The 70,231-nt window shown below is 38.9% G+C and overlaps 6 protein-coding genes and 1 pseudogene across 12 annotated transcripts in view; 4 read left to right on the top strand and 3 right to left on the bottom strand.

The window, feature by feature from the left end:
- Positions 1-458: 458 nt before the first annotated feature.
- On the bottom strand, positions 459-8,261 carry LOC136276745 (patched domain-containing protein 3-like). 3 transcript variants are annotated; one of them, XM_066167704.1, is made up of 4 exons: positions 8,124-8,261; positions 3,840-5,063; positions 2,316-3,460; positions 459-1,845 (listed from the first exon to the last, which is right to left on the bottom strand). In XM_066167704.1, exons 1-4 carry the CDS (start codon positions 8,174-8,176, stop codon positions 1,361-1,363), a joined length of 2,907 nt encoding a protein of 968 aa, XP_066023801.1. In that variant the 5' UTR covers positions 8,177-8,261; the 3' UTR covers positions 459-1,360. The 3 variants fall into 3 exon arrangements, with proteins under 3 accessions (XP_066023801.1, XP_066023809.1, XP_066023814.1); XM_066167712.1 differs by lacking the exon at positions 8,124-8,261 and adding an exon at positions 6,180-6,254; XM_066167717.1 differs by lacking the exon at positions 8,124-8,261 and adding an exon at positions 5,800-5,958.
- Positions 8,262-14,638: 6,377 nt separating this feature from the next.
- LOC136281273 (mycolipanoate synthase-like) lies at positions 14,639-30,118 on the top strand. Its single transcript, XM_066167637.1, has 12 exons — positions 14,639-20,353; positions 20,438-20,594; positions 20,737-23,171; positions 23,340-23,502; positions 23,931-24,209; positions 24,658-25,046; positions 25,460-25,750; positions 26,209-26,526; positions 27,012-27,242; positions 27,424-27,745; positions 28,183-28,311; positions 28,984-30,118. The coding sequence occupies exons 1-12, from the start codon at positions 14,960-14,962 to the stop codon at positions 29,202-29,204; spliced, it is 10,329 nt and encodes a 3,442-aa protein (XP_066023734.1). The 5' UTR covers positions 14,639-14,959; the 3' UTR covers positions 29,205-30,118.
- A 602-nt stretch (positions 30,119-30,720) lies between these two features.
- Positions 30,721-32,353, top strand: LOC131790862 (G-protein coupled receptor 83-like; annotated as a pseudogene).
- Positions 32,354-35,819: 3,466 nt separating this feature from the next.
- Positions 35,820-42,250, bottom strand: LOC131788416 (uncharacterized). Of its 2 annotated transcripts, none has more exons than XM_059105501.2 (9): positions 41,515-42,250; positions 41,177-41,326; positions 40,349-40,523; positions 39,492-39,649; positions 39,186-39,359; positions 38,599-38,968; positions 38,179-38,437; positions 37,261-37,454; positions 35,820-36,978 (listed from the first exon to the last, which is right to left on the bottom strand). In XM_059105501.2, the coding sequence occupies exons 1-9, from the start codon at positions 42,100-42,102 to the stop codon at positions 36,557-36,559; spliced, it is 2,490 nt and encodes an 829-aa protein (XP_058961484.1). In that variant the 5' UTR covers positions 42,103-42,250; the 3' UTR covers positions 35,820-36,556. The 2 variants fall into 2 exon arrangements, with proteins under 2 accessions (XP_058961484.1, XP_058961485.1); XM_059105502.2 differs by having other exon boundaries at positions 38,179-38,434.
- A 264-nt stretch (positions 42,251-42,514) lies between these two features.
- LOC131788417 (sterile alpha motif domain-containing protein 3-like) lies at positions 42,515-49,732 on the top strand. Its single transcript, XM_066167533.1, has 8 exons — positions 42,515-42,652; positions 43,239-43,461; positions 45,188-45,406; positions 45,610-45,700; positions 46,497-46,856; positions 47,177-47,384; positions 47,991-48,085; positions 48,820-49,732. Exons 1-8 carry the CDS (start codon positions 42,568-42,570, stop codon positions 49,141-49,143), a joined length of 1,605 nt encoding a protein of 534 aa, XP_066023630.1. The 5' UTR covers positions 42,515-42,567; the 3' UTR covers positions 49,144-49,732.
- A 2,385-nt stretch (positions 49,733-52,117) lies between these two features.
- LOC136278056 (uncharacterized) lies at positions 52,118-54,198 on the top strand. The gene is made up of 2 exons (XM_066161252.1): positions 52,118-52,782; positions 54,069-54,198. The coding sequence occupies exons 1-2, from the start codon at positions 52,118-52,120 to the stop codon at positions 54,196-54,198; spliced, it is 795 nt and encodes a 264-aa protein (XP_066017349.1).
- Positions 54,199-66,220: 12,022 nt separating this feature from the next.
- The window catches only part of LOC131781197 (patched domain-containing protein 3-like), a 7,237-nt gene continuing 3,226 nt past the window's right edge, over positions 66,221-70,231 (bottom strand). For all 4 annotated transcript variants that reach the window (XM_059097843.2, XM_059097840.2, XM_059097842.2 and 1 more), the window contains exons 2-4: positions 69,033-70,231; positions 67,509-68,653; positions 66,221-67,033 (exon numbers count right to left, since the gene is read on the bottom strand). The exon at positions 69,033-70,231 is cut by the window's right edge and continues 25 nt beyond it. In XM_059097843.2, the coding sequence (XP_058953826.2) occupies positions 66,549-67,033; positions 67,509-68,653; positions 69,033-70,231 (2,829 nt within the window). In that variant the 3' untranslated portion in view covers positions 66,221-66,548. The remainder of the gene's footprint in view (positions 67,034-67,508; positions 68,654-69,032) is intronic.

Below are 70,231 nucleotides of genomic sequence, written 5' to 3'. Positions count from 1 at the left end.
GCATAAATAAATATTTGAACTGACCAAGTACTGTATTTGGGTGATTTCAAAATGAATGTAAGAGAGTAGTGTGTCAGCCCGAATTGCACCCCACTCAGTTTAATTACCATTATTTATTGCATGGGATTCTGTAGACATTTTTAAAGTTTATGGAGAGACTGTTGCTAACTTAGGTTTTAACACTTGAGTGGAATACAATCCCTGTCAATTTTTCTTAGGTCTCCCAAAGTAGCCAAAAAATTAATGATGTAATGTCCCAGAGTAGGCCTCCCTGTGTTTCAATTTCTAAGTTAGAAAAACCCGCTGCATTGATTTAGACGGTTGAGGACAATCTCAAGGTCAGCTTTGGCTAACCTTAAACTAAGGAATTTTATTTGTAAATGTGCTCCTTCCATGCTTTTCTAAGGATGAATTTGGCCAAGGGTTTAGATGGTAGTGTTACTTAAACCCAGCAAGAGACTAATCATTGTTGTTTATTAATCAGCACACCTGTAATAAGTATCTTAAAGCTATTTCGTAGCATTACATGTAAATATGTACATTTTTTGATACAAAATAATCTTAACTCTCTATCAAGGAAAGTATTAATTATAGGCAATATATGTTTAGGGTGAAAGGGGCATTTTTGATAAAGAATAACGTTCTTTCAATTGGCTAATTAATGCCTGGCACTTTTCACTTTGAACTGCAACAATTCTTAATACAAACAGCTGTGTACTGAAGTCTTTTTAGCACATAGTTTCTTTCCTTTGTGAGTGAATCTATGTAGTTTTTTTTTTAATCTCTTCGAAACTAGAAATGAATTTACTAGGTCTAAATAGAAAGAGCCTCATATTGCTAACTTAATTAAAGCATCCAAGGATTACTGTGAAAAGCCCACTTGTTTTTGAATGACAAGAAATGTTTTGCTTTAACTTAAACTCAAAACTGATTAATGACACTCATCTAAAAGTTTATTATGTTATTTCAAGCGATTAATTAGGTCTTTATTCTGTTTACAAGACACACCTACAGTCATAACCGAAATATGCATATATGTAAAATATGGAGACCAAATCCACAAGTGCACTATTCTTTGGATAGAAAAAGTTCTGAGTGTGTAGCCTTCTCTCACTCTGTATCTTTCTTGTTTGGAAGCAAGGTTAAACATCGAATTTTCAATATTTGGACGGTCGTAAGTTCTCAACAGGCTTGATTTTCTTGATGTCAGTTAGGCTGACCCAGAATGGTTTTTCCAATTTTAAAGACTTTCTAATGCAAGACAAAATGAAAAAATGAAATGAAAATGAAACTATTAATCTCTGAAAAGGTGCTATTATTTTCTTTTTGAGCTGATTAAATTTGCAATCTGGGTGTTTCGTTAAAGCGCTACTTCAAATTCCAGTCTAGCTGCATTTTTAACGTCGCCTTCTACCTCCACCGTCTCAGCGTCGTCGTCATCCTCATCAATCCCCATGTTTTGAATTCCTCTCTCAGCTTCATTTGTGTGTATCTGCTGGTTGGCTGGTTTTTCATTGAGTGAGATGTCGGCTTCTTTTTTTGAGTTTGAGTTTTGTGGCGGCTGAAATGATGTATCCCCGGAAGATTTCACCGCTTCCAAGAAACCATTGGTGTTGGTAATATTATCTGTCGTGTCTGTGCTTCCAAGTTTTTCACTTGTGTCCATTACTGAGGGACGTCTTATAAGAGCGGGTCTCCAGCACAGCAAAGACAGATAAACAGGCATAATGCACAAGCCATGAAGAAGCCCGAGCATGACGATGCCAAAGAACATTCTGAAGAAAATTCGGAATATCTCGGATGCAGCAAATGCAAGTACAACCATACCAAGGAACGTACTGACTCCTAAAACATATCAAGAAGAAAAGATCAGCAGATGCTGCGACGTACATAACACTAAAACCTTAAGTGATGGAAGTTACTAAAAGCAGAAATTAATCTCACTTAAAGTGGTTCCTTAAATTTTTTTTTAATTTTTTAATCAACCGCGGTACATCCGAGAAATTTTGATTTTATCAAATGAGTTGATAGAGACCATTAGACACTCTAAAGAGGTTACAGAGCTGATGTTTTGAGCGTTAGCCTTTCGTTGAAGAAGATTGGCTCCAAACATCAGCTCCATAATTTATTTATGGTGGCCAATTTTCATTATCAACTCAATAGATCCAAATTTTCTTGTTATACCTCCGACTGAAACAGGGCCACAGACTTTTAAACTTGTTGTACACTCCAGAAACACAAGAATGTCAATATGTTTCTAAATGCTTACTTTTCTCGGCCATGTTTTACAACAATTAATTTAGCTTCTGACGTACCTCCCATGAAAACACTTGCACCCAACGTGCTCAGAGCATCCACAACTCGTTCATCGGCTGTGACTTTGCTTGACGTAATGTAAGCATGGGCAATGTGGGCACTGTAGTCAACTGCAAATCCGATGGCCATTACCAGGTTAATCATGGAAACGGAGTTCAGAGACACATCCCAGATTACCATCAAACCAAATAACTCGCAAACCAGCGCTGCGAAGTTGAGCACCACCACGAACGTCACAGTAAAATCCATCAAAAAGGGGCTTGTGACAATTACCACCGTTAAGCCTGCGATTATCAGGTTTCTTAGGGTCTCGCGTGACGTAATTGCGTATTGTTCAAAGAATATAAAGGATCGAGTGATTGGAAAGGCATTCAGTTGGGACTTCTTTGATATGTCTTCACGGAGTGTGAGCATAGCGTTTTTCTGGAAGGTGGAGCTACCCGAATCCTTCATATAGCCTATTACGCGAGAAGCTTCTATTTTGGTCTCATCCTCGGATAACTTCACGTCCTGTGTGAAATACGAGAACTCGGGAATACGAAGGAATGTTTTCAATTCTCGTAGAAAACCTGGGCCAGTAATGTTTCTCTTCGACTTCTTAGCATACTGGGCAAATGCATCCATCCAGGATAGTGATTGGTTCTTGTAATACTCATTTTCCTTGAATATGGTCGTTAATTCTTTAATGTCGCTCTGCGTGGACCTCAATTGGTAATCAACCTCACCAGTCTGCACGATACTCACTCCAATGGACAACTCAAAGTACTTTTCTTGAGCTGTCAAAAACTGCCTCAAGTAGGAATCATCTCTGGCCAATACACGTCTATCAAATGACTCATCCACCTGAGTGACTCCGTATATCCCAGCACCAAGCAGTGACAGAGAGAAGAGTATAACCAGAACTTTTGTAACTGGAAGGGTCAATAATGTGCCCCAGTATTTCATAACTTTATTTGAAGTTTGGGGGAGAGGCTCATCCCATTCTGGTTTACCCTCTTTTGGCCGTGGTGCCAGGCAGAATGGGAGGAAATCTCGGCGGCCAGATTTAATTCGTCTTACGTCGTATGTCATAAGGGCCACAAAGAATGTGACAACCATCAGGAAGGAGAACGTCACTGTCAAGGCAGCATAAACACAGAAATACCTGAGAAAAGAAAGTAACTAAGTTTTAATATAGACGATTTCACTGAAATACTCTAAAACATTTGACGAAATTTTAGAACTTGGAAGCCAATTAAGTGATATTTCACGCCACCATTTATGCTTACAGCTCAGTCATACAAGGGAAAAAAAGATATCCCAAGAAACTGTAACCATTTTTATCAGATAATCAATTCACTGGCTCCTGTCACAGCTCGACATCTCACTTCAATAGTTTGCAGTTGAGGTTTTAAAAGAAATTAATAGAGGTCACTTGATAAATCCGGATCCTTTAAACAATTACGCCATTGCTTAAAACCTGATGTTATTGTCTTCATCTTCCCAAGATGGAGAAGCACTGGCTATCAATTGAAGTATCTTACCTGATGGCGGGAAATGAGGTTGACGTGCTGACCGCAAACGCAACCAAATCAGTCATAGTTGTCATAGTAACTGTTGCACCAGAATGCTTCATAACCGCTTTGATCTTTCCGGTCGTCGACAGGTCACGTGGCTGCCGATCAAGCTCGTCGACCATGATGAACATGTCATCGATGCCGATTCCAAGAACCAAGAAAGGTAGCACCCCCACCAAACTAACAAAAGGTACACGGAGCCACATACCAAGGCCGAGCCCAGACAAAATCCCAAGGGCAACTGCGAAGACCCCTCCATTAGCAAGTAAAGCATGACCAGTCAACGGATTAAAGTACTTGCCCAGCATGAAGCAAGCAAAAGAGATCATGCAGGTGAATGTGATTGACACCAGTTTAACATCAGACCCGGTACTTGCACTTATAGCATCATCCAGGCTCCTTTCACTTGAATAATGGACATCGAAGCACGAAAGTTTGTCCACTAGCGAGCCTAGTTTGTCAATGAAAGCCTTCTCCCACTTGAGAATCTTGTCACTCTCATCATCGTCCCTCGGATCACGAAGGAGATAAATCATTTGCAAAGCTTTGGCGTCGGTTATGCTTCCATGTTTTCGAGTGGCCTTGCCAAACATTCGGTTGAAATTCAACCAGAATGGGCGTCCATTACGCATGAGTAAACTTGTGTCGTTGTAGGATTTGGTCAGTTCCCGTTGGACATCATGTAAGTCCTTTCCGTTCAAGTTGCTTTCATTGAACTGCAAAAATTCTAGTGGATTAATCATCGCACATCCGTTTGTTGACCTGGATTTGTTTCCCGACAACGTGACACAGAGTTCTGAAATCGATTTCAGCTCCATGACTGCATCGTGAGCTCTGAAGGCCTGTTTCAAACACATCGGGGAAAGAGGATTAGGATTACTGGGAGAGGCCACCAGTAGGATGATTTCCTCTCGAAAGTCGACTCGGAAGTATTTCTCGGCAGTCTCCAAGTCATCTATTGCCTTGCTGTTTTGAGGGATGAACAATTTTACGGTTCTGTTTTCTGAATTGAACCAAACAAAGCCCACAGAACAGACGCTGATAAGTATGAGACACAACTGGATTGTTATCAGCGGATGTTTGGCAATCCCTGTGCTATACCAGCCAAAGAAGCGTTCCAAAAAACGCAAGTACCATTTGCAGAGTGAAGACCACAGATGACATGGAAGAAACCGGCGTGGATAGCAGGGTCTAGAAAAAAACACACATCGAAAAGTGAATTTTGATATGGGTTTTTGAAGCATTTAGTGGAGGAGAGTTGTCTACTAGTCCCAAAATATTTGAAACATTTCCTCAAACGCTCTTCCCCTTCGACCTGAAGATTTCAGCAGGGCTGATTGTGCAGGGCGCATCAAACATGGCAAGACATGATCTAGCCAACGGCTCTTTCATCGGTTTTTTTGCTATTTTTTTAATTTCTTTTTCTGGCATTAAACAATACCACTGTATTACAGATGACAAAGGATGACAAAGAAAAGGAATAAATCCAAGGAATACCTTGAACTTGCCACAGAAAGAAATGGAAACACAAATAGCATATAATGCACACAGCTCGCTACATAGTTTTGGCGACACATGTAAATCTTGTTTATGGCATAGCCATGAGCCAGCCACCCTTTGGGTCTGATCAGCGGTTGACAGCAATTTATCAATCAATGTACTATTTGATGCTTTAACTCAAAGTTTTAGTCGCAGAAGTGCCTCGAGTTCACTATACGACCCAAAATGAGAGGCAAAACCTCAGATGGGATAAGTATCTAAAGAAACTGTGGTGCTGTCTTGGTGTTGTTATAACTATCATACTTCATCATTACGTAAACCTTGACCGAAAAGACGAGAATTGTTTCCAAAATTAAGAATTACTATTCGATCAGTTCCCTATCGAACTCTGAATCCTCTGACTACCAGAATTTTACCGAACAAATACCTAAAATCATCGAAGTCTTCTTCAACGTTCGCCCTCTCATCGAATCCTTTGCTTACATTATTTTCTTCGCTTTGTGTCATCCTTTTTTCGGTTCTTCTGTAACTCCGAATATTTTGTTGCTGCACATCGCGTTCATCGAGATATTCCCACTTCCTTCTCGAATAAAAGCTTTCTCTGGAACATTTTTAATTAGTAATAGCAAAACAGGTAGTTGTGTAGCTTGAAACATCACGTACGCACACGTCCTATTTCCTTTGTCAAAACAAACAAGCAGATAAAAGTGACCGATGAACCAGGATTTAACATCGAAGGTGTCAACTTCCTTATATTCACGAGCGAAGGTAACACGTTTCTGAATCGCGTAACGTAAACAAACTCACCGCTTGGTAGTTTTCATTTTTTTTTTATCAAATAATAGCAGAACTATTCGTTCTCGAAACTTTCATTCCATCCTGAATTTATTATCACTGACACCTAAAGGGAAGAACGTCACGTCGCACAATCGTTCGAGTCACGTTTACCTCGAGTATTAGAATTTAAGGGGGGCGGGGTAAGTTTCTAAAGAAACTGTAGTGCTGCGTCGATGAGAGTAACGAGGTAATTTTGGTTTTATGGACTGAGTTGATAATGTAAATTGGCCACCGTAAAGAGTTTCAAAGCCGACGTTTCGAGCGTTAGCCCTTCGTGAGAGGGAATCATTCGCTCTGACGAAGGGCTAACGCTCGAAACAAATACCTAAATTCATCGAAGTCTTCTTCAACGTTCGCCCTCTCATCGAATCCTTTGCTTAAATTATTTTCTTCGCTTTGTGTCATCCTTTTTTCGGTTTTTCTGTAACTCCGAATATTTTGTTGCTGCACATCGCGTTCATCGAGATATTCCCTCTTCCTTCTCGAATAAAAGCTTTCTCTGGAACATTTTTTAATTAGTAACAGCAAAACAGAAAGTTGTGTAGTTTGAAACATCACGTACGCACACGTCCTATTTCCTTTGTCAAAATAAACAAGCAGATAAAAGTGACAGATGAACCAGGATTTAACATCGAAGATGTCCACTTCCTTATATTCACGAGTGAAGCTAACACGTTTCTGAATCGCAACGTAAACAAACTCACCGCTTGGTAGTTTTTGTTTTAATCAAATAACAGCAGAACTAATGGTTCTCGAAACTTTCATTCCATCCTGAATTTATTATCACTGACACCTGAAGAGAAGAACGTCACGTTGCGCCATCGTTCGAGTCACGTTTACCTCGAGTATTAGAATTTAAGGAGGGAAGGGGTAAGTTTCTAAAGAAACTGTAGTGCTGCGTCGATGAGAGTAACGAGGTAATTTTGGTTTTATGGACTGAGTTGATAATGTAAATTGGCCACCGTAAAGAGTTTCAAAGCCGACGTTTCGAGCGTTAGCCCTTCGTGAGAGCGAATCATTCGCTCTGACGAAGGGCTAACGCTCGAAACGTCGGCTTTGAAACTGTATTATATTTTTAAGTTTGCAAGCATAATTGTTTTAATCCGTTTTTGATTGTGGGAACTTGAAGCGATCCAAATCATGATCACGATCATGATTAAGGTATGTAAGATGCAGCTGATGGACGTAGGTTGCAGTTATCCGAATATTCTTAGACAAACGATTTGTACAAGAAATAAAGGCCTTTTTTTCCGATGCTTTGTTGTTATTTTCCTGTTCAATCGAAAACGGCGAACTTACACGTTTTGTAATATTTCACACGTACAAAAATGTACTTTCTCCCTCACGATGATATATCTTCGTTGATGCTAGTTGCTTGCAACTGTCACGCTGTCGGCTAGTCTCTGATTGGATGATAGATAGGAACAATCCAATCAGAAGGAAGGACACGGAAAGTAGTAATCGCTTTTCCGACATATGTGTTCGGTTTCTTTACATGCAAGAACCAAACGAGCAAACCAAAATGAGTATGGTAGGCAATTGCCGAGCAATATTTCGAAGTTGAGGGAAATATGCTGTAAAGGACATTTCCACATTGGCAATAATTCGTGGGAGGAATTCCTTTTTATTCAACGATTATTCGCCGCAAGGAAAACGTATACTGCCGACTTGTTATTTGTTCTCTTTGAGTTTCTGCCTCAGAGACTTCAAACATCGCGTGGTGGCTATTTTTATGTCACCTTGTGCAGGGCAATAACGGCAAGAAATAAAGTAATCCTCGCACAAACATTCACTACCTTCGAAAATCCAATATTCCGTGGAGAAAAACGGGTGCTCTGTAGGAAACTTTATCATTTACCAACAACATAATCATCTATAATATTAATCAAACTAAAGTTAAAAAACTCTACCCACCTTGATTGGTCTGATTTCTTAACTTGTTCGAGTTCTGATTTGAATTTGCCCATGATGGAGCGAAAGTGACTTCAACACTAGTGCTAGTCTTGCTAAAAATTAACTGATGAGTCCGACTCCTCTGGTTTATATGCTTTCGGTGCACGTGCCAAATGACAATGTTGCGCTTCAGCGCTCGACAAAGTAATTATTTTTAGCTCACACCGGAAGTTTTAAAGTCCATTATCCGCTCCCCATGACATGGACATGATGATTCCGAGTGGAATCTCTACCTTAAAATATACGGAAGGTCATCATTTTTTTTACTTTTGTCATGCGGCTTTTCAACTAACCTTTTCACAGCACTGTGGTGATTGGAAATTACGTAATTTTATGTAGCTAGCAGTCTAGTATAAATATATCTGTAAAGTTGTCCACGTTATCTAGGTTAGGTTAAGTTTAGCAAGTGAGTAGTTGTGTATCTAGCGATTTAAGTTTTTTCCACGTTCTTTTTAAGCGTTTATCTGCGCTCCATTCAAACACAAGAAGCACCAAACGTGATTTAAAGGAAAGAAACCTTTATCTGCTTTCGCACCACGTTTTTACAAAATAAAAATAAATTTAGAAAGTGATAGATGCATTTTGTTTACAAGGAAAGAACGGAAGTTCTGCATCGAAGTCGAGTAGTACGTGACATTTCCTTTAGAAATCATTGGAAATTATGTGTCATTGTTCGGTGTGAACGCTTCTTTCCATCTTTTCACTCTTTTTAGTAGACTTTAATGAGTTGCAAGTCTTTTCCTTCCGTAACGCGGGAGTCAAGTTAAGCGCAGCTGTGAAATGTTTCCCGGCGCTCGAATTGTTCAACCAAATAATTCGTGTGACTCAGACACCCAAAATTAACTTATTTCCTGACACGTGCGAATGATTTTTTTGCCCTTAATCCCGAATTTAAAGTATCATAACTTGCATATCTTTCTCAGAGAAAATCACGTTCGCCGCGCTTTGGGCGGCGTGAACCAGAGTTAGAGATTTCGTGGACTTTACCGATTTTCTTTAAAGACAAGTTTGTTACTCTATGCATATTGTTAGCTTCTTTTGAAAGTCAGAAGAGTCTCAGTATTCATGGATCATTAAGAACGCAAATGAATAAATTGAATTCGCAGTGTTATCCCTGGCTTTTATGAGCCCGTTAACACATTACAGAAAGAGAAAGCGCGGACCATGCTGCTTCTTTCTTAGGGATCAAGCTCGCCGATTGAATTGCTTGCGGGCAATATATCACGAGGATAAACCGTTTATTCGTGCAGCAAAAATCAAGCAAGAGGCACAAACCAAATTTTCACTTTATTAAGAGATCGATTCATCGGTTGATTAACTTGACCGTGGATAACAAACCTTTCTTGCATAGTCCACAGACTAGATAATGAATGGTGTTTAGGGAGTACATATCCAAGAAATAAAATGTGGTCGTTACCATACGCTGTGAACAGTCAATTTTTCCCCTGAAGCAAACATGAAAAGCATACGACGTTTGTGATTACCCGCCTCCAGCACAAAAATGTGATTTGATTCGATTCCCTTCAACTTCCCTTTCAAATTAAGTTGTTTTGCCAGTTAACGAAGAGTATCATTCGGGATTAAAATATTTCGCACAGTAAATTTCCTTACAGCTATCGCATTGTGTTTGGAAATAATAACAAACAATAGAGCGGACTTGTCAGGAAATACTGAAGAGAGGCACGTACTTCTCACTTACCTTTCTTGAGTAAATGAGGGGGAAATGTGTGCTTACAGCAAATGAGTTGATCCATATTAGACCTAATAGGACGTTCCAGAACATAAACTACATACTGACATTTTACCAAAAGTGAAATTAAACCTACATTGGGAAATTCAGCAGCAAAATAGACACTTATTTTTCATGGAGCGGCCCGGATGGGATATCACAGCTCATCCGCCTTCCTCCCTTCAACAAAGCATGAAAACCTGACAAGGAAAAAAAGCTATGACCCCGTTACATCGATAAAAAAAGTTTTTGATGATCACAATTCTACCAGTGTTCCTCTATTGCTATGCCCTTCAAAGCTTCCGCGTTATGTTGAAGGTATAAATCAAAGGTGGTTTTCCCATCAGTACCATTTTTTTCATTTGGATTCATATCAAAGGAATACGTCGATTACTCACCACAAATCGTTTTCTAATGGCGGAAGTTGAGGCAGGTGTTGCACTTGCCGATATCTCAAGCAAGCCAGGAGAAAGGTAGGTGTGCTTTTTATCAGACACCTGGTCATATAGATGATTTTTTTAAAGAAAATGCACGCCAAGTTGATTCAGTAATGCCAAGCAGTATCAAACTAGCACTGTTTACAACCAGCAAGAAGCTATTTTAAAAGATATAGTGTTTCGTTTCCGGGTTAATAATTGTAGTGGACAGCGCGACCTTTTTTTCAAACGAACGTATTAATTCAGCTAAAATTTCATCGGCCTGACAGATGTCCGTTCCTTTTCTACTGTATAACTTTCACCTTATTTCATAGCATTTCACTCCTCAAGTATTATTTTTACTTCAAGTAACACTGCTTTGTATTTTCCGTGAATCTTCTCCAACATGTAACGAGGTTGCTCCTGTAGTGAACATGTTTACCTCTATATTCTGCTGTCGTTTAAATGGCTGCTGTCGTTTAAATGGCTGCTGTCTGGTTTTTATCGAATGTTTTAATGACCAAACTTGGTTACGGCCCACTGGGTTTTCCGAAGTTGTTTACATTACCAATTACCGCGAAAAGAGATAACTAATTCACATTTTTCGACGAAATGTAGCTTTAATCTAACCTAAAATCACAAAATCGTTAAATGTTTCTATTCGTGATACATTCACTTCCCTTGTTTTTTGGTTTGATCTATTTTTTGTAATTTATTAAGATCGTGTTTTTGCAGCTCGGGGTTGTTTACATTCTCTATTACCGAAACGTTATTTAACCCGCTAATTAAATAGCTCTCTGTGAAAGGAAACTTCTTATTTCATATACTTTGTTTAAAGATGGCGTTTGGTGACTCTTTTTAAAGGCAATATCACTGCTCAATTCTTTGAAGTTTACTTCAGTAACTTGGGATCATTTTTTTTTCTCGAGATACCGCTTTCTCCGTTTATTTGAAGTTCCGGCAAGGGTGACTCGAAGCAAGGTTTCGTTTGACGTGATTTTTTTTATGCTCACTATTTTGTGTTCTAAGCTGTAGAGTTGTCGATCATCTGTCAGAGTAAACGTTTAGCACACCTGATAAACGTCCGCTTTACCTGTGTTATATCCGTGATAATAGTGTGGAAATAAATGCCACACATGAAACAAGAAGAAAAGCTTAACCTCTAGCTGAAATAAACTTCCTTACTAAGACAAATACTCATAAAATGAGAAACTCACGGTGATGGTGAGCCAAACATTTCGAGCAAACGATTCACTTAAAACAGTGATGATTATGGACACATAAACATGGAGGACAGACTGAAAAGAACCTTCAATAAACACTAGTGATTTAACCTACACAACAATATAAAGTATTTCAAAAGTTCGTATTAGGTTTTGTCTCTATTATGACAACAGTAGAGCCGGGTAGGTTATTTCTCATTCCCTCATTGGTTCGAAATGTCTACTTTGAGGCTGTTAGCTGTTACAGTGAGGGGTGGCCTTCCCTTCCGCTAGAATAAAGATATAATCATCAAGGAGCTTTGTAAAGGGAACTGTTCACTTTGTTGGAGAAAAAGTCTTTAGCGAGCTTAAAATTCGCGCCAACAATGATTTGCTGGACTGGGTATGTGTCTGCCTTCAAAAATCTTTAGTTCTGGAACAAAGTTTGTGTGTTAGTATCAGGTTTTGGCTAAACCCTCTGCAACAAAGAGCTTATCAAAAACAGATTATTTGTGTATGATTATATCATACCTGCAAACAATTTTTTTAACCTCTTCATGACTGTTCTCATTGTAAATGATTCCATGAGGAAAGCTGGAAAGTAGATCGGTATTCTACAAGTGTCATTAAAGCTACAAAATAAAATGAGTTTCCCATCTACTCCTTCCAATAACTCAAAGAATAAACTTCGAGAAGTTTTCGTTATCTTCCAGGTATCTTTTGATTTTTAAGGATTACTTCTTTCTGTGCTTCTACAATTGAATTACACTGTCCATTTTCAATATAAGTGATAAATGCAGACAGGAGAATATTTTCTCTTGATGTGGAACGTTGATTTCTATAATTACCTCTCTACATACATCCCTAGATAAGTTTATTCATCTGCTGAAGGAAATCTTTATAAACTGTGACTATCACCGCCTTGCTTCTAGATTTTAGGATGATTCAAGATTTTAGGATATGAATCTCTGAAGTTGTCTCAGACCTCTGCTCTTCGTGATAAATATAGGATTCTTTAAAAAAATGCAGAAAATTAGATTGAAATTGACTTTCATTCTGTCTATTGAGTTAAAATATAATGAAAAATGTTTAACAAAATGTTTGATATTTGACTAGAATGTATTCATAACTTTAATCTTATCAAGGTGTGAATCATTCTGTTTTGTCCGGTTACTTGACCTTTGAGCCAGAATATCTTCGAACCATTCCTAGACGCATTAAGTGCTAAGGCTTATTTTGCGACCTTAAGCTGCTGCAACTTTAGGCGAATGAAGGAACCATGAGGTGACTTATGAGAACTGAAAGCAACGTGACCCTCCTAAAGTTACTTAAGCAATCTAAACTTTCTTTACTAAGATGGCTTTCCTTTCACCATTTATTATTTCTTTTCCACTGTTATATCAGGGTCATGTTTTACTTTCTTTTGCAATATCATGATTCAACATGCTTAAATAAAAAATATTGCCGTTAATCAACCAAATACAATTTGGTATAACCAGAAAACGTGTTCAAATTGGTCAATCACAAAATTTTCTAAAGCCCCAGGGCCTGCTGGGAAGTTCAGTGTCTAGTCTTCCTTAGCTTGCGAAAGCCTAAAATATAACGCCTAGGATATTTTTTGCAAGATGGCGGGCACGTGTAAGGTGAATAGAATTTTTCATCTTACTTTAATTGAGTTCGGGATCAATAGCTATGAAATTTGGTACAGAAACAGACTGACGTGGAACATTTTGATCCAATAAGAATAAGGTAAAAAGGGTTTATATCTATTTAGAAAACGGAAATTGAATTCGCATTTGCCGAGATTTTTAACTCAGTCAGATCAGAAGCCGTAAGATTATAAGCTTCTGGTTAGGTATAATATGGTGTCCTTCAAAGCAAAATTTCAAAATTCGCAAAACCGAACCGAAAGTTAAATGTTTTATTCTAGACAAAGCCTTAGGAAAGGTGTGATTTTAACCAGATACAAAGTGATCTGTGAACTCGATTTCTTTAAAGAGCTCCTCGCACACACTGAAATTTTTACGCATCTATAACGACTTAAATTGCAAAAGTTCACCTATGAAGTAAGAAAACCTTATTAGGGAACAGATCATCAAATCAAGTCCTATATCCAGAAACCTACTTTTCCTGACATAATAATTTTGAGCAAGATAGCTCACAATCCGGTAATTGTTTGAAGAGAGACAATATCGACCTACAAAAGTCGATGGTGAAATATGTCTTTAACTGGACCCACCTAATGAAGTAAGGGTCGGTCAATATTTTCTTGCTTTCTAACAGAAGCCTTAAATTTCTAGTTACGGATTCCTATTTTGTAAAGAAAGTTCTTATTTACGCTTAGATCTCATAGGATTTACAAGATAAGGAAGAAACGATGGCTGAATATCAGGCTGTCCTTTCTGCACAATTTTTTTTCCACCAATTGTTAAATAAGTCTAGGTAAAAACACGAGAGTGCAATTTTTGATATGCATTGAGTGTTGATGAAAGAAAACTTTGCTTGTTAATATGATAAATTTACGCTCCTTGAAAATTTACTTTGCCTTTTTTCTCAGTGCTTGTTTTGTACCACAATTATTTGTTCAGGTTAGTAAGCGTAACTGAGCAGCGTAATGACGGATAATGACTTCAACTGACTGACAAAAGGAAGTCGATCAGATACCCAGCTTTTGCAACTAGAGGGAGACGCTTCTTTTTTTGTGTCAAGGAAACCGCTTTTCTGTGCGTTGGTTTTGCATAAACGCATTTCGCTCATCGGTAATATTTTTTTTGTACAATTTCCCTTTTAAAAGCTAATACTCTTTTTCATCCCATAAGCGTTTGGCCCCACGTAGAATCTCGCAGTTAAATTAACAACTTTTCAAGTACAAATATCTTCAATTTGGATTGAACTAAAAAATGCGAACATAGTACAAAAATGTAGCTAGGTGGTCTACTATTAGGCTCGCCAACCCTGACACTGGGCACTAGCTGGACGTTGAGAGAATTGACATTCTACGACAAATCTAGGGGTTTGAAGAAAAAATACAGACCTTCTTTTGTCAATAATTAAAAAAAGACTTGACGCCTAAGTTTTTAATATGATATCGCTTTCGCTTCACAACATCCCTTTCTTGCGCCTAGGTCCTATGTAGTTCACAAGAAACGTAAAAAACGCCTCCATGGGTGCGGGGCTATCACCGCAGGACGAAGAATCAAAGCATTTCTTCTTCTTACTGCTTATCAAGGAGCCTTCGAAAGATTAGGGCATTTCCTTGCACGCAGACCATTGGCGGTTCTTCTGGTTTCGTTCATTGTTTTGATTGGAAGCTGCCTCGGATTCATTCGCCTGAATGTTGAGCAGCCCACCATTGAGCTTTTTAACTTCCCCAACAGCAAATCCAGACAAGACTCGCATGATTCCGCACAATTCTTTCCGATTCTTGAGGCACGACAAGAACAAGTAATTATGATACCCAGGAATGGGGACAGCATTCTAAGTGAAGAATGTTTAAAAGACGCCATTATGGTTCACAGAGCCATAGTAAATATCAGCGGTTACGTCAATATATGTTTCAGGCAGCAATCGCCAATTGCCCAACAAAGAAGCACAGAGAAAAGCTGCAAGATCAGCAATCCTCTTGAGTTAGCCGGAACGCATTTTCAAAAATTAAAAAATCTTTCCTCGATCCTGGCTCGCGAGTTGGTAAAGCCCACTAGTGTTCTTTCCTCTGGAAAAACATTTAATTCTTCCTATCAGCAAATGCTGGCCAATTTCCACATAGAACGGAACAAAGATCAATTGACTGCCCGTGCCGACGCTCTTCGAACTATTTACTTCGTAAGAAAGACAACCAGCACAGAAGACTACCAAGACATAGAAAGGTTTGAAGCCTCCTTTAGCAATCTCCTTGATTCAATGGGTCCTCGCATGAAATGTGCAAAACTCTCTTACCAGACTGAGAGAACAGCGACTGATGCCTTGCAAGATATACTGAAACCAGAGCTATGGCCTCTTTGTTTTTCAGTCGTAGCGATTGCTGTCCTTGTCTTCACTGTCATACGCTTTACTTCTACCAATGCCAGTTGTTTAAGGGCAGTCCTCCTGATGTTCTCTTCTCTTGCTTTTCCTTTAACCTGCTCTGCAGGTGTTGTCTCCATAACAAACTCTGTCTTTTCCTCAACGTGCCTCTTTATACCCTTCTTACTATTGGGGAAAGCAACTACAGACGTGGTACTTTACCTCATGGAATGGGAAAGGCAAAAAAAGGTGCCATCACTTGAACATCGCGTGGGAAATTGCCTGGCTAGAACAGGGGTTCTTGCTATGATGACTGCGCTTTATGGGTCAGCTCTTTATGGAGTGGGAATCAAATCCTCTTTTAATGCCATTTCCAATTTTTCCTTTGCAACACTTGTTGCTTATGTAACATTTTCTGCTTCTATTGTGATCACAATCATTGTGTTGATGTATTTTGAAAGAAAGCTTAAGAAAGTGAACACGCCCTGTGCGACTACATGTGAAAGAAGATTGTCCATCTCTGAATTTGGAAGCGTTGAGCTTAGACTCTCACAGTGCCATAAGACAAGACTGCAACGCATTCTGAAAGAATGGGCTCGGAAAATAACATCCACCGGCGGCAAAATTTTCTCCCTCGGAATCTTTGCCCTTCTCATCACTTTAGTTGTTTTCTCCGCTTTTCAAACTGGAGACAGAACGCGTACCACACAGTTGCGCTATCGGAGTGAAAACTTCAAGCAGTTTAATAAGGCACGACAAATGTTCCTAAGCAACGAAATTGATGTGAGCATCGTTTTCTCCAAGGAAGTCGACTATTCACTAAAAAGTGTACAAAATCAAGTAATGTCAGCGTGTAAAAAACTGGAAGAGGCCGCTTACAGTAAAGGAAAGTCCCTTTGTTGGATGGCAGGCTTTCTACAGTGGGTCAAACATCAAAACATGAGCTGTTCACATTCAGAGTTTCACCGGTGCTTGGAACTTTTCCTGAAAAATTCCCAGAGTTTGCTGTTTAGACAAGACCTGCTTTTAGAAGATTCTACATCTCTTGTTAAAATATCGGCGTCTCGAGTTCATCTGAGGATGACACTGAACAACCGATTGCGAGAAGATAGAGAAGCCCTTAGGACACTGAGAAGTGATTTACATGAACAGTCCTCCTTGAAAGGCGTCCCAATCTCCAAAGAATTTTTCAAGATAGATGACCTCGTCGAGTTAGAAAAAGAAACCATCTCCATAGTTCTCACAGCTGGCACAGTGGTGGTGTTTGCTGTTTCTTTGTTTGCAATGTGTCATGTCGGGGCTAGTACACTCCTGGCTATAACGTTCGACCTTCTAATACTGGAAGCAGCAGCTATTATGAAAACATTTGGAATCTACCTGGATCATGTGGTTTTCATTTCTCTTTTTGTGGCGGTCATGCTGTCCTTGAATTTTAGTATTGAAGTGTGCCATTCGTTCGTACTCTCGGCCAAGCGAGACATACAAGGTCGCATGATTGATGCTCTTCGCTCCGTTGGAGTATCCGTGCTGGGAGGCACTTTGATATCCCTATCGGCTTCTGTTTGCTTGGGATTCATTTTTCCCAGTCTAGCAGATATTTTCCATCTACTACTTTCCTCGGTGTTCGCTTTGGGGTCCATCCATGCTCTTCTTGTTTTCCCGACGGTCCTTGCATTGTTTGAGGAGTTAGTGCACAATTTTAGCTCCAAGATTAGCCAAGAGGAAATAGAACACTTCATGGTAACAAATGACTCAATATCAATGGAAGCACGGAATGGCGATATAAGAAAGCTCAAGGCTAAACGTTCCGGGATCTCCATCATAGGCATTAGTTGTAGATTCCCCGGTGCTCACAGTAAGAACCTCTTTTGGGCCTTGCTTGAACAAGGAAAGAGCTCCATTCGTGCGTTTCCCGAGAACAGAACACAGCAGCATAAAGCGTTTGTTGAGTTCTACAACCCCAAGCGTTTCGTAAATGGACGCCTTTGTGCCATCAATGGTTCCTACTTGGAAGAAATTAAGACTTTCGACAACAGGTTCTTCGGTATCTCCAATCAAGAGGCACGTGCAATGGACCCTCAGCAAAGAATACTCCTTCAAGTAGCCTACGAGGCAATAGAAGATGCAGGAATGCGGCTTGAAGACTTACAAAAGTGTAGAACAGGTGTTTTTGTTGGTGTGATGAATATCGAATACGGTTCTCTTTTGGCAGACCGCTCAAATTACTCCTACATCAATCAGTATACCTCAACAGGGATAACAGCATCTATTCTTGCCAACAGAGTGTCATTTTGCCTTAATCTGACCGGACCAAGTATTGCCGTGGATACAGCATGTTCCTCATCGCTGACTGCTCTTAAACTAGCTTATGATAGCCTGCATAACGATGATTGCGATATAGCTATCGTTTGCGCACCCAATGTCGTCCTTAACCATTCCATGCAGATAATATCCAGTATGGCTGGACTTCTTGCCCCGGATGGCCGTTGTAAGAGTTTTGATGCTTCTGGGGACGGTTATGGACGCGGAGAGGGCTTTGCAGCGGTTGTACTCAAACTGTCAAAGGATGCTCTTTGTGACAAAGACGATGTATATTGCGAGATCCTTGCATGTGGAATGAACAGCGACGGTCAAAATGCTGTCCCGATCACCGCTCCAAGTGCCAAGATGCAAGCTCAGTTATCAAGAAGCGTGCTAGAGCAGTCAGGAGTGGCCGCAGAAGACGTGGATTACTTCGAAGCACATGGGACTGGTACCGCGATTGGTGATGTAGTAGAAGTCAACTCCATAGCAGATACCTACTCCAACCTGGCCGCAAATTCTTCACGAAAATTGAGAATTGGCTCTGTCAAATCTAATCTCAATCATACGGAATCTACTTCTGGTCTTGCTGGACTTATTAAGGCCGCCCTGATGATAAAAAACAAGACCTTTGTACCCACCATCAACGTCAAGGTGTTGAATCCCAAACTAAAGCTTGAAGAAAAAGGGATTATTCTACAACAAACTCGTGAGTCTTGGAAAACAGAAAAGGGAAAACCGCGAATAGCAGCCGTTAATTCGTTCGGTTTTGGTGGGTCAAATGTGCATGTTATTCTTCGCGAAGCTACAGCAACACCAAGCTTCCAAGTGGAAAACTTCAAACGCAAGAATAACGTTCTTACTATCACAGCACGTTCTCTAGAAGCTCTTAAAAAGCTGTCACGCCTTTACTCCAGGTGGATTAAAGACAACGCTGAAGAAATGAATGAACACTTTGGAGAAAACTTATGTTTCTCGTTGAACGAACGTCGAAGCCAGTATCCGCATCGCCTGGCAGTTGCCTTTGGGCCTCCTTTCGAAGCATCGAAGTCACTAGAAGCTTTTGCTGAGGACTCCGTTGGTTGGGAGAAGACTGCTTCTTATGCTGAGGTGACCTCAAGTGATAGGAAACTGGTTTTCATGTTTGGGGGTCAGGGATCACAATGGTATGCCATGGGAAGGCAGTTAATGGAATGCGAAACTGCTTTCAGAGAGGCAATTTTGACTGTTAGCAGCTTACTGAGAGATATGGGACAGACGTGGTCACTTGAAGACGAATTGATGGCACCAGAAGACATTTCGCGAATATCAGAAAACTACATTGCCCAGCCAGCCACGTTCGCTGTACAGTACGCAACCGCACAGCTGCTTAAGTCCTGGAAAGTCCATCCGTCTGCTGTTATTGGTCACAGTTTAGGAGAGTTCGCAGCTGCCTGTGTTGCTGGAATCATCACTGTCAAGGAAGCACTTCAGCTGGTACTGACTCGCTCCACTCTTCAAGACAAATGCCCAAGCAATGGAAGTATGGCTGCCCTGGGCATGCCTGAGATAAAGGCCAGGGAACTGCTTTTCAATCTAAGGTTAAGCGCCACCCTCGACATAGCGGCAGTTAATGATGCAAAAAGCGTCACTGTAGCTGGTGAGTCGCAGTCCATCGAGGCACTGGGACAACATCTTTCGATGAACGCAAGAGATGTTTTCTGGCGTGTTCTTGGAACAAATCGTGCATTTCACAGCTCACACATGGAACCCATCAAGACACCATTTCAGGCAGCTATGAAAAGGGTACAGCTAAACCCTCAAGTATCGAAGATTCCAATGTACTCTACCGTTGAAGGCGAAGTTGTCTCGGGTCAGCAGTTAAACAGCGACTATTGGTGGCGAAATATACGCTGTCCTGTTCGCTTCTACTCGGCAATGAAACATCTACTGAAAGATGGTTACAAGCAGATAATTGAGATCAGCACGCAGCCAATTCTTGCCCACTACGTAAAACAGATAGCTCTTCAAGAGAATTTGACGGAACAGGAAAGGCCCGATGTTGTCGCAACTCTTCCACGTAAGAGAGTGCCTATCAAGGAGCAACACAGATGCTTTCTTCAGAACACAATATGCAGATTGTATACCATGGGATTTCCCGTAGACTGGACCTTGGTACAGGGGAGCCAATCAGCCAGGTTTATCCGGTCCCCAACATCTCCATGGCTGGAAAACAGTTTTTGGTACAGGGAACAACCACCGCAATCAACAGTCCACTCAATTAGCTCTAAGGAAACCTTATGGAAGCCAACACATCCTTATCTGGCACAAGTCAAAATGACCGACTTATACTCAGGCCTGCACTGCTGGGAGACTGAGATTGACCTTTTCAATTTTCCATCCCTAAAGGACCACGCCCTTATTGAAGGAGGTGCCGTGATGCCCGGGGCTGCTTACCTGGAGATGGCCTTTGCGATGGTAAAGGACGAATTCGTACATACTTCTGGCCTGGAACTTGGTGATGTGAAACTTTCAAGTCTTCTTACTCTTCCTGAAACACAGGTAAGCGTAGTATACACATAAATTAGAGACAAGCCATATCAGCTAGGTTGAGTTTATCGCAACTTTTTATCCTTTGTTCTTTAGGTTAGATCCTTACGACTTCGCCTTTTAAAGACCGACAAAATAGACAAGGCTCAGTTTCATATTACAAGCGTGCAGGACGACCAGTCTGAAATTATTTTGAGTAGTGGAAACATCTCGGTCGATTTCTTGGACACAAAAGCAAACAGCGAGGAAGAAGGTATTATAATATTCAAATGCGTTTGCGATTCTCCATTTATAGCCTATTTATTTATCCACCCATTTATAGTCATGATTGCAACAGACAATAACTATCACATAGAAATTAAAAGGAGACATTACCCCGTTTTGGCCTTTTACAGCTTGCAATCAAGTTGGCCCAGCCGTCAACGAGCTAATCAGAAATATGAAAGAGGTGCCGATTGAAGGATTCAGAGAATTAACTCAAAAATATGGCTTTCAGTATGGTGGTGCCTACTCCATCATCAAACAGACATGGCACCGCGAGCAAGAGGGACTTTGTCTGATCGATATCCACGAATCAGCCATCGTTCAATCAGAAAGTAAAAATTATGTTATCCACCCCTCCATTTTGGACGCGTGTCTGCAGTCTTGCTTTATCCCACTTGGAATCTCAGCTACTGATGAAAAATCTGTTTTACCGGTGGGTTTTAAGGGCATCACGCTGTACCATGTTCCAAATACCAATCAACTCTATTGTCACGTCGTTGAGGATGCCAAAGAGTTCGGGAAATTCGACATCACGCTTATGAGTCCATCCGGAAGGGTTTTACTAACTATGAGAGAGTTCCGTATCGCAGAATTGAACAGCACACCACGCCGATTTACTTCTGATGGCCTTGTTTATGAAATGAAGTGGATGGAAGAGAATTTACAAGGACAAAGAGCAATGGCGCCAAACTTGACCTGTCTTCTTCTCAGGGACAGCTCCCCTTTCTCAGACATCCTAATCGGCAAGCTTCACGCAGCAAGAGTCAATGTAATCCCAGTTGATCCACCCAATGCTCTATTTTTTGATGCAGAAACAAAAGAAACAATCAGCAGAGAGCTTACTGCCCTACATTCGATCCCTTCATCCAAGCTCAAAGTCGTCAACTTGTGGCCAGTAGAAACCACTCTCCTACCAAACAATTTCGATGTTATCGAAAAAGCACAAAACCTCGCCTTCGGCAGCTCAGTTTTCTTAATTCAGCAGCTTACAAGAAACCATTTTCTCGATTCTCAGCTTCTGCTCGTGTCTGAAAGTACACAGCTCCTAAGTACCACAACGAAATCTCACAACGACTCCATTCCTTGGGCTTCTACAATCTGGGGTCTTCGCAGAACAGCAAAGCTCGAAGAATCTGATCTTAGGATTACCACGATTGATCTTGGCGACAAAAATGATAATTATGAGATAGATTTGCTTCTTTCTGAAATCCTAGGCGATAGTATGGAAGAAGAGATTGCCTTTCGAGATAGAAAGCGGTTCATTAATCGCGTTGTGAGATCAAATATTTGCACCGAGCAGCCCACAATACACAGTAATGTTAGCGACTGGGGTTCTTTATACTTGTCATCCATTCCTGCTTCACGGAAGGTCTGCTTTCGCCAGAGGAGTTTTTCGAGGCCATCGCCCTCCGAGATCACAGTAGAACTGCTTTATTGCTGGACACCCTCTGAGTCAATACTTGATGTAGCCAAACCAGATGCTTGTGTATTCACCGTGGGAAAGGTGATTCATCTACCAAGGGAAGCCGCAAGTAATCAGATACAAATTGGAGACGTTGTGTGCGGCGTTATGGCGTCTGGACGAGTTTCTCGTTCCGTTCCCATGCAAGTCAGGAACATTTTTGTAAAGCCAGCTATTTTGACGCAAGAACAAGCAACATACATCCCTGCCTGCCTTGCCATAGCCTTTCACGCCCTACAACGGATAGGAACGCTGGAAGAAAAGAAGAAGTTACTGATTCATCAGGCTCACCGTGGCCCTGGGCCTGTGGCAGTTGCCCTTGCAAAAGCATTGGGTCATGAAGTATTTTGCACTATCTCAGATACTTGCCAATCGGTGACAGAATCCACCCTTCTAGAGCTGGGAGCAAAGAGTGTAGCACATCAGAGTCTCACTAGTTTTGAAAATGATTCCATCGACGCTTTTGATGCAGTTTTGTTTTTCTACCCACCCTCTCCGAACGCTCTCCAAAAAAGCAGTCGACGTCTTAAACGTGGAGGAAAAGTCGTTATCTTGGGAGCCGAATTTGATGGTGCCGTCGTGTTCCCTGCAAAGAAAAACGTCCTGTATGTAAGAGAAAGCATTTCAGAAATCATCCGATCATCGAAGACTTATCAAAAGCTCAGCTTAGAGAGTCTAGAGCTGCTGAAAGGTAGTAGAGTTCTGCAAAAGCTTCTGGAACTCAAGTTACTATCGACAGACATACCCACGGCAATTGAAGCTGCAAACAAAGCCACTCTGAAAGACTCACCTCCAAAAAGGGTCCTGAGAGAATTTCGAGGCATTTCTTTTCTGGTTCACACTTTTGCACCATCTGAAGGAGGCAATGATCTTCTAACGATCCCCGTGCTTCCACGAGGTCTGGATGTGTGTGGTCTCAAAGAAAACAGAACGTACTTGGTGGCTGGGGGGACCAGAGGATTCGGATTTGAGGTGGCGCGTTGGATGGCCGAGAATGGAGCAAAGTCTATAGGACTGATTGGTCGTTCCAAGCTTTCAGATACCGAGTATCAAAAAGTACGAGATTTAGAGACGAAGACAGGTGCAAAGTTATATACGTTCCAGGTAATTTGGTGCGTTACCTTTATGGTAGTGAATAGTGAAACGGTTACTACTTCATTTTCGCAGCTAGAAATGCTAAGTTGCATTTGTACAATTCTTGGAAAGTAACTTTACCTGAAGCACAACGCACGCCAAGAATTTTAAAGACTGTTTTCTATTTTGTTTTTATAGATTGATATCTCCAGCCGAGAGCAAATGTTTTCCTTACAAAAGCAGCTCCAGTCTCTTCCAAGTGTAGCTGGAATAGTACATTCTGCTATGGTTCTCCGAGACGAATACATCAAAGATTGGAAATTTGAAAGTTTCACAGAAGTTATGGGTCCTAAGATCAAAGGTGACTATCGGCAATACTTCATATCGCATACTTTAATATTTCCTTTAACATCCTTTGTATATTTGATTGACCCAAAAAAATTGAGTTATACCTTTCAACACTTATAAATATCAAATAATAATCATTCAACTTCTACTCTGTGTTTGTTTTCCATTTCATCTTGTATTAATATATGATAAAAGTGCGATGAAAGTTCGAGTGCACCTAAACACACACGATCATACCTGTTTACCATAGGTGAAAGTAGCCCAAATTAACTACGAAACCTAAGTGTACCTGAAGATTCAAAGACACTTGAGCACTATCAATTACTTATTCTCATTTCTTTAAATTGGATTGTGTATATATTATTATCTGGATAACGTATTACATAACATATCTTGATTTTATGAATGAAATGGAGATTGTAAGTGTGATATTTCTTCTAGGTTCCTTTTTACTACACCAAATGAGTTTGGAGATGGATCTAGATTTCTTTGTTATGTTCTCATCTATGGCATCTGTTGTTGGAATCGTGGCATCTTCGTCATACTCAGGCTGTAATGCTTTCCAAGATTCTCTTGCCCAGTATCGAAGACAGGTACTCGGTTTGCCCGGACTTTCGATAAACTGGGGACCAATCAGTGGAGCTGGTGTGATGGAACGGCAGAGTAATATTGCAAAATTGATGGCAGTTGGAGGACTGGGCTTCATAAACGCCAGAGATGGTAAATATGATTTTTGTAACACGCTAATAGTGGTTTTGTATATGAATTTGATTATTCTCATGGGTAATAATTAATGGATTTAAAAGACAAAAAAAATATAGCGTTGAGAATAGTGAAAGCAAATGAAAATGAACATGGCTTTTCATATAGTTTGTGAGAGAATAGTTGCGTCCACTGCTCTTCATGCTACAAGATAAGCCGAGGAAGAGAAATGAGCGTTTTACAAGCGTAGATGAAGAAGCGGTTCACTCCGGGTGATTGGCAGCTGACGGTTTTCAGCCAGTAGACGACGTTCTTTACTTATCAAAACGTAAGCCACGTACTGGAATTTTTCTCAAAGTACCCAGTCTTACCTATTTCCCCTGTATTAAAGGTGACTGCTTTTTGTACCTTAAGAGAAAAATTGTTCATCAGTAGTTTCCATGGAAGATTTTCGATTACTTTTCAGGAGTCAATCTGATGGCCAAGGTTTTGACCGAGGAGCCGAGCCGTTTCCAAATCTCTTTATTTGGTGTGGACTGGCCTCGGTATATCAGCAGTAATACCGGACTACAAAATACGCCCCGACTCTCAATGTTCACCTCAGAAATCAGTGTTTCTGAGAGCCAAACTAACACAGCAGAGTCCTTACTGCAAAGAATTCGGTTAGAGAAGGACCCAGATAAGAAAGGCGAACTTATCGTTGAGTATGTTCGCATCTCGGTTGCGGAATTGACAGGCAGTTCATCGCTTTCAGAGACGGATCTAAACAAAAGCTTGTACAGCTATGGTATTGACTCCACTGCAGCTTTGACTCTGAAGATGCTGCTTGAGTCAAACTTGCAGGTCTCTTTTGAGGTGTGTATGTCATTAGATAACTGAAAAACAATGAATTTGTAGTTTTCCCAGCTGGTGCATTTAAGAAAGTCCCGTTGGAATATCCTTATACGTATCTTGTAACCAAAATGTCTTTTAGTTTGCATAGCAGCATTGTTCTAGGAAATACTCCAATTAAGAACAATTCATTTCGATTCAAATGAGAGACGATTCTCTTGAACCATCGATACTACTAAATACACCCCTATATACCCATATAAGGATCATGCCCTCATATGTGTGGATGGTTTAATCGAATGAAAAGTTTCTATAATCATTCTTCGTACCTGGAAATAGTGAATATTTAATCAAATTTAAACGTACGGTAGTGAATTATGTTCAATCGAAACGTCGATGTATGTGAAACTTGTAATTTTTGAAACCCTTGTCTTTAGGTTTACTACTTCATGCAGCCTGACACTACTACACTAAAAATGGCCAGGGACATCAGTGCCAGGCTTCGTGGAAAAGCAAGCAGCCCGCAGAATAGCGAGAGCCAAGAAAGTGCACCCGGACAAACTCAGTCATCGGAGGAAACAAATAATTCAGACATGCCGTCCAAGAAGGAGGTTCAAGTCTTACCTCTTTACACTCCTGAGGGATCAGCAATAAAATTCTTCTGTGTTCACCCTTCACATCGCTACGCGTTGAATTTGGTTCCCATTTCTACCGGATTTCAAGGACAGGTGCGTATTTGACCGTCATAGAATTTATTTAGCCCCTCAGCCAATGATATAAACATCATTTCAACATCTTTTTTTTATCAGTCACTTTACATTTAGTTGTACAGCCAAAGAAATATTTTGCTGTCGTTGTTATAGTTTCAAGGTAATGTGAATCCTGTGGTGACCATAAGGCCGAGGTCGCTTCTCAACCCAGATCTTAGAAGATCTTGAAGTTTTGAGTATCTGACTCTTTAGTATTCCTCGCTTGACCCGGTAGCGAAAGGGGCTAGACAATTATTTGACGCAGTTTACAGGGGTCACATATTCTGGAGATGATAACGATTTCTTCTCCTCCGGATCAACTCCATATTCTTTAAACTTCGTTGATTTGGGCTTTCTCTTGCCCTTTATAAAAGTACACGTCAGAGGTTTCAAACACTTTCATCGTGTGGCTCGCATCTTTTATTCGTTTTTACTAGGACTTAGTATCCTTTTATGCTCTGGGCTTTACTGATCCTACGGTCATCAGTGAGGACTGGGGTGGAGTGCGTGAGCTTGCCGCTCATTACGTTCAGCTGATCACCAACGAACAGCGCCATGGACCGTACTTTCTCGGGGGATATTCATATGGAGGACTTGTAGCGTACGAAATGGCTTCCCTGTTAACAGAACAGAATCATAGGGTGGAGTTCCTTGTAATGATTGACACATTTCCTTGGTCACAGCGTTCACGGACCATAACCACTCGGTTATTTTCCGCGAAGGAAGACGGATGGTTGCCATCGCGACATGTTCAGGTTTGTTAAACATTTCAAAGTTGTGTAAATCTCATATATTGTTTTAAATTGTTTTCATTGAAACTAGAAATACCTCACTCATAGACATCTTCATAAAGGAAATGAATAAATTTTAGGATTTTTGTCCTTAATTAAGGATTTGTGGACATATTGTATTACCCATGCCTCATCAGGTGATTTTATGTTTAGTGTGACTCTTCCGATTTCTTTGTTCGTAAACTCTGCGTAAGGAATGCTTTTCAAGGAATCATGATTTATACGGGTGGATTTCAAATTCGTAGAGAACAATAAAACATTATTTAACGAACCCAAAAAGTAAGGTAAAACAGAGTAATTTTCTCCATGGTGTTTAGAGAATTATCCAGGCGTACTTGTTAACCACCCGTTCCAATCGGTGTACCACTTTTTGGAGGCTTTATCTGTTCCTATTCTAATATTTTAGTGCCCAAGAAAAATTAACAGATGCTATCAATCTCTCTATTCAGCTCCAATTCGAAAGCTACTTGGAAAAGCTTGCAGTAGACTCCCTAAAGATGAATGTTGACGAATATAAACAAATTAGACATACACACACTCAAGACTGGATCATTGATGAGTTGCAGAAAAGAAGCCTTACGAAAGGTCTTACCACCTACAATTTAAGGACCCTAAGAGAAGCTCTTCTGAGGAATCAAACCTTTGCAAATAGGACGCATCAAGAATGGCAGCCTGCTGAGGTAAGAGGCACTCTTACTGAATGCCGATATCCATATAATTGTGTTTTAAGGGGCAAGTTGTCCAAATGCCCTTTGGTCAACGAGAAGAATATCAAACCATGAGACATTATCAATTTATTGGAAACATACTAAGTATTAGTAAATAACTTAAGTAAACTTTTTCATGCTTTTTGTTTAATAGGTTCGCTATCGAGGTCCTCTCACATTCCTCAGATGTCAGAACAGCAGATTTTTCCCCCGTAATCCCACATCACGGGGCATCGGGGAAGAATGGAGTCAGTTGGTAGATGAAGGTACCACAGTACTCGTGTGCCCTGGTGACCACTACTCCTTAAGTGAGTTACCTCAAGCACAAGTAACTGGTGGTATCCTTGCAACAGCCCTAGGCTTCACTTACCGCATGTTGTTTCCAGAATTCCCCACACCTCCCAGAACGTTCAACCAAAGACGTGCCGTGGGGAAGCTTTCTGGCGGCGTAGGCGTGTTCCTTCACTCAAAAAAAGGTAATTTGAAAAGGGCCTGTCCTCCGCTCGTTGTTTGATGGTATAATATCCTCTTTAAAGGTGTATTCTAGATTTTGGCTGCTTATATGGCTCCTCTAAAAGTCATTCTTGTTTCACTCGCTTTGTAACTCCCACTCCTGAGGCCATTTACATTGTTTTCGCAGTGTTATAATTGGCCCATGCGTTATTTTCTATTTTTTATTTTCATGGCTGGCCATTGTCATCTTTATGCTTTTGATCCAACTTCTTGAAATCGCAAAGTGTTGTATCAAAAAAAGGTTTACAAGACAAGTGCATAAACTTGATATTTTGCTTATTGTTTCTTTCTTTACAATGCACGAAATAAACTGTCAGAGATCTGCCTCAAAACAAGATATTAGACATAGACAAACGTATCCTGTTTGAATCTCATGGGTAACAAATTTCTGTTATACTAGGCAACAAAATGCCGCATCACGGAATGCTATTTTTCCATGAAGATGCCCACAAACTTGAGCTGAGATCAAAACCTGGGGAAGAAGAAGGAATTCAAAACGAAAAAACTAAAAAGATCATTGATCTGAAAGGTAAATATACTTTTTAGTCTACGCATCCTCATCAATCTTTTTGTCCTTCGTGAATATTTTTTCTTGGGACGAATTCCCTGAGATAGGAAACATGCTTCTTTGTCAAAAGAAGATCAAGCGCTGAAACCGAATCCCTCATACAGGTCTTACCTTTCCGAAGTTATGTCTAAGATCTGGACATCGGGTCTCTTAAGAAGAGTGTCGCATTTATTTCGTATTTTGTTTCAATGAATTTATCAGTGGAGATCATGCTGGGTTAACTGATTTGGCAAGGAAACGATTGAAGAATTACTTGAGAGGGAATACCATGGCAATAACGCCCATATGGAAGTTAAAGTCCCTCAACTTGATCCTCTTCTATTTGTTTACCCAATACTTTCAAGTTAAAGATGAGGTCTGATACCTGTCAGGTTGTTATATTTGCCTTTAGCGAGATACTCGACCTTCACTGTCACACTTAGCCCTCATTCGGACGCCCTGCACCCCGTGACACAAAGAATGCCATTGCTGTCTTAGGGAAATTTGAAAAACTGCAGGGGGTGGTCCACAGAAGAGATCGAGGTAATTCTAACTCCAGACTCCAGGCCCTATCCTTAAGGATTATTTATTCCTGCAGCATGCGCATGCATTACAGAATCTTGCTTATAACTCATGAAATTCAACGTTTTTCAGAACTTCGCATGGTGCAGCCAGGAAGGTTTGTCTCCAGTGCCCTGAAGTATACCTGGCGAAAACGAAGAGTTGGAGGTTATGAAAGTGGAAATTTGGGACACATTGCTTCTGTTGCAACCAGTCGCCGCGTTTACAATTTGGAATTTTGTGATTATTCCGACTTAAAAGCGTTTTACGACATGGTAGAAGCTGTGTTCGCTGTCAAGCTATTGACTATCTAGAAATGTAGTCGTGATATTCGGTAGTATTCAGGAATGAATTTGCTAGTTTGAAGTTTGAAGTATCAGTGTCAACGGACACTTAAAATTTAATTATAGTTTCTACCTTTTTTATCCGGCCTACATTAAGGAACTGTGCTAAAAAAACATCGATAAATAGATGAAGAAACCGTTTTTCAACTTAGATTTCACATGTTAATCGCATCCTCGTTCGACTACCACTCCTCATCCTTTGCGATAATATCGATAGATAGAATGAAACGTTTTGAAATATTTTTTATTGGAAAAGTTGAGAAGCACTGGACCAATTTATGAAAACGGAATGATTTAATTGAGAAGAAGCTTGCGTAGTAACCTTTTCCTCAGTTAAGCCAAACAAGAGAAGTGTTGGCTGGGCAAAAGTGATGTGCAGGCTTGGATGAAAAATTCCTAACGCCTTTTTATTTTCCTCCCCATTCGCTCTTGTTCCTCGTGCTTGGACAAAAAGAAACGGGAAAACGAAAATTCTGCAGAAGCATGAATACCTCGTTATTGGAACTAACTTTCATCGTCAACGAAACCTTCAAATTTACCTTTGGATGATTGAATTTTAAAAGAATGTCATACACTTTCCTTTTTGAGGCCCCAAATTTGGATGATAATAATTCTGAAAACTTGATAAACTTCATCAGGATTTTACAACAAACAGACCTTTTTTTTTGTTTCATAGCCTCACTTGAGGCTCTCGTTTCCTTTCTAATAGGTAATGGCGTTTCATTGGCCCTGGTATGAATACATTTAATAAATCTGTAACATGCAAATTTTTTCATAGTCAAATCAATAATATTCCATTACTGAAAAGTGTTTTGATTAGGTAAGACATATAAATGTTTTAAAACTTAGGTAAGCTGAGAACAAAAGCCTTGAAGATACCGCTGCAAAACGATGAGGTCTTAGACTAAATTGTTTTAATTATCAATAAAATTGTATAATTTTTTTAAATCAGAGATGTTATCTATTATTTTTTAACTAAATAAACAAATCCATATGTTGAGGTCTGGACCGCAAGTCTTTGAAGCTGACCTGTGTACAGAGGTCACTTGTACATAGAAGAGGCGGTCACCCTTTAGATTCCCGAATCTAAAGGTGGAATGCGTCAATTTCGACTTTGTGTAATGTGGTAAATGGGTCGGCAACGTCGCGTAGCCAAAGTGGTGTCGTTTGTCAGCAAGTAAAAAGGGAGAGTTCCATGTCGTTCTACATCACAATTTCTACGACAACAACGGAAACTGTTCCATGTAGATGTTGTACCGATGATGAACAGGGGGTACCCTTGACCTAACGATCGCTTTATTCCTTTACAGGAATAAACATCCCTCCCCCCATAGAAGAGCACATTAAAATATTATTATAGACACCGGGTTCTACTTAAAGAGTTGAAACATTTCCTCAAAATTCACAGCTGTACCACTAAGGACACTAGCCGTATTGAATGCAACTGTATCCAGCTCTGAGCATTTAAATGGAACGAAAATCTACCATGCCAAATCATTCTATCAGCTACGCTGAGGGAAATGGACAGATGCATATAACCCACTACTTGATGTGTCATTCTTTTTGTACGTAAGAATAAGCTTTAGTTGCCAAGTTTCTTTGGTCAGGATGGCTCGATGTTTGCCAAATTGTTTTTCGCAATTTTTTATGGACTATGAAAAAAGATTTGTATTTAGCCCAGAGATTATATATTGGAAAAAAATAATCTGCTCGATAACCTCCACTTATTATAGGCTTCATTTCATTCAGCTGATTGAGGACGCTGTGCAACAGCCTGGACTTGCGAATACAGGGTATCACATTGTGGAAAACATCCAGCACTGAGGGTGGGTAGTACCTGGAACAACTCGACCAAATTGGAAAGCAATCTAAGGGGCCATTCGAATATTCTTTTCCATAAGTTATGATTAATTATTATAATTATCATGAGATTGGTTACGTAACAAGCTGATCACAAAATTCAAGACATCCCTTTTTTTCCTAGGTTGTCAACTGAAAGCCATGAATAATACAAGTCATTCTAACACCACTCTTGGCGAAGAAGAATTCGATGATGGGCACGGCGAAAACTTGAAAGAGGTCGATAGAATAATTATGATCGGTGCATACGCCTTTATTTGTCTTTTTTCGCTGGTGGCAAACTCGCTTATCATACATCTCGTGCGCACCCGCAACAACATTCGAAAGAACGCATTTAACTGGCTTCTCTTCAACACGGCTGCTGCTGATCTCCTGGATGTGAAAACTTTCACTGCCTTCACGTTGCCAGTTTTCTTCTGTGGAGACTGCTGGATATCAGGGGTTGTAGGGTCCATCCTATGCAAACTCACTCCTTTCCTGTCTGTCGTCTCCATCTGTGTGTCCATCTGGACTCTCACTGTCATTGCCGCTGACCGGTATTTGGCTATCGTGTGTATCCGAAGAAGGCCGTTATCACCTCGATCGGTGGTGCGCTCTATGGTCATCGTGTGGTTGCTTGCAAGCTTGTTTTTTCAGTGGGGAACTTCACAAACATAAATTGATAGAGGAAGAAGGTGAATCTGCCGAGTGTACCACTGAATGGCACGAAAACAAAGAGCTCGCACAAATTTTCGAGGAAGCAGATATGATCGGTAAAGTCGTCCTCACTTATGCAATACCACTTTTTATAATGGCGGTCTTGTACTCGTCAAGCGCATACTTCCTGTGGAAACAAAGACCACCTGGAGCTGTCAATCAAGAAGCGTATACCAGGCAAAAGAAGAAGCGCAATGCAATCATTAAGATGTTGCTCATGGCAGTTGCCGTGTTCGCCATTTGCTGGCTTCCTGCACATGTCGCCCACATAATGATAATCTTTTATGGCGACATTTACGAGAATATTCCTATAGTTGTCCTTGGGCTGTTTTTCTGGTTTGCGCATGCCAATGCAGCAATTCATCCCTGGCTATTCATTGCCTTTAGAGGTCAAAGGAATCTTTTACTATTTAAGAAAAAGGGGCCCTTTTAAGAAAATTCAGTCAAGAACTTCGTCACAGCCAAGTTTGATTACAAATGTTGAGTTGGCGGGTTCCCGAGAAATTGCTCAATCTCGATCTCCCGTCAACATCAGTTCAATCAGTTTGGATACCAGATTGTGAGAGGGAAAGCTGTCAAATGTACTTTTCAAGATAATTTAGAGAGTCCTCAAGTGCTTCTCATTACATCAGAATGATGAGGACTATGAATTTTCATTGAATTGTAGTTCACTATAGGATTACTTATTATTATTATTATTATTATTACTTATTACTTATTATTGAATAAGAATATTGAAGAAAAATAATATTAATGAATAAGACTAACAGCACCATCACTCGATGCAGCGTGATATCACATTCCCAAGCACTTTGCAAGTCCTCAAAAATCCCAGATAAACGCTTCCTTTTGGGAGTCCGAAATGTGATGGTCCTTGATAAATAAAATGAAGTGCATGGTGCTGGTAAATGCAAGAAATCAAAAGGATCCATTGTCACCCATTGGTCCAACGGGGATGGAAACCTATTAGAACTGAATTAAGATCAATTAGCTAATACATAAAGGACAGACTGGGAAAGAAGCACTTCGAAAGTAAAGTAAGATAGTTGTGTATGGTACCGTATAACTAGAAATACAAAATGCCCTTCATAATAAAACTACATAGTTTATATGTTAATCAAACATTACTGTAGTTTGCGTGCAGGCAAAAAATAGAACTTCCGTGTCAATAAACCGAGAGGTTTAAAGATAAAAAAGCCAGTGTTAGAGGGGTATAGATATAGTTCTGTTTTGTGAGTTCAGCATGTGCACTACAAGTGTTAAATAAATTATTATTCCTCGTTGAGGGATGTATTCCTTGTTAATCCGCGCAACGAGCGATGCGGCATGATTCATTCGCTCAAAGTAGTTGTAACCCTAACAAGCCTAAGGGTGGTTAAGGGTTGCTAGCACTTACTAAAGGTGTTACCCCAGACTAAGGAGGGTGGGAGCGTCCAACTTCCTGTGGTAGGCTGAAGCCCATGCTTATCATACCCTTTGCCCATTTATATTATTATTGTTGTTATTGTTATTATTATTATTATTATTATTATTATTATTATTATCATCATCATCATCATGATTACTATTATGTTAATTATTTTATTATTATTAATATTATCATTATCAGTATTTTTATAGTCTTAACAGGTTCGCATTCTTAGCTTAGATAACGGGTCTTCCATACCATTGCCTATCCATCAGATCTCCATGACCTCAGATCAACTCACCTTCCGTGAGATATTTGCGGCTTCGAGTAATGAAAATCTATGAAAGAATCTCCTATTACTACCGAGATTACAGAATTTTTCCTGTTCACCATCTTTTCCATTTCCATCCTATCGCCCTGTAATGATAACAATAATGATGATAATAATGATAATTATCATTATCATCAGAATCATTATTATTATCAATAAAATTATTGGATAGTATACTTTGAAAAGTGTTTCATACTAGCTTCAACTATTTGCGAAGTCGCCACTCACCAATGGGAATACGATTGTACATAAGTTTAACTCCTTAGAATATCACTTGAAAACGCAAACCTCAAGATCGATTTAGTCAAAGCTGCAACTCATAGCCAGGAAAGGTTCTGAACAGTTAAAAATTGCTATTTCTGTTATTTTTAAACTACGTCGCATTATTTGTGCGGTTTCAGTTTAAGTGCTGAAGTTAAGAGTTGCATCAACTCAGCGGAGAAGATGGCCTGATTTTTTAAAAAGGAAAACGCGGATCACTAAAAGTGCCAGGGCAACTTAAAGTTTGGTGTCCAAGTTACAATTTAAACTCAAACTTACCTTAGCACTTCATAATTGCAGCGCTATTGAAGTGCGTGCTTAAATGCCTTCTCATGGATGCAGTTCTTGATACCTCTAAATTATTGTCAAGTCGTTTGTAAACTTTGGAGTTTCTGTGCGAAGATCAAGGTAGAGTAGTTTAGCACTGATGCCTATACAGATATTTCTCGTAGCATTTTTGCAGGTTTCAACTATTTAACGAAAAAACTAAAAAAGCTTATGAACATGAAGATCGCTACAGTAACTGTAATTTGTTCAATCGTTTGAGTGGCATTTCTAATCTTACTTTTTTTATTCCGTTGACACCATTGGATGATCGGATGACATAAAGTTTTGGTTAATATTTAACAAATAGATTCCAAGTTGCCGTGCTTCTGTTCAGTAATAGATCACAGATGACGTCAAAATGTGGTAAGAACATCAGTGACACACTCGACTGCGCCTTATTCATCTGTGCGTGGAAGAATTTGTGGATTTTTGGCGTACTTTGGAAGTTTCGCAATTTGTCCTGAATGTTATTATGCAGGGTTACAAAATTCTCTTCCTCCAACTTCCAACGCCTTTTGCTAAGAGAAACAATATTTCTGCTCGTGAGAATAGTGATTTTTCTTTAGCAAGTTGTCAGCGATTTACTTCGTTTGGACCTAATTGAAGAACATGCTTGTAAGCCCAATATCATTAACCCGCTTTCACTTTCTACCCGTAGTTCAGGAAAGCAAAGGCTCATTTTGGATCTTCGACATGTCAACCAGTTTATATACAAGCAGAAGTTTAAATGCGAAGATCTGGGTGTCGCTACGCAGTTATTTGATCGTAATTATTACTTGTTTAAATTTGAAGTTACGTCTGGTTATCACCAAATTGAAATTTTCCCGGACCACAGAAAATTTCTCGCTTTTGCTTGGGATTTTGGGAACGGGGTTTCAAGATATTTTCAGTTCTGTGTGCTCCTTTCAGGCTTTCTTCAGCCCCGTATATTTTCACATCGATTTTGAAGCCATTACAGAAATCGTGGAGGAGCCAGGGCATCCCTATAGCTATTTTCCTCGACGACGGTTTAGGAGGGGGAACAGATTTTGTTTCTACTAAAGTTAACAGTTTAGTCGTGCATTTAGATTTGCACAAGTCTGGATTTGTTCCTAATGAGGAAAAGTCCCTTTGGGAGCCTGTCCAATTTATCACCTGGTTGGGTGTGATTCTCGTCACTATTGATGGGACTATAAAGGCAACCGACGAACGCATTGAAAAGTTAAACGCTGGCCTTGTTGAGCTGCTGTCTTGTCAACCTCCCCGGAAAGTGCACGTGAAAAGAGTCGCTAGCGTAACGAGTCAAATAATTTCTCTCTCTCCTTGTGTGGGTTCCGTTGCCCGTATTATGACTATATTTCTTTTCTTGGTCGTGAATTGTGTGGGAAATGTGAGAGACCACTTGAAAGTTTCAATCGCTTCTTCACCCTCTATTGGGTAATCCCAGAACAACGCAAGGTGGATGTCTTCTCCAGTTCTTGAACTGATGGGTACGATCAGGATGTGTGGCAAGTAGTCAACTGAAGCTGAAGAAGTCTTGCGTAGATTAAACACTGATGAGAGAATTTCCGAAAAGCACTTTTGTTCTTCTTCCAGAAGTTCAAGATGTCGAGAACCTTCCAATCCACGATGACATACCTTTCTATTTCCGTTTTCGAGTCTTTGTACCAAACAACTGTGTCAGCTTCTCCGTGCCAGAAATGAACTTTTGCACCGCAAAAAAAGCATTTTTTTAAATGAGTTAGATTAATTCAAAATGAGTTAGATTAACTCAAAATTTGAGTTAACTCAGGAATTAACTCAATATATTGAGTTAAGTTACTCAAATATTTCTACTAAAATTTGTCAAGTAATATAACTCACAATATGTGAGTTTATTTACTAGGTATTGAGTAAATTAACTAAAAGTTGAGTCTGTCATAAGGAATACAGGGATGAGGGATGATTTTGAGATGGGCTTTACCAGCAAAGGATGCTTTCTGCTGGGATATTTTTGCTATATTTGCTACACATTATGTAACAGTATAAAGTAACACGTGCACTATGACAAGACATAGTACACAAGCAATTGACACAAATTCGAACAATATTAAACAACCTTTACAAATCGATCCATCCCTAAAATGGCCAAAGTACATGAATAAAACACCCATAAATCATTGAAATACCCAATAACTCTTTGATAATTCAGAGAATCTAACTCAAATGTTGAGTTAAATTACTCAATCGCATTATGATATCCAAGTTGGTTTCTGAGTAATTCTACTCAGAAAAAATGGAGCATGAATAGCACCACAACATAGTTGAAACAAAAGTAATTATTTTTTTTAATAATTTTTCTTTATATTTTTGCAGCCATTTTAAGAAACTTTACTTTCTATTCTGCAATATACTATTTATCATGATTTTTTCTGTATTATTTACATGCATCAATATAGCAAAATGTAACCAAAAATATCATTACTGCATAAGATCCAATCTGTATTTCAATGTCACGAAGACTTGGTTGGCATAGCAACCAAATCCCTTAACGAGACCAAGGGGGTAATAATCTAGAAGCTCAGATTGCTTAATATATCTTATTTCGTTCAGTTGCTGAACTTTAAAAGCATTTAAATGACAGACAAATTCAGTAACATTTATTTTAAGGTACTGAAACCAAACTATGTGTCTCTCAACAACCAAAACCTTTTGGATCTTTCCCAAAATTGGAAAGCCATGGTGGTAGTCAATTACAATAACATCGCCCTTTACGTATTTGGTTCCATAAACTTTAACCCAGGATGTGCGTGTCAGTGAACTGTCGCCTTTAGTTTGGGGGTCTGCCTCTTGCAGCTCATCTTCTACTCCTGCTTCTTGAACAGTTGTTACCCTTCCAACAGCTAAAAAGTTATATAAAATATATATATATATTAAAGGAAACTCTCATGATTTAGCCAATGACATTGAACATGGGGTTAAATTAATTTAATGCTTAGGTCATTAATTACTGGGGGAGGGCTGGTAAGTTTAGGGGGCTTTGATTTGGGAAGGGCCAAAAAATTTTGGACCAGCATTTAGGGAGAGGGACAAGGCTTTGATTTGGGGAGGACAAGATTTCTTGGGATGAAGGTTTAGAAATTTTACTGGCCCTCCCCCCCAGTAATTAATGATGGCTCCCTTACCAGGTCCAATTTCCAAAGACACTCTCAAATAGTTGCCTTGTGAACTTTGCATTCGATAAGTCTGAAGGGCTTGATGCCTCATAGCCAAGGAATAGGTGATATTTTTGAAATTGTTGATGTTGTCTACCAGCTTTTTAAAGTAGTTATGTTTGGCCTCGAACCTCATGGCCCAGTTTCTTACTAGGGGACCATTTCTGTAAATGGAAGATTACTAGATATTATTAAAAAACTCATTAATAATTCATAAGCCTTTGGGCCAACTGGATACACCATACATATTACATGCATGGACCTTTATACTCGATAATGTCCCCCTTTAAGTCCATCTTTTAGATGAACCTTTATATAAAAAAAATTACCTTCATTAGTATTCTTTATATAAAGAACACTAAGACAGATGACTTTATCTGAGAGGAAGTATATGTCCATGTTTAGATGAAGACTTAGAGCCTCATCAAGGTCTCATCACACCCTAAAATTCCAGATTGCCATGTATAGAATATTGAGCATGTGGGAGTTTCTTTTAGAGCTACTCGCACATGCCTGTGACGTCAAATATCTATTGAAGTATGAAAGTCCATGTATGGTGGCTCCAGTGGAACCAAAATCTTATAATTATGAGGTCTAAAAACACTCGGCTGCACCTCATGCTTCTAAACCTGATAAGACATTATTGCTCATTCATTAAACATCACATAAAACTATAAGTAATACTGCATTATATACCCATGTATAAGCTGCACTGCAAGTTTCAGAAAACTTAAATAATCAGCATGATGAAGTCTGAGTGGGCTAATAATACATATATTGAAAGGGTATGTAAAGTTATGAAAGGTGGATAAAGTGGTAATACCCTTCCCCTAACCCCCAGTAGTACAAAATGTACAATGCTTACAATTTCAATATAAAAAGACATACTTGATAATTTGATTTGGGTAATGCACCATGTAATGCTGTTTTGGGATTGGAAGCCGGTCATTGAGGTTGACATAGTCCTCTAGGTACTCCTCTATGAGAACTCCAAGATATGCAGCCAGCTGTGGTGTTGCTTTAGGAGCAAAAACAATTTCTTCAATTTTCAGTAGTCGCAAAAAGTTTTCCCAGTGCTCATCATTTTGTGGAATCAAGTCTCCTATAAGTATAGGAAACATTCTTGCCAGGCACCACATCCGAGCTGCTGGTGAAAGAAAGAAAAAGAATATGAAATTATCATGTACTTTTAGTATACAACAAAGCCTTTATATATATTTTTTGTATATTTCTTTTTCTTTTTAAAATATAACATAATATATAATAGTAATATGTAACTCAACCATTGCAAAACATCATTCTCCTAACCTGACTGTGAAATCCTCATTGAATTGTTTGCCAATGACTGCGGCTTTATAGGACTTGGTTTATTGCTAGCATCAGATTGAGGATACCACAATCTTTCTAATCTGTCATTCACAATTTCAAGTGTGAAATAATTTTCCTCTTGAATGTACTTCTGTAACAGAATCTTGACTTCTAGGGGCAGCACTCCCTCAAGTTGGTCATGCATGACATCAAGAACAAGTCCATCAGTAATGTGGAAGTAACGGGACTGGTTGAGAACACTTCTTGTTTTTACCCCATAAGTTGCTTCTAGATTTGCATCATTTTCTACAAGCCGGCAATGTCTGTCATGGATTGCTCTTGTTCTAATTTGAAAATCTGCTTCTGTAAACTAATATCAATGTGACATTCACAATATGAGTTGTATAATAGTATATTCATCTCAAGTCCATGAACTTTGAAGTGTAGACTCATATTAACACTATTGACACAGGGTCTGATCAAAAGTCTAAACTTATTTGTAACAAAATTTAGAATGCCGGTAAATAATCTTTTACACTTGACACATTGAATAATGACCAAAAATGCATGCACACTACTACTACTACCTTTGTGTTAGTGTCTTCTCTAGTTGCCATACAAATTCTACAAATCCTTAGACCAGAAAAGCTCTCCTGAAAACCACCAAGAGAATGTGCCCCAAGATTGTCACTTGAATAAGGTCCAATGGAACCACTGAATGTTCTTTCTTGTTCATCTATCCAAAATGTTACACCTCTATCCTAGGAAGAAAACAAATACATATTTTTTAATTAAATTATAAATTAATATTAATGACAATGTGCACTTAATTATTTTTATATGGTTGAACTTACATTTAGGTGACAGTTAAGTGTATGCTACAATATACTTACTGCCTCTAGTTGATGCAGGTCTTGCATGAATGGCTGCAGTATCCTATTCATTCCATACTTTTTTATGAGCGGTACTCGGCACAAAGCAATTAGCTGAATTGAGTTGATAACAGAACGGTATTCTGGACTAAGATTTCCCAGATTGAAGTAAAAGGCTCCTGATGTTCATAAAAAAATCAATTTCAATGGCAATAGTCATAACATGTTGTGCCAAACCAAATGCATACCTCAAACAATGTTTTCCTTTGATATTTTTCAATTCTGCTTTAATTCTGCTGACTGTTTTTACCACCTATTTATGTTTAAGGTATTTGGCTCAACATACTAGGTATGACGTATGAATCAAGGCTGAACCTTCTTTAGTTTGGGTCAACACAAATGTGCTATTGTGCAGCACAACAGAAGCACGTCGTATGAACCAGACCTTACATTTGCACTTATTTTACACTGCACATTTGAGGGAACTTACTCTCATTGCATGTACGCATTCAATATTTTGATATTGAACAGGATTGAAATTTAGGATGGTGGATGTTGCATGTCAAACCTCATAAACATTCATAAGTGAATAGGATATCCCCAAAAGATCAGTTTTTAGAGATTTCTCAAAATTTCCCTGCCAGATATTGTTTAAACATGACAAACATGCAATTAATATCTTGTGGATAGTTTGGTTGTAGTTTGTTTTTTCATCATCTGCAAACACACCATCAACAAGCACACACACACACACACACAAAAACAGGAGATTGTCAGTCAATAAATAATAATGTTCATGATAATTATTAATGCTAACAGCAACCTAACAAAACACGTAATAGTTTACATGCCTGTAAATACATGATTGAAAAGCATACCTATTTTATGTTTTTTTGTCTTTGATCCAAGCGGGTTTGTTACTTGAAAATCATCATAGTAACAATGAAGAAGTAGTGCATTACCAGGTTGTCCAAAAAGAGCATGCATTTTGTACTGTTCACTATCACAATAGTCTCTTAGAATTCCATCATTTGAGGAATGACCATTCATAACCTACAAAAGTACCCAAATTATTGAAATGTGCCACAAGTAATTTGTTATTAGAGGGACTGTCATGTAAAATAATGGTATTGATTCAATATTGTCAACTTCAAAATGATATCTAAATTGTCACAAAAACTAAGAGTTTTCCAAATCACCACACCCAAGTTCCTCCATAAAAACATGTAACCCATACACTGAAGTGTTTCAATATAACTATTAGTGCAGTTTTCGTATGACTGTGAAACGTTCACGGCATGAACAATGTCATGGGAAGGAGTCAGCCAATTAAAAATCTAGAAAACATCACGGTCACTGCAAGACACGCACTCCTCGTCCAATCAAATGCAAGAAACATGGCACGAAACACTGCACGGACACTGTCACTACGCGGACACGGCACTGCTTAGCCAATCACATCGCGCAAAAAGAAAATCCAGCCAATTAAAATCCTACGTTACGACACGACACGTTCACGGCACTGAACTTTTCACAGTCATACGAAAGCTGCTCTATACAGGGACTGCACAGCATCCTAACAAGTGTGTGTGTGTGTGGGGGGGGGAAGGGGGGGCGCTAACATCAGAAAATGCAAACCTAACCCTACCCATCTCTGCAGTTCCTGTTATATTCCCTGTTCTACATACATCAAATAGGATGCTTACCTCACATAAAACATCTGCCTGATTGAGCAAAGATTGTAGGGTTTTCAGTATCGAGATGTAATGAAATGTTTCCTTGACCAGGCAGAGTTTTTGCTTGCCTTGCAGATAGCGATATTCAGCATATTGATTGAGGATGACTTCCTGTGGCTCCTATATATATTAAAACTCATATCAGCATAATAATCAATATATTTATATTATTTTGGTAATGCATGTGTTTATAAGAAGGCTAATTAAGATGACTTTAAAGCAAGTTAACACAAGTGATAAAATACATTAATTTGTCCCATATCTTCTAATCACATCTATTAAAGCCTGGACATAAGCTAAGGACTTACCACAAAGTTAAAATTCTCAACAAAGTACTTCATCTGTTGGTATTCATTCTGCAAACGTTGTTTTGCTTGGGAGTAGATACTTGGCTCATCAAGTACTCCAGATAGGCCCTCAACATCAGCAATTTCTATTCCACTGCTTTGAAGGCATGCCACCACTTTGTTTTTCATTTCCACTAAGCTACTGTCCACTAGGTCTCCTGTATTGTCAAGAATAGCATTGATTGTCTGTTGGCTTAGTTGATTTTCTTCTTTGGTTTTTAAAATAAACAGTGCCAAGAATCTTGTCACATCGTCGACGTAGTTTGTGTCTTCATTTGAATCGTTGTCTTCTCCATCTTCTTCATCAGAGTTTTCATCTTCTACGTCTTCATCGCCTTGCTCACTTACGTTCGCAAAATTTAACAGTGCATTCTTCTTCTCTTCTCTCTGGATATGGGATTTGAACGAATTGAATTTTCGAAATGACTGGCCGCATTGTCTGCATGTGATGCTAAAGTTTGGTTCATGACTGTGAATAAATTTGATATGATGTAATAACTTTTTGAAGCTTCTACCAAGAAAACTAGTACAGTATGGACAACTATGCATTTGGATATACGGAAAACCTTCGATAAACAACGACGCGCTGATGAAGGAGAACACAGAAAGACCCTAATTCAATGGCTCTTAAACGAATGTCTGGGTGCTGACCAGTAGAAACGCAGGCTCTGGGAACGAGATTGGAATGGTAGTAGGACAAAGTTTGAGACAAATCAACTCTTTTCTTATAAAAATATTTATAATATATTTCATTACAACGTAGATATTATTTTAGCCGTCTTTATTTAGGATATATTGTATGAATGAATATTTTCCAATTTGAGTTTCCTGTTGTTTTGGCGCTAAAATTTAACCTCGATGTGATGAACATGACCATGTGATAGTGGCTACCAATCAAAAAAAAGGGCGCGAATGTACGAGATAAAACTCTTGTTCTCCATGAATGCTTTCTCTCACGTAGTCCAACTCTTTGCATTGCAATAGTCAAGTGAGCTCTTTAGCGTTTTCAAAAAGATGGCAAGTTTCCCGAAGTCTGTGGACGAGGTTAAGCAGTGGATGATACAAAATGGGTTTTCGTCCCACGCTTCTACCTTTGAAGGTAAGCTATAACTAGAGAATTTGTACAATATTAGGTTAACCTGAATTTCAAGTTTATTCGTACAAAGCTCATTTGTTGTCCTTCAGTACATGCTTAGATCTGAATTTTAGGTAGAGATATAATACAACGATAAATCATGTATTATTTTAGTTTATTTTTGTGAGGATTTCTTTATTTTCCAAGGTTATTTTCCTTGAACTTCGCGCTATCTGTACCATGTACGACCATGTACACACTCTGGTAGGATCTAGAGAGCATTACCCGTTGTATTGCAAATCGGTGCCATTTTGAATAAAAAAAAACTAATTCATAAGGAATCCAGATGAACAGTAAAACCAAAAATCAAACTCGGGTTTTGGTGATTAAATATTACGAGGAGATTTGGTTGATCTCTTTCCAATGGAAAGATTCTTGGTTTTGTTCCAATGCAAAGATTCTTGGTTTTGGCGGGAACTTCGGTACCATTCATGCTATGCCGTGCTAAGCACACATAGATAGGTCTTGCCTAATACCTAAGTACAAAACTATCAAGCTTTACCCCACATTCTTTCATATTGATTCCAATTGCTCTCTTTTCTTTCATAAGAGAACGAAATCGATGGCGAAGCAATGCAATGCTTAACGGAGAATGCGTTAGTGCAACTGATACCTGTGGTCGGCCCTAGAATGAAGTTTATCAAGCAACTTGAATCTTTGAAAAAAACCTCCAGGCCCGAGAGTATTGATGTAGTTGAAGAGGGTACCCCAATTGCCAATGAAGAAATGGAAGTACAAGACAGAATTCCAGCTGATACAGAAGTAAAAGCAAGGTTTGAATCTTAAGTTATGGTATAATATTGTGCTACATTATAATACTGGATCATTATTTCTATGACTTGCTTCAACAACCTTGATAACTTTGTTTTTATAACTATTTTTGCAAAACAATAGTTTAAAAAAATAAAAGGTGCGGTCGGTTTATAGCCTTAGATCTTACAATCAGTGCTGAGCCTCTGCTTTTGTGTAAGGTAGTTTAACTGCCTTTTACCATTACTTTACTCAATTGAGTATACATTCGCTTGTAAGTAGAGACTGTTTTGTAAGATACATAAGGACAGTATAAATTTGTTTTGTGCCAACATGGTTGCTGTGTAAGGTGTTTTGTAAGCACCTTTTACCAGTATCTCTTTTGAGTGCTATATTTAATAGCGCTCATCAAAGAGGACAGAAATGAATTTATACTTATTAAAATTTCAGAAAAAGGAAAAGAACTCATTCCTTGACGGCTAAGAGAAGACAAAGGCTTGCTCGCAACAAAAGGAAAAGGGAAGAAAGACAAAAGTCAAAAACGGGACTTGAATTGCTGATGAGTGATCTAAAACAGAAAAATCAGAATCTGCATGAAGCAATAGGAGTAGAAAAGAAAATGAAAGAAAAGTACTTCGAGATGTGGAGAGCTTCAGAAAGGAAAAAGAGAAACTAAAAACAACTAAATGTGTATTCCAGGGATGTGCAAGGAATAATATGAAAAATAATACTTCTAGGGAGCTTTTGCAAATCCAACCAACAATGCTAGAAGATCTTGGACCAGATGATAACCTAAGTAGTGGCAGATTTGGAACTGTGTGCTTAAAAAAATTTAGATCCACACCAGTTGCAGTCAAGTATTTAGAGTCATCTAGTGTTAAGGAAGTTCAAAGGGAAGCTTCATTTTTGGACAAATGTTGTCACATAAATCTCCCCATTATATTTGGGGTAAACACAATGCAGAAGCCTTATTTCATAGTCGCAGAATTTTATGGTAATGGATCGTTTAAGGCCTTGACACTAAGAGAACTTTTACATAAGGATGAAGAACATATTAAATCTTATGTAAATGGTCCAGAGTATTGGCTTCATTTAAGTTTCCAGATTACTGATAGTATTTGCTATTTACATACTATGGGAGTGCTCCACAATGATATAAAACTGACAACATTGTTGTTTCTGTATCACCTGTAAATGTTATCACACCTATCTTAATAGATTTTAGTAAGGCCACACTGATAAGTGAAGGGAAGATTAAAGTTCTTACTGCTGCGGAGAAGGATCGCTACCGCAAAGAGCACATGCAAATTGCCCCTGAACTCATTGAGGGAACTCATCCCCAATCTGTTAAGAGTGACATATATTCTCTGGGAATTGTTTTTGCCAGTATATATAAATTTACTAAATACAAACCCATAAAAGAATTAGCAAAAAAAAGTTTAATGCCCTTTCAAACCAGATGTACATCATCAGAGATTTTAGCAATTCTAATGGATCTTATGAAAGTCTGATTTACTTTTTTAGATGACTTCAATCTGATTTGTTTGAATTTGTTTCCATCTTACTTGGAGTAATGTTTTATGCCATTATACATATCAGCCATTGATAAGGTGTTCAGGTGTCATTGAAATGATATAATTGTTTTGCTTCAAGATGTCATGTTTGTTAAATAAAAAGTCTATTTTGATCCATTCCTTTCTGTCTTTAGGGACATCCATTATCTACAGCTATATTTTACTATTCATACAGAAAGAGGCTGGAATTTGATAACAAAGTTAGCAGTCCCTGCCCTGATGACAATATAGTGCTAAATGCAAAAATGCTTTGGCCAAGAGTGTTAACACTTCCAACCAGTTTCCGACTGGATGTTACTAGAACACTGGCAAGCAAGGAGAAGCAGAACATCAATAAGAAGTTTAGAAGAGAGTTCATAGGCTCAATATACGATCATTTTGCCCGCTACACTTTGTAAGTATACTTGTTTGATATATGTTTACCACTTTTTGATTGATGAAAAGCCATCAGGAATACATTTTATTGTGGTGTAGGGAAATGCTAAAATTGGCTTATTGTATTTTCATCAATGAGATCTTATGTTGAAGAAGAAGGTACTGGTATTAGGTTACTAATTATTGTACATTTCATTTTATTTTTTGGTTTGTGAATTGTAGGTATCCCACCAAACATCAACTCACATCTATTTGTGAACTAATAGTCCAGAAATATCCCTTCCTGAAAGATACCTCAATTGGTACTGGATATGTAAGTACCGAATAAGTACTCTAAGGTTTTGAAACAAATGATATGTTGATATCTGATGCTGTTATATGAAAACATGAAAAAGTTTGCTACATATCCCTCAAAAAAGTTTTCATATCGAGGCCTTAAAGGTTGATCATGTTCACTAGTAAAAAATGCAAACCATATGTGACCTTGCATTTTAGCTTATTACATGTTTTTTCATGACCTATCCAGAGTTTTCCAAATTGCTGACTGATTCAATGATCTAATAAAAAGGTAATTTGAACATTGACTCCCACAGTCAGAGAAAAGTCAGAGAATTTGGCATTTTTTTCAAGGTCGGGGAATTTTGATTTTGGTCAGGGAAATTTGCAATTCATCAAAATAGGGAATTTTTCTTTCATCTTTGCAACATCTTCTTGGTGATTATGTTTCCAAATGAAATTTCCCAAATATTCCTGGTGTCCTTCATAACAATGACTAACTAGAAGTGTGCCATTGGGTGATGGAAAAATTGGTTTTGGTTTTGGTCTTGGTCAGGGAATTTAACTTTTTCATAAGAGTGGGAACCCTGTTGAATTATGGCATGAAAATAATACTACAGCTACTAGAATGCTGGCACATAGTTTTTTTTATTTTGATTTATTACTCCTTGAGTAGCTTTTGCGAATACTAGGAGATCAAAAAAGGAGATACAAAAGAGATTCAAAATCTGAAAAAGAAAAAATATATGTGCAGAGGATTCTAGTACTGAAATGTCATATAAATGCAAATCATCTATTACATCAGAGATAATTGATTTCAATACTATTTCCAGGATTCCTGGTACGCTAGTCTATACGAAAAGTTCCGTAATGAGAGAACGTCTATTAAAGATGACCCGGAAGTAATCCTCAGGAAAAGAAAGCCCAAAGAGAGTTCCAAAGAGTGTGTGAAAGCTAAGCTTCGCAGAGGAGCCATAAACTGGGAGCCACCCTTTCCAGAGGGTGAGGATGAGGTGTCTCTACAACGACATAAAGATTTTATGAAGAGTGAATTTGAAAAAAGGTCTCCAGATTGGGCAAAGATAAGCAAACGAATGGCACTGACTTTCCCCAGCAGACGGAGACTAATGAATGACAATATGAGCATCAAGGAAATAAAAGAACACTACCCTACTCTATTTAAGTTTGAACAGGTATGTTAAGCTATATATTGTTGTCCTTGTGAACTATGAGTATGAGCAATCTAATTGTGTTTTCTCTGTGTCTTTCAACAAGAAAGTTGTGTAGAAGAAGGATGAGTTTAATAAAACTACCCCCACATTAGGGTGATTGGCAGTCTGGTTGTTCTGTCAGGTCAGCACAATTTGCTGCCTTGAGTAACTGGGCAATTCTGGGTGTGTTGGGTGATATGCAGACATCCTATGCTTGCAAGATGTGAATGTCCTCTCTTACTTCATATGTTAACAGAAATATAGGAATTATTATTGATGCTATTCAAACCTTTGTTCCTTAGATACTGGCTGAATTTGAAAGAATTTTGGGTCTAAATTCAAGTGTGGTGGATTCATTCAGGTCTAATTTTCAGCAAGTCACTGACCCGATTGTAAAACTAGGAAAGACAAAAAATAAGAGTAAATCAAAAGAAGAAATCCAAACGTTCCTGCACCTCCTGGAGGATGATGATAATGACATGAACGAAGATGAATCAGAACCAACAATTGGTAAGAAATATAAAAGAAAACAATATCTTATCATGCGAGCTCGTGCTTTTCCCGTGTATAGACCTAATCAGAATCAAATGCAAATTGCCCATTTCAGACAATGTGATGTTTACAATATCGTCTCTGGAGAATAGTTTCTTTGTTTTTCATCACATGGTCTGAAATGGGCAATTTGTATAGTCAAGTAGGTCTATTACAACCCATTTTCAAGTGCAGCAACAGCACATGCTCGAAAGGTCTGTCCTTTCAAACGTTTTAATATTTTTTTCAAATTTTTGGGTATCTGATGTCTTCATATCATATTATAAACAATTTACTACACTGCTAGTTTGTGTGTTACCCTGGACAATCTTACTCCTGAGCTGTATTTTTTCTTGCACCGGAAGGCTTAAAAAAATACCGTCGCTTTACTAAAATTTATTCAGTGTTAACACAGAGCAGTGCAGTAAACCTCTATATTACTTTGGATCACAAATATTAAAGGGCATCATACAATTAAGTAAAAAACAGTGCAAAGATTAAAACTAAGCCAGTTTTGATGAACCTGGTCCAGTGTAAATACCCTAATTGTAGTGAAATCAATCTAAATCTTTCAATTATTTCTAGAGGAACAAGCTGAAGTGGCCATGGCAGTACTGCCATACCTTCTTCTGCCAAAGTCTGGCCTTATTTCAACAGATGACTTTGTCCATTTCGTATTTGTAAGTATCATCAAATTATATTTATTTCTGAAAGAATAGTTAAAATTAATGGTTCTAGCATCTCTATTTGATTGACAAGATTACATTATTTTAGGATTTGGGTGCCACTCAATTCCAACAATTTCATTATTGAACATATCGGTACATACAGCTTGTTAAGGTGACTGGCTACTTTTGGAAATAATGTTAAACTTTTTTTGAAACTACAATTTTCCGAAGTAAAATTTAATGCTTTATTTCAAATCTGAAAAGAAAAAATTGGTGTCCAGAACTCTTTTTGAGATAATCAGCATTTAATGGTAGCCCTACGTACGAGTTTTTGGCAAAAAAAATTGCACCACACAAAGTGACAAGAAAAAAAAGTCATAGTAGATAACATAACAGATTTTACAGCTAAATTATTATTCATATGATAGCTAGCAGTCTAATATAATTCGAACATTAATTATGACCTATCATATTGTCAGTCAAAAAGGAGGTGCCAGAAATCACATTGGTTATAGTGGTTCCCGAAATTCTGCGAACTCATTAGTTGCACATTTGGAAATAATTTGGTTTTTCATTGCAGCTAGTCAAAAATATAAAAGGCACCGACTGATTATCATTGATTGACAGAAGCAATAGATTCAAGAAATTCTCGTCAATAAATTTGACAAGCTGTATTTTTTTTAAAAAAACAAATATTGTTTTCAAACACAATAATTATTGACTCTGGAGTTTTACTTTTTTTGTAGGAAGATGAAGATATTGATGAGATCGTGAAGATTTCCAACAAGCCTTTTCCAAGAATTGTATTTAAAGGGCAGCTAAGTTCCCCCGACGCTATCTATATAATAGCAGATCAGCAAGTGCTATGCAGCTCAACAAACACCACTCTGTTGGAGGCCACAGTCTGTTTGATGGCATGTTACTATGTGTTCCTTTATGACTATCCAAGTGGCCTCAATAACTTCTATTTGTACTTGCAAAAGTGCATATTGCAACTTCAGGATGGGAAGAAGCTACCATCCACAGTAATTAATTTTGTAAATGACATTGATGCTATGTCAAAGATCTGAAAATGTGATTTTATAATTACTTCAATTGAATGATAACTTAATTATACTTCATGTGTGGTTGATATTCAACCAATTGCATATACCTGTACACAATATATTGATTTATTTCGTAAATTATTGGGCAAATGAAATCTAGGGAGTGAATTACAATAAATGGTCCAAAGCTATTTGAAAAAGTACTGTTCCCTTGTAGGGCATATTGTTCAGATGGATTAGGGGTATTAATGAAATGGTATACCTGCATCAAAGGAATTGCACTTATTTAAAGATGGCTCTAGACTATGTATGGTAATTTACTCTGTAGATTTCAATTGCTTGATAGTGATTTGTAAAATATATTAAAATATTGCTTACAGTGTATTTTGCCCTTGTTTGAATGCCTGCATCATGTGATCAATGTTTAGATTATCATTCAATCTTTTTTTTTAAATGCCAGTTGTCAGTTAAAATTTCGGCCATTTATCAGTTCTCAATTAGATTTTAGGACATTTGTCAGTTGTCAGGTAAATGAATGCTAATGATTAACTTGATTAGTTAATTATTACTTTCCGACCCTATTTTTGGCTAAAAAGGCACATGTAGCGTAAATTCGAAAATTAAGTCATCGATACAATAAGAACTCCCTTTTCTCAACTCTGGAATGAAATAATCCAGGTATTTTTTCTATATATATCTTCATTGTCGAATCCTAAGTTTCCTTTTATTTTAAAGTTTGAAATAAGATATTTTAGTTCTAGCTTATCTTTATTTAAGGTATTTTAGGTATTTTTTTCTATATATATATCTTCAGTAGTTTGTGTAGTGTGATCGTCCGGGTGTGTGTAGTTCTGAAAAGAACTGTTGTTGGTGACTGACGTTTCGACTATCTGTGCGATAGTCATCTTCAGAGTCAAGTGAGGAGTAGTGGTCAGTCGATGATGTTATAAGGTCTGGTCTGTTGAACGTGATTGGTCTGTTTAGCCGTGATGTGATTGGCTGGAAGACTCGTGTAGAGTTGTTAACAGTCATTGGTCGGTTTCGATCCGTCTGTTGTTTGTCGGTCTGTTTGTCGGTTTGTTCACGTCGTTAATGAGTCGGTTGTAAGGTGCTGGTAATTGTTGACATCTGTTGAGAGGCGTCTGTTCTAAGTTAGTGAACCAGCTTTCCAGAGTCAGTCGTTGAAAATAGTTTGTACTGTAGGTTAAGCATTTAGCAGAGTCCCAGTCGATTCTGTGATTAGTTTGTCGGTGATGTTCAGAAATGTGATTGTTTGCATCGCCATTTCTAGTTGCTCGTTTGTGTTCAGTTAGTCGCGTGTTAAGGTTTCTACCAGTCTCACCAATGTAGGAGGCCTGGCAGTCGGAGCATTCGATCTTATAAATCGCTCCCTGTCTGTTGTTGGGTTCGTCTTTGTCTTTAACGTTGGTCAGCAAATGTCGTAAAGTAGTAATAGGCCTGTGAGCTACGCGAATGTTGTAAGGTTGTAGGATCCGCGCGATAGCCTCAGAAGTGCCTTTGATGTAGGGTATAGCAGCTGTAGTCGTGATAGATGTGGAGTCCCTGTTAGTTTCTGTAGTGTCGGTAACTCTGTGAGTGTTTCGTCTAATGAAGTCAGTGTTGTAGTTGTTTTTGTCAAAAACGCGGTCAAGGTACTTGTTTTCGTCAGATAAACTGTCCGGTGTGTTGCAAACAAGTTGCGCTCGTCTTGTCAATGTCTTGATAGTCGTAGCTTTGTGGGAAGTCGGGTTGTAGGATGATTCGTCAAGAAGTCTGTCGGTATGCGTCGGTTTTCTGTATATTGTTGTTCGTAGTTCGTTGTTGTTTCGGCTTACCAAACAGTCGAGAAAAGGAAGCTTGCCGTCTTCTTCGATCTCCCTGGTAAACTGAATGTCGGTGTTTTGTTCGTTAAGGTGATTGTGAAAAGCGTCAATTTCGTCTTTGTGTACGGCGGTAAATGTGTCGTCAACGTAGCGTAACCAAAGCGGTATGGTTTGTCGGCAAGTTGCAAGGGCGCGTTCCTCGATGTTTTGCATCACAATTTCTGCGACAACAACGGAGACCGGCGACCCCATAGCTGTTCCGTGCAACTGCTTGTAGTGTTTCCCGTTGTACTGAAAGTAAGTCGATGTAAGGCAGAGGTTAAGTAGGTCCATAATGTCTTCTGTCGGTAATGGTAGTGCATCAGTAGACTGTTGGATGGCGGTTTCAGTACACTGTAGAGCCAATTGAAGTGGAATACTGGTGAACAGTGATTTCACATCAAAAGACACAAGTTTGTAGTCGTCAGGTATCTGTACGTCTTTGATAGCGTCAATAAAGTTCTCAGTTGATTGTAGTTTACGTCTCGATTTGTCAGTCAGTGGTTGCAGTATCGTCGTAAGGTATTTCGACAGTTGGTACGTCGGGGACCCACAGAATGAGACTATAGGTCGCATAGGTATCCCAGGTTTGTGTAGTTTCGGTAGTCCGTAAAGTTTAGGTGGTTGTGGTACAGAGCACCTCAGCCGGTAGTAGCGTTGAGTGTCAAAGGCTTTAGTCTTTTTGAGCGTAAGTAGTTTGTTGTTGAGTTTGCGTTGTAGTGCTGGCGTCGGGTCACGTTTAAGTAATTCGTAAGTTTGTTTGTCGTTAACAAGTGCGTCCATTTTGTCATGGTAGTCAGTCTTGTCCATAACAACAGTAACACGTCCTTTGTCGGCTGGTAGTATAACAATGTTCTTGTCGTTTTTCAGTCGTTTCAGTGCTTGTTGTTCGTCTTTGGTTAAGTTGCTATCAGTTATAGAGGCTGATTGTATCGTGGAAGCAATTCTACTTCTGATGTTGTCCTTGTCCTTGAATTGCTTCCACGATACAATCAGCCTCTATAACTGATAGCAACTTAACCAAAGACGAACAACAAGCACTGAAACGACTGAAAAACGACAAGAACATTGTTATACTACCAGCCGACAAAGGACGTGTTACTGTTGTTATGGACAAGACTGACTACCATGACAAAATGGACGCACTTGTTAACGACAAACAAACTTACGAATTACTTAAACGTGACCCGACGCCAGCACTACAACGCAAACTCAACAACAAACTACTTACGCTCAAAAAGACTAAAGCCTTTGACACTCAACGCTACTACCGGCTGAGGTGCTCTGTACCACAACCACCTAAACTTTACGGACTACCGAAACTACACAAACCTGGGATACCTATGCGACCTATAGTCTCATTCTGTGGGTCCCCGACGTACCAACTGTCGAAATACCTTACGACGATACTGCAACCACTGACTGACAAATCGAGACGTAAACTACAATCAACTGAGAACTTTATTGACGCTATCAAAGACGTACAGATACCTGACGACTACAAACTTGTGTCTTTTGATGTGAAATCACTGTTCACCAGTATTCCACTTCAATTGGCTCTACAGTGTACTGAAACCGCCATCCAACAGTCTACTGATGCACTACCATTACCGACAGAAGACATTATGGACCTACTTAACCTCTGCCTTACATCGACTTACTTTCAGTACAACGGGAAACACTACAAGCAGTTGCACGGAACAGCTATGGGGTCGCCGGTCTCCGTTGTTGTCGCAGAAATTGTGATGCAAAACATCGAGGAACGCGCCCTTGCAACTTGCCGACAAACCATACCGCTTTGGTTACGCTACGTTGACGACACATTTACCGCCGTACACAAAGACGAAATTGACGCTTTTCACAATCACCTTAACGAACAAAACACCGACATTCAGTTTACCAGGGAGATCGAAGAAGACGGCAAGCTTCCTTTTCTCGACTGTTTGGTAAGCCGAAACAACAACGAACTACGAACAACAATATACAGAAAACCGACGCATACCGACAGACTTCTTGACGAATCATCCTACAACCCGACTTCCCACAAAGCTACGACTATCAAGACATTGACAAGACGAGCGCAACTTGTTTGCAACACACCGGACAGTTTATCTGACGAAAACAAGTACCTTGACCGCGTTTTTGACAAAAACAACTACAACACTGACTTCATTAGACGAAACACTCACAGAGTTACCGACACTACAGAAACTAACAGGGACTCCACATCTATCACGACTACAGCTGCTATACCCTACATCAAAGGCACTTCTGAGGCTATCGCGCGGATCCTACAACCTTACAACATTCGCGTAGCTCACAGGCCTATTACTACTTTACGACATTTGCTGACCAACGTTAAAGACAAAGACGAACCCAACAACAGACAGGGAGCGATTTATAAGATCGAATGCTCCGACTGCCAGGCCTCCTACATTGGTGAGACTGGTAGAAACCTTAACACGCGACTAACTGAACACAAACGAGCAACTAGAAATGGCGATGCAAACAATCACATTTCTGAACATCACCGACAAACTAATCACAGAATCGACTGGGACTCTGCTAAATGCTTAACCTACAGTACAAACTATTTTCAACGACTGACTCTGGAAAGCTGGTTCACTAACTTAGAACAGACGCCTCTCAACAGATGTCAACAATTACCAGCACCTTACAACCGACTCATTAACGACGTGAACAAACCGACAAACAGACCGACAAACAACAGACGGATCGAAACCGACCAATGACTGTTAACAACTCTACACGAGTCTTCCAGCCAATCACATCACGGCTAAACAGACCAATCACGTTCAACAGACCAGACCTTATAACATCATCGACTGACCACTACTCCTCACTTGACTCTGAAGATGACTATCGCACAGATAGTCGAAACGTCAGTCACCAACAACAGTTCTTTTCAGAACTACACACACCCGGACGATCACACTACACAAACTACTGATACTCCTGGGTTCAAACCATTTACTTTAATATATATCTTCATTGTCGAATCCTAAGTTTCCTTTTATTTTAAAGTTTGAAATAAGATATTTTAGTTCTAGCTTATCTTTATTTAAGTCAATCTTTCGCAGCGAAAGAAACAGATTGTAAAGAGAGTTCATATTTCATTGGCCAGAGTTGCTGGGATCATGGACAGGCTCGGTTTAAAGACACTGAAAAACGAAGCAGAGGTTACCGAATTGAATAGCTGAAAAATTTAAATTTCCAAGCAGAAGACAATCACAAAACGAAAATAATCGAAAGAGAATCGAAGACGTTAAAAAATAACAGGTTTAAACACGAGTTAAAGGATGACTTTTCTTCATAATTTTCCACACTTATCAGAGAAGCATGACACGTCAATAAAAAATTGGTGGAGCAAACACGGGCGACTGACGACATTAAGAGAAGGTATAAGAGAAGCCCATACGATTCTGGCGTATTGTTTCACAGATTCGCTGTTCTCAGAGGGTCCGTAAGAGGGTTTTCCGTGAAATTTGATGTTATTTTTAATTGACGTAAATTGTGATCGTAAAAATAGTTAAAAGCAGTGAACTGTGAACGAGATGCTAGTCGTGATACGTGCAAAAAAAGAAATTGTTTTCTGTCCTCCGCGATGACTGATTGGAAAATGCATTTGTTTTTTTGGCAAAGACAACTTTTACAAGCCCCCCTAACGATTACCTAGCCCTCATACGTCAAAATGATTCTCAATGGTGTAAAAACTCTCAAACATCTGTTACAAGAGTTGAACCCAAGCTCCGAAATTAACCTGCACTCTTGCCTCACCACTCAAGTAGGAAATTTACGTGTTGTTTGTCACCTAAAGGAACGGTTTCCTACTTTGCTCCAGTACCCGCGATTTTTGCCGATACGGTCTATGAGAGAATCAAGAGGGTTGCACAGTGGGCGGCAAACTAGTTCACACACGAGTAGTCTTACTATCGGATAAACCACCTTGGTCCAGCCAGAAAATTGAATGAAAGTGAGCGGGAAATTATGTTAGCCTGGGTAGCAAGCAACGCTTAAGGGAAAGAACTGTGCGTCAGGCCGAACCACCATGTTCAAAGCAGGTACCCTCCCACTCAATATGTATCCCACCTTTTTGAGAGCAACGGAGACTAGGTAAAGCATAAAAACTCTGGATTATCCTGCCAACAATATGAAAAGTCTTACTGAGACGCCTTCTGACAAGAACAACAACAAGCAACCAGACTCCCCAAAAGGAGGAAACAAAGAGGTGAAATGGAATTAGAGCGGCAAACATCAGAACAAGGTAACGACGCCGTGAAAAATGATAGCCAGACGGATAAGTGCGGTACCTGACTCCGATAGTGAACCTCTACCTGCGAGGGAGCATGAAGACGAGACGATTTCTCCACGCCGCAACAACTCGCAACTGTTTAAGTTACATCAAAACTCCGTTACGTAGACCCACAACGAATAAATCATATCCAAATTCTGTTCTTTGATCTTCTTCTTACGAAAAGGCGATATCGCGTGAAGAAAAACATTGAAATTGACAGTTTGAATGAAATACTGTAGAAATTTCACGATCTGAAGATTTTAAAAAATGTAAGATCTTTTTTTTTCACTATCATGTTATTTACCTTGAAGCGTGAAATAAGATTATTGATTACCGTGATTCGTTATTTTTATATTCAATAGTCATGAAAAGTGCTAACGACCCCCTTTACGGCTCCCCTTCCTACGTGTACCCCTCGATCAATCGACCTGTGATACTTAAAGTTGTATACCGTCGCTTTTTTCAATTTTTGGCTCCATTTTTCCGACCGAAATTATCAAATCACTCAATAAAATATCACTTCAATCGATACTAACATCTTTCACTGTATCTGAAGAAAAAACATTCCCTATCCTAGAAAATCCGTTCAAAACATCGGGAGCATCAAGGAAAGTCTCCAACCGCTTGAAAATACTGCTTACAAGCATTCGTGTTGATCGATTTTCTAGTAATGAGAACATCATCCCTTGGTTCCAGACCCTGTCATTTCCCCCGCTCCGTCCCCCCAAATACGCGCCAAATGTCGACGACAGTTTCCAAAGTCAAGGGGAAAGTTCTTTGATGTGATTGGTTAATTTCTTAAATTACGCGCTCCACGCGTGAATAAAAGAGTCATACAAAGAGGGAAGAGGAAGAGGAAATTAAAATTTGAAATTTAAAAACGAAAGATATGTGTTAAACCTTCCCCCCTCGATCTTGTTCTTGAAGAAACCAATCGACTTCTCGTCTTCTAACTTTTCTTGTGATGGCGGCACTCCTCCTCTGCCTTTGAAAAGTATTTGCCTCCGGTCTTGCTGGAACTTGTTCCGTATCCCCAACTTCTCGAAATTCTACCGGAAGCAAATTTTGTAAGGGTCTTTTCAGACGTTTTCTCTTGTCACTGCTCGAAGCAACTTCAACAGCAGCTCCTCCAACGAAACCGTCGTTTCCAAGATGCACTTACGCAATCCTTCCAAGTTTCCACGTACCACGATTTGACTTCCCTTTTTCCATCACGCTGACAATATCTCATGTGGCAACTGATTGTATGACGTTGGCACCTTCATTAGTAGACTCTTGGTGCTCCCTTAGATCCATCGTGTACTTACGTTTCCAACGGTTCCAAAATTGACCGAGCAATGTAGAAAAAAAAAACGCTGTTTTCGGGTGAGGAGTTCGACATCAGTTTCATCTTCTTCAGCGGTTGCAACTTCGTCAGGGATGGACAGAACTCTCCTCCCTGTCAACCGGTGAGAAGGCGTAAGAGGTTCCTCTGTATCGTCTGAGGATACATATGTGAGTGGTCTCGAGTTCAGTACACATTCTACTTCCACCACGGCAGTCAAAAGCTCGTCATAAGTCAACTTCGCGTTCTTCAAGATTTTCTTGAGACAACGTCTAACGCAACGAGTCATGCGTTCGAAGAAACCGCCCCACCACGGCGCTAACTCGAGATTGAATCGCCATTTCATCTTATGATTCAAGAGTAAATCTTGAACTTCTGGTAACTCAAAGAGGGATGATAAGAACTTAGCGACAGTCTTGAAGGTTTGAGCGTTATCTGACAACCAGCTTTGGTATACCTCGCCGGCAGATGAATCTTATCAAGCTTCTACTGAATGTGTCCGCGCTCTGGTCTGGTACAAAATCAAGATGAACACTTCTGGAACTTCCACAAGTTTACAACACGATGTCGACCCTCTTAACAACTTTTTTCGTAGAGCCACTCTTAGCGAACAACGGTCCGCCAAAATCGATTCCAGTGTTGGTGTGGGCAGGATTCCCTTCCACAAGAAATTGAGGCAGGGCGCGGTCGGTGGGATGGCATAATGTTGCCCTTCTATTGTCTTGCAATCACGCAAGAATCTTATGAACGACTTGTCTTGTAGCAATCTTGAATGATAACAACGGTTTGGTAGTGATCTGATGGCAGGAAAATGAGGAACTTGGCGTTGAATGGAATTTGTAGTCTTCCCTTAACAGGAGCAACTCGTTTTCATCTGTGTACAATCCTAGGCGTTCTTTAAATTTTTGTGACTTGATTAAGGACTGTTGTATTTCGCGGAACCATAGATTTTCTGCGTGCGCATACTCTTCAGTACCGTCTTCTTTCGATAACTTAACCATTTCTTTGACTGGTACTCCTTCTTCTTCGTCGATCCATTCCATCAGCCGTTCAGAACTTGAAATCCACTTCCTCAAATGGAAGCCAGCTTCCTTCATTATTGATCTTGCCTTTGTGTAGAGCTGAAATGCTTCAGGGACGCTGTCTGTTCCCATCTTGAAGTCATCCCCATGGAGAGAGGTCAGAAAATCGCTCACGAATTGGGGATGATAAGCTTCATACTTGGTTACGTGGTGTCTAATTGTTGCGTTCAGCAGAAAGGGAGAACTTGCGACGCCAAATACGACTCGATTGAAACGTTTCACGACAATGTTTGGATGTTCGTTATCAGGATCATCTACCCAAAGAAAGCGCAAAACATCTTGGTCAGCTTCTTTGATCCGGACCATTAGGAAGGCTTTTACAATGTCGGCGGCCAAAGCAACACGATGGTACCTGAAACGCATCAGTACATCGGGTATGTCAGTAAGCAATGATGGACCTGCAGGAAGGTAGTCGTTCAACACCGGACCAGCAGACTTGACGGATGCACCATAGACTATCCTCACTTTAGTAGTCTGTTTGTCTCCGCGTATAACTGGATGATGCGGTAAAAAATGGGACCAGTGAGTAGTGACTTGTGAATGAGAGTAAAATATGTATGACAGACTCAACAGGGGTTGTGGTTGGTACTAAGAAAAACATTTACAATGAATCGAAGCGGCAAATCGAGCACAATAGATCCTCCGAGTGCTCGGTAGAGGATAGGCGTGAGAGAAATAGATTTACACCACAGTTCACGCTGATGTGTTCTTGTTTACGGAAGGTACAGGTTACAGATCCCCGTGACTAAATAGCAGGGGCTGAAACGGACGAAAACTCTTTACTTTTTATTGACGGCACTGAGAAGGGCTACTCAGAGGTAGGAAGGTCGGTCGGGTTTGTTCCAATCGGCTCGCATTAATGAATGAATGAATGAATGAATAACTTAATTCAAAGAGGGAGACGCAATTACCTATTATAGTTTTCTAAGTTACGGCCCTCACAAAAGAGAAAATTTATAAAACAAAATAAGCAAATAAATATATAAGGTATATCTATCTACAAAATAAACGATATTTAAAGTAGAATAAACTATAAACACGTAGTCAAATTGTAAATATATCAATTGACGAAAGAAAGAAATATGTACAAGAAAATCTTAAGACTATAAACCCGTTATAAAATTGTAATGTATAAGATCAAGACTTAAAAAGGGAAACTGCAGCCTTTTATATTTATGCCTTTGATGTTTTTTATCCAACAAAAGTTAATCAGTTGTAAGATTTGCTTAAAATGTGTCAAATTACCAGTGTGGACCTAATCCTTTTCAGATGAAGCTGGTAAAAGATAAATAATAAAAATAGATGGCCAAAAGAGAGAGTGCACATCGTCAAAAAAATCACAATAAAGTGACCATGGATGTAAAAATTTGACGTAATTTGGTGTAGTGACTGGTTTGATATTTAGAATGATAGTGGCAGGAAAAACATATTGAGGTTTTTCTTATTCAACTGCAAGTTAATTCATTTCAGATTTTGGATTATACGTTCAAAATGAGTGAGATTAAATTCATTCATAGATAACATTTCATCATGGTATGTTTACATGGAAAAGTAATTATGACTATAGCTTCACAGATTATTTTCATCACTACTAACATTTAATGAATTTTCATTTAAAATAGAACGTTTCAAGAACTTTCATCCTTTCAATCTATTCAACATCATTTACTGTTTCTGGAGCACAATTAAGCCTTTACAACCCAACATCCACATGCTTTTTCTTCAATTTGATCTCTGTTACGATGTTCGAGTGTATATAAATGAAGGGTGTGTATATTCGTGTGAAGATAAATGAGGTGTCTATCATGTTTGCAGGATCTTGGATTAAAAGACAGTTTTTTTTTCCCCCAATCCTCCATTTGGATAACCATACAATCCCTATACAATTTGGAAGGTGCTGGCAAGGATAATTTGCTTAACAGTTTTCAGCTTCTTTAGTTGGTAACCATTTCCTTTAATTTTGTGCAGTTAATGTGTGATTCAGGGGATGATTTTGTAAGGAGGAATAACATGCTAGTCACTCTTAGGGTCAATTGGTTAAAGGAAGCAGGTTTTGAAAAAAACTTATAACCTTTGATTCAGTTATTTATTTGAATATGTGAGTAACATTTGATGTTTTCCCATGCAACAGGATAGTTCTGCTGAAGATGGCCACGAAATGGAGTGAGCTTGACTGTAACAAAGGTGACCAATTGGAAAACTTAAGCACTTCGTTTTAATAGATCTTGGCTTGTTAATTTGATGATTACAGCTTCCCGACGTAGTTGTAATGTTAGTCCCTATAGAGGTGGGAATGTACCTTCCATTGACCTGTACAGTCATAAATTATGAGACAACTGAAAATATGTATTTGTGGTTGGCAGAACTATTGTTAGTACAGTGCCACCTAGTGACAAAAATTAATGATTTCCTGTAAACATTAATGTATGGAAGAAGTTATGGCAGTAGTTAACTCATTTTTGTTTGGATGCAGAGAGTTTGATGAATTGTACTCTACATCTTTCAGCTTTCAAACTATCAACTTTATGTTATTTCTAACTGTTTACTATACTTATTCCTCTATAACTTAAGCCCTCTAGAATTGTAGAAGGTAAGTCTGTAACCTGACTTCCTTTGTTGAGAATTGCGTGAATATATAATTTTGTTGTAGTAACCACATTGTAGCATGTAATGTTATTTGGATGTCATTAAATAATCAGGCTTAGCAACCTTTCAATAGTGCATGTTGTTCTTACAATAATGCTCATACCCAAACTAACCATTGATATAAGAAATTGGTCACAAGATAATTTATAATATTATGTCAGTTTTAACAGGTGGGATTCTGGAAAAGCAAGGATCCTCCTTTGATTATATCTGGGAATGAAATTAAAGGATACCTTCTTATAATTGAAATTCATGTTCCCCTGTTATGTTTGGGGCACACAGATGAAGAGCAACTTTTTTTGTATAATTGGCATCCATGTGATACACAAGGCAAGAATATAAGTGCCTTAGCTTTATGGCTTAAACTTTTCAAATATGAGAGTTTTGCAAACCATATCCTACTTTTTATCCTCCTCCTGATATTTACACAAATAACGTAGTCATTATCAGTCTTGCTGGCTCTCACTGTTCATTGAGCTTGTGGAAAGACTGTAACCACTGCATTTTTTTACATGAAGAAAGGAAAGCCTACCCTCTTACAGTGGATTAAGTTCCTTTGTGCATAAGCAAATTGCTATTTTTAAAGCACCTTCTGAAGATCAAAATTTATGCCAGACCTAGGACTGTGGTTCACTACCAATTCTCCAGCTAGGCTAACATTTATAAATAAGTTGTAAAATTGTCCTGATTGCATCATTATCAAGAAAGTTTAACTCAACTTAACCTGACTAACCTAAACTGACTCAATAGAAACTCAAAGTCTATGTGTTCACCTTTTGAGGTGTGCATCAAAGTTTTGTAGTAATAACAGGCTTACATTACATGTTTATAAGAAATCTGCATGTGTACCTAGGTAAAAACAAGAGCTGGGATCCCTGGTCTGTCCCAGATGGGATCCCCAGTGAGGTCCCAAAAATCCCACTTGAGATCCCAATTTGGATTTTGGAATGTCCCAGGTGGGATCATGCCTTAATTTTAAGGTGGGATCCTGTAAATCCTACTTGTGCTGGTGGGAGCCCACCATTCCCATCTGAGATCCCAGATGGGATTAAAGGGATCCCCCCATAAACCAGGCTGCCTTCTTATCTTACCTGGATTGTGACCTCTTGGAATGACTATACTACATGGTGCACAATTACAGGCAGGTGTTTCAAACAGTTTTGCTTAGCTTTTACATTTGTACACATTTCTTATTCTAAGAATCTTCTTTATCTGGCCTACTGCTAATTATAATTTTTCAACCAAATTTGATATATTCTTTTTCTCCTTGTATCAGTTATCAACAGGTCTTTATAATTTTTTTTTTTTAACATGAAATCAAGATTACAGAGTTATGGTACATTCATTTTTTTCCTGACCCTATTGACACTTAGGGATTGGTATTGGCTAATATAAAAGTATAGTCAAATGGAAGTGTTGTGCACAGCATATATGTCAAATTTATGTCGTGAAATGGTGTCCTTCCTAAATCTAGCTTATCAGAATAGGAATGAATTACCAAGCACAAGTATGGGCTTTTCACAATGATAGTTTCCAGGCTTAAAATTAAAGTTACTTTCCTCATGAACATTTCCCTAAATCTGCTGGCCTGCTAAAATCCTCAGCCCTTGTCCTGACAGATCAACCTGATAAAACGGAGGAAAAGCACATTAATGACACAAACAACCAAGTTTATTCCCACATGTACACCTTCCTGTAACCTGATAGCTGATACTGAACATGACATTTCAGACATGAAGTATATGCCACAAATTTTCCATTTCCCCACATAATTATTTCATAATGGTGTTTAGAAGTTATGGAAAATGGTTGGGTTGAAACATATTTCAAAGATTTTTCAGCTTTTTACAGCATTAGTGCAAAAATGGAAGACAAACCTGTGCATTCAATGCATAACTTGAGTTTTAACAATTACCCAAATACACAATTTAAAAAAATACCCAAGCCTTGTCGAATGACTTCAATGTTTGAATTTTCTCATGGTGAACCAGTGAAAGTCTTTGTAAATGAATCGTTTCTTTAAGATCAATGAAATTTGCTGTTGTCTTTCTTGTTAACATGTTGCCACAATTCCACCTTCAAGGAAATTTCTTTTCTGCTAACATGAGAGAATACCACACCAAAGAAAGTATCTTTGTTCAAGACCTTAGAATCATCCTCTTTGTCATGGAAAAAGGCTTCTAATTGAACACAGCAAAGGAATTTTTCAACATCTTGATTAGCTGAAAATTTACCATGAAAACCTATAGATGTTTAAGTAGTCTATCATGAGAAAGTAAGAAATTCCAAACTATCTACACAAGGCAGTCAGCAGAAAGTAACCATATTATCAATATCCTTGGTAGAAGGCAAGAATGGAGAGGGGCATCACGTTTTCCCTTCCACACAAACCCTCTAAGACTACTCTGGGACCTTAAGTCACATTAAATTGCCTTAAGTCATCTAAAGTTGCCTAAAGTGACTATTGGTTACACAATGTTATATGGGCTCCATCCTAATCATAAGGATCAGAGAAGGAGGCATGGTGGCCAAATGGTTAGTGCACTGGACTCTAGATCAAGCAGTCCTGTTTTGGTCCCTAGTGGGGATTATTGCATTGGGTTCTTAGGCACAATATTAACTCTCAAAGTGTCTCATCTCTTCCAGATGTAAATATGGGTAGTAGTTGGTGGGGAATAACCCTGCATTGGACTGCAAGTCAATATGAGGTTGGTAATGGCTTCCATATTTATACATGTAAACCTCCTGTTATAAGAGTCATGCACCTGCCTAGCCCCTCTGATAGCATGAGTAACTCCTACTTGTAGACAATACTGATATATGAACTAATTATGGCAATGTACTCTCTTCCTTTTTCTTACTCAGACAACCATCTGTTTAAACCAAATTTCTGTTTTGTATTTCATTTTGAGGGATCAAAAGATTGCCACTGTGTATCATCATGAGGAAATCATAAATATTAAAAATATGATTGATCTCAGGAAAAAAGACAACAAACGACTGTGGCTGCAATAATTTATTTATTCTTCTTTTGAGATGTTACTGAATCAAATCAAACCTACAGTTCCGATCATCAACATAAAACAAAATAGAAAGGTATTCTGGAGAAAGGCACAATTCTTGCTACTCATTCTTACATTGAGCAGTAAAAATAACATAGTCCGAAGTAAATTGAGCTGAACTGAAGCTTACGTTTAGACACTTTACTTACCCAGAGTAAAAGAGTGACAAAAGTGGGCTATTTTTCCAGCATAAACCCGCAAATCTGCACTATAGCTTCTTCCGCCATCGTATTCGACAAAATATAAACGTTTGAAATTTGTAACTCGACGAACCCACTAAAGGCATAAATCTTCATCTATCATAAGATTTTGACAGTCTTTTCGTACATTTCACCTTCGTCAGTTTGATGATTCACATACATGTATGAGCCCCGTCAATGATCTATGCCGAGAAACCTCTTTGCTGCAAACATGGCTGCCAGGCCAATATTAGATTAGGATATTTCGTGTTGGCTAAATGATATAGAAGGATATTTCGTGTGTACATAAACCATTAGCTTTGTGTGTTCTAGTAAACGGTTTTAATTGAAATCAGTTCGTGTGTAATTGAACGATCATTTTCCTCAATTCGTTTGGCCTCCTTGTGTTTCTCCAAGTTGTCAAAGACAATAAACATGGAAACTAGTTAGCACAAAGGTTACTGGGAGAATCAACATGGCGGAGACAAGTGAACCTGTTATCAGTTATTATATAGTTTTTCTTTGTGACTCGTCATTTAGGTAACAACGAATGCTTTTAAACCTGTTATACTGCCATATCAGCTCAAAAATAAAAGTTATTTCATTTTTATTTGGTTAAACGTTGCGGAGTGGAAAAAAGTGAATGCTTGGAAGGTCCTGGTGATCCGACAAACGGTAATAGAGTAAAAAGATCTATAAAGATCTGATTCTCTATTATGGGACGCCAATATTTTTCTACAGCCAGGAAAAGTAGTTGTTGAGACTGGAAAGGAAGGCTTCTTACGAAGGACCTTAGCATATGGTTCTCAATATGGCATTTGGGTGTTTTGTCTTACTGAGGCAGGAGAACATCAAATTGGTTGGGTCCCCGAAAAGGACCAGGCCATTACTGTTGGAAAGACATGCGATTTGCTAAACTTCCATGCCAGAATTGACAGTATAAGTGCCAAAAAATGGGAGACAAGTTGAGTATTTTTATATTAGTGAAGCTTTATGAAATAGTTAATACGGGTAAATAATCTTAAGTAAGTTTTGTCGATAATTATGTGGAAAATTTATTGTCAGTAGGTGAGTTTTATGTAAATCATGGCTCTTTTCTTAAATTTAAAATTTATCTCGTCATGTGCCTCTTTTTTATAGGTTTGTTTAATATTGGTTTCTGTTTTGATATTATTACACTAGGCATATAACCCATGATTTTCCTTGGTTATTTATACACTAGCTTTGACTATTTATACATATATGTAATTAAACAGTAACTATTGTCATGGTAATTCTGACTAAGCATTTTTAGTTAAAATGGTTTGAAATCTGGATATTTTAGACAATGGTGACTTGTGTGGATACTAAAGTTACCAAAATGATTATTCCATTTATTACACCCATTTTGAAATCTCTGGTGGTCCCTGTTATTTGATTGGCTCTAATTGATGGAATTTATTCATGAATCTCATCAATTTTTTCTTTAAATCACATCTTTTTCCCAGACAATGAGGCTACTGTAAAAAATAACAGCCAATCAGATTTCAAGGCTTATTTAAAGTAACCAATCAAATTGCAGGAAAATGAAAGAGTACCATGCCAAATTTTGCAAATTTTTTGTTTCCAAAACTCTTCCCCCCCCCCCAAAAAAAAATGGATGAATTTAATTTCAGACCGGCTCAGTACTGCATCAATAAAATATTTGAACTGACCAAGTACTGTATTTGGGTGATTTCAAAATGGATGTAAGAAAGTGGTGTTTCAGCTCGAATTGCACTCCACTCAGTTTAACACTTGAGTCAAATAAAATCACTGTCAATTTTTCTTAGGTCGCCCAAAGTAGCCCAAAAATTAATAATGTAATGTCCCAGAGTAGGCCTCCATGTGTTTCAATTTCTAAGTTAGAAAAACCCACTGCATTGATTTAGACGGTTGAGGACAATCTCAAGGTCAGCTTTGGCTAACCTTAAACTAAGGAATTTTATTTGTAAATGTGCTCTTTCCATGCTTTTCTAAGGATGAATTTGGCCAAGGGTTTAGATGGTAGTGTTACTTAAACCCAGCAAGAGACTAATCATTGTTGTTTATTATCAGAACACCTGTAATAAGTATCTTAAAGCTATTTCATAGCAGTACATTTAAATATGTACATTTTTTGATACAAAATAATCTTAACTCTCTATCAAGAAAAGTATTAATTATAAGCAATATATGTTTGGGGTGAAAGGGGCATTTTTGATAAAGAATAACGTTCTTTCAAGTGGCTAATTAATGCCTGGCACTTTTCACTTTGCACTGCAACAATTCTTAACACAAACAGCTGTGTACTGAAGTCTTTTTAGCACATAATTTCTTTCCTTTGTGAGTGAACCTATGTAGTTTTTTTTAAATCTCTTTGAAACTAGAAATGAATTTACTAAATAGAAATAGAATAAATAGAAAGAGCCTGCTATTGCTAACTTAATGAAAGCATCTAAGGATTACTGTGAAAAGCCCACTTGTTTTTGAATAACAAGAAATGTTTTGCTTTAACTTAAACTCAAAACTGATAAATGACACTCATCTAAAAGTTTATTATGTTATTTCAAGCGATAAATTAGTTCTTTTTTCTGTTTACAAGACACATCTACAATCATAACCGAAATATGCATATATGTAAAATATGGAAACCAAATCCACAAGTGCACTATTCTTTGGATAGAAAAAGTTCTGAGTGTGTAGCCTCCTCTCACTCTGTATCTTTCTTGTTTGGAAGCAAGATTGAATATCGAATTTGCAATATTTGGACGGTCGTAAGTTCTTAACAGGTTTGATTTTCTTGATTTCAGTTAGGCTGACCCAGAATGTTTTTTCCAATTTTAAAGACTTTCTAATGCAAGACACAAAAAGCTTCGCTTGTAAAATGAAACTATTAATCTCTGAAAAGGTGCTATTATTTTCTTTTTGAGCTGATTAAATTTGAAATCTGGGTATTTCGTTAAAGCGCTACTTCAAATTCTAGTCTAGCTGCATTTTTAACGTCGCCTTCTACCTCCACCGTTGCAGCGTCGTCGTCATCCTCATCGATCCCCATGTTTTGAATTCCTTTCTCAGCTTCATTTGTCTGTATCTGCTGGTTGGCTGGTTTTTCATTGAGTGAGATGTCGGCTTCTTTTTTTGAGTTTGAGTTTTGTGGTGGCTGAAATGATGTATTCCCGGAAGATTTCACCGCTTCCAAGAAACCATTGGTGTTGGTAATATTATCTGTCGTGTCTGTGCTTCCAAGTTTTTCACTTGTGTCCATTACTGAGGGACGTCTTATAAGAGCGGGTCTCCAGCACAGCAAAGACAGATAAACAGGCATGATGCACAAGCCATGAAGAAGCCCGAGCATGACGATGCCAAAGAACATTCTGAAGAAAATTCGGAATATCTCGGATGCAGCAAATGCAAGTACAACCATACCAAGGAACGTACTGACTCCTAAAACATATCAAGAAGAAAAGATCAGCGGATGCAGCGACGTGCATAACACTAAAAACTTAAGTGATGGAAGTTACTAAAAGCAGAAATTAATCTCACTTAAAGTGGTTCCTTTAATAATTCTAAGGATGGATTTTTTAATCAACCGCGGCACATGCGAGAAATTTTGATTTTATCAACTGAGTTGATAAAGACCATTAGACACTGTAAAGAGATTATGGAGCTGATGTTTTGAGCGTTAGCCCTTCGTTGGAGAAGATTGGCTCAAAACAGCAGTTCCATAATTTATTTAGGGTGGCCAATTTCCATTATCAACTCAATAGATCCAAATTTTCTTCTAATACCTCTCACTGAGACAGGGCCACAGACTTTTAAACTTGTTATACACTCCAGAAACACAAGAATGTCAATATGTTTGTAAATGCTTACTTTTCTCAGCCATGTTTTACAACAATTAATTTAGCTTCTGACGTACCTCCCATGAAAACACTTGCACCCAACGTGCTCAGAGCATCCACAACTCGCTCATCGGCTGTGACTTTGCTTGACGTAATGTAAGCATGGGCAATGTGGGCACTGTAGTCAACTGCAAATCCGATGGCCATTACCAGGTTAATCATGGAAACAGAATTCAGAGACACATCCCAGATTACCATCAAACCAAATAACTCGCAAACCAGTGCTGCGAAGTTAAGCACCACCACGAACGTCACAGTAAAATCCATCAAAAAGGGGCTTGTGACAATTACCACCGTTAAGCCTGCGATTATCAGGTTTCTCAGGGTCTCGCGTGACGTAATTGCGTATTGTTCAAAGAATATAAAGGATCGAGTGATTGGAAAGGCATTCAGTTTGGACTTCTTTGATATGTCTTCACGGAGTGTGAGCATAGCGTTTTTCTGGAAGGTGGAGCTACCCGAATCCTTCATATAGCCTATTACGCGAGAAGCTTCTATTTTCGTCTCATCCTCGGATAACTTCACGTCCTGTGTGAAATACGAGAACTCGGGAATACGAAGAAATGTTTTCAATTCTCGTAGAAAACCTGAGCCAGTAATGTTTCTCTTCGACTTCTTAGCATACTGGGCAAATGCATCCATCCAGGATAGTGATTGGTTCTTGTAATATTCATTTTCCTTGAATATGTTCGTTAATTCTTTAATGTCGCTCTGCGTGGACCTCAATTGGTAATCAACCTCACCAGTCTGCACGATACTCACTCCAATGGACAGCTCAAAGTACTTTCCTTGAGCTGTCAAAAACTGCCTCAAGTAGGAATCATCTCTGGCCAATACACGTCTATCAAATGACTCATCCACCTGAGTGACTCCATATATCCCAGCACCAAGCAGTGACAGAGAGAAGAGTATAACCAGAACTTTTGTAATTGGAAGGGTCAATAATGTGCCCCAGTAATTCATAACTTTATTTGAAGTTTGGGGGAGAGGCTCATCCCATGCTGGTTTACCTTCTTTTGGCCGTGGTGCCAGGCAGAATGGGAGGAAATCTCGGCGGCCAGATTTAATTCGTCTAACGTCGTATGTCATAAGGGCCACAAAGAATGTGACAACCATCAGGAAGGAGAACGTCACTGTCAAGGCAGCATAAACACAGAAATACCTGAGAAAAGAAAGTAACTAAGTTTTAATATAGACGATCTCACTGAAATACTCTACAACATTTGACGAAATTTTAGAACTTGGAAGCCAATTAAGTGACATTTCACGCCACCATTTGTGCTTACAGCTCAGTCATACAAGGGAAAAAAAGATATCCCAAGAAACTATAACCATTTTTATCAGAAAATCAATTCATTGCCTCCTGTCACAGCTCGACATCTCACTTCAATAGTTTGCAGTTGAGGTTTTAAAAGAAATCAATAGAGGTCACTTGATAAATCCGGATCCTTTAAACAATTACGCCATTGCTTAAAACCTGATGTTATTGTCTTCATCTTCCCAAGATGAAGAAGCACTGGCTATCAATTGAAGTATCTTACCTAATGGCGGGAAATGAGGTAGACGTGCTGACCGCAAACGCAACCAAATCAGTCATAGTTGTCATAGTAACTGTTGCACCAGAATGCTTCATAACCGCTTTGATCTTTCCGGTCGTCGACAGGTCACGTGGCTGCCGATCAAGCTCGTCGACCATGATGAACATGTCATCGATGCCGATTCCAAGAACCAAGAAAGGTAGCACCCCCACCAAACTAACAAAAGGTACACGGAGCCACATACCAAGGCCGAGCCCAGACAAAATCCCAAGGGCAACTGCGAAGACCCCTCCATTAGCAAGTAAAGCATGACCAGTCAACGGATTAAGGTACTTGCCCAGCATGAAGCAAGCAAAAGAGATCATGCAGGTGAATGTGATTGACACCAGTTTAACATCAGACCCGGTACTTGCACTTATAGCATCATCCAGGCTCCTTTCACTTGAATAATGGACATCGAAGCACGAAAGTTTGTCCACTAGCGAGCCTAGTTTGTCAATGAAAGCCTTCTCCCATTTGAGAATCTTGTCACTCTCATCATCGTCCCTCGGATCACGAAGGAGATAAATCATTTGCAAAGCTTTGGCGTTGGTTATGCTTCCATGTTTTCGAGTGGCCTTGCCAAACATTCGGTTGAAATTCAACCAGAATGGGCGTCCATTACGCATGAGTAAACTTGTGTCGTTGTAGGATTTGCTCAGTTCCCGTTGGACATCATGTAAGTCCTTTCCGTTCAAGTTGCTTTCATTGAACTGCAAAAATTCTAGTAGATTAATCATCGCACATCCGTTTGTTGACCTGGATTTGTTTCCCGACAACGTGACACAGAGGTCTGAAAACGATTTCAGCTCCATGACTGCATCGTGAGCTCTGAAGGCCTGTTTCAAACACATCGGGGAAAGAGGATTAGGATTACTGGGAGAGGCCACCAGTAGGATGATTTCCTCTCGAAAGTCGACTCGGAAGTATCTCTCGGCAGTCTCCAAGTCGTCTATTGCCTTGCTGTTTTGAGGGATGAACAGTTTTACGGTTCTGTTTTCTGAATTGAACCAAACAAAGCCCACAGAACAGACGCTGACAAGTATGAGACACAACTGGATTGTTATCAGCGGATGTTTGGCGATCCCTGTACCATACCAGCCAAAGAAGCGTTCCAAAAAACGCAAATACCATTTGCAGAGTGAGGACCACAGATGACATGG

The sequence above is a fragment of the Pocillopora verrucosa genome, chromosome 1, assembly GCF_036669915.1.
Source record: "Pocillopora verrucosa isolate sample1 chromosome 1, ASM3666991v2, whole genome shotgun sequence".
NCBI lineage: Eukaryota > Metazoa > Cnidaria > Anthozoa > Scleractinia > Pocilloporidae > Pocillopora > Pocillopora verrucosa.
The sequence above is the reverse complement of the archived record's forward strand: the minus strand, read 5'-3'. Positions and strand labels throughout refer to the sequence as shown.

What these genes read in the sequence shown, in the direction of transcription:
- LOC136281273 (XM_066167637.1), top strand. Translation starts at nt 14,960, where the DNA reads ATGATACCCAGGAATGGGGACAGCATTCTAAGTGAAGAATGTTTAAAA. An exon ending in TATGGGTCCTAAGATCAAAG is followed by an intron (nt 23,503 to 23,930) that starts GTGACTATCGGC and finishes TATTTCTTCTAG; the next exon opens with GTTCCTTTTTACTACACCAA. An exon ending in GTTCCTTCACTCAAAAAAAG is followed by an intron (nt 27,746 to 28,182) that starts GTAATTTGAAAA and finishes CTGTTATACTAG; the next exon opens with GCAACAAAATGCCGCATCAC.
- LOC136278056 (XM_066161252.1), top strand. Translation starts at nt 52,118, where the DNA reads ATGGACGCACTTGTTAACGACAAACAAACTTACGAATTACTTAAACGT. An exon ending in CGACAAACCATACCGCTTTG is followed by an intron (nt 52,783 to 54,068) that starts GTTACGCTACGT and finishes TCTTTATTTAAG; the next exon opens with TCAATCTTTCGCAGCGAAAG.
- LOC131788416 (XM_059105501.2), bottom strand. Translation starts at nt 42,102, where the DNA reads ATGCATAGTTGTCCATACTGTACTAGTTTTCTTGGTAGAAGCTTCAAA. An exon ending in AGGCAGATGTTTTATGTGAG is followed by an intron (nt 40,524 to 41,176) that starts GTAAGCATCCTA and finishes GTACTTTTGTAG; the next exon opens with GTTATGAATGGTCATTCCTC. An exon ending in TACCCAAATCAAATTATCAA is followed by an intron (nt 37,455 to 38,178) that starts GTATGTCTTTTT and finishes TTCCATTTACAG; the next exon opens with AAATGGTCCCCTAGTAAGAA.
- LOC131788417 (XM_066167533.1), top strand. Translation starts at nt 42,568, where the DNA reads ATGGCAAGTTTCCCGAAGTCTGTGGACGAGGTTAAGCAGTGGATGATA. An exon ending in CTCTATTTAAGTTTGAACAG is followed by an intron (nt 46,857 to 47,176) that starts GTATGTTAAGCT and finishes TTTGTTCCTTAG; the next exon opens with ATACTGGCTGAATTTGAAAG. An exon ending in TGAATCAGAACCAACAATTG is followed by an intron (nt 47,385 to 47,990) that starts GTAAGAAATATA and finishes AATTATTTCTAG; the next exon opens with AGGAACAAGCTGAAGTGGCC.
- LOC136276745 (XM_066167717.1), bottom strand. Translation starts at nt 5,879, where the DNA reads ATGACACAAAGCGAAGAAAATAATGTAAGCAAAGGATTCGATGAGAGG. An exon ending in GAAGACTTCGATGATTTTAG is followed by an intron (nt 5,064 to 5,799) that starts GTATTTGTTCGG and finishes GTTTTTTTCTAG; the next exon opens with ACCCTGCTATCCACGCCGGT. An exon ending in TGCAAGTGTTTTCATGGGAG is followed by an intron (nt 1,846 to 2,315) that starts GTACGTCAGAAG and finishes GATATGTTTTAG; the next exon opens with GAGTCAGTACGTTCCTTGGT.